This window comes from Amia ocellicauda, chromosome 2 (genome assembly GCF_036373705.1).
Source record: "Amia ocellicauda isolate fAmiCal2 chromosome 2, fAmiCal2.hap1, whole genome shotgun sequence".
Classification (NCBI taxonomy): domain Eukaryota; kingdom Metazoa; phylum Chordata; class Actinopteri; order Amiiformes; family Amiidae; genus Amia; species Amia ocellicauda.
In genome coordinates this window covers 61,870,067-61,942,155 of record NC_089851.1, presented here as the reverse complement: position 1 = coordinate 61,942,155, position 72,089 = coordinate 61,870,067, and the positions used below count along the sequence as shown (strand labels likewise).

At 42.9% G+C, this 72,089-nt stretch overlaps 2 protein-coding genes across 5 annotated transcripts in view; one reads left to right on the top strand and one right to left on the bottom strand.

The window, feature by feature from the left end:
* The window catches only part of cnpy1 (canopy FGF signaling regulator 1), a 33,508-nt gene extending 30,538 nt beyond the window's left edge, over positions 1 to 2,970 (bottom strand). The window contains exons 1-2 of one of the 3 annotated variants that reach the window (XM_066688162.1): positions 2,803 to 2,970; positions 473 to 581 (exon numbers count right to left, since the gene is read on the bottom strand). In XM_066688162.1, the coding sequence (XP_066544259.1) occupies positions 473 to 572 (100 nt within the window). In that variant the 5' untranslated portion in view covers positions 573 to 581; positions 2,803 to 2,970. The other 2 variants (XM_066688170.1, XM_066688153.1) reach the window with 2 other exon arrangements.
* A 20,378-nt stretch (positions 2,971 to 23,348) lies between these two features.
* rbm33a (RNA binding motif protein 33a) lies at positions 23,349 to 66,256 on the top strand. 2 transcript variants are annotated; one of them, XM_066688139.1, is made up of 19 exons: positions 23,349 to 23,519; positions 25,311 to 25,392; positions 27,445 to 27,493; positions 28,900 to 28,973; positions 30,167 to 30,467; positions 32,222 to 32,338; positions 34,879 to 35,047; positions 36,232 to 36,455; positions 38,777 to 39,050; positions 40,577 to 40,635; positions 43,745 to 43,868; positions 44,427 to 44,734; positions 45,855 to 46,139; positions 46,258 to 46,599; positions 48,106 to 49,023; positions 52,412 to 52,651; positions 52,993 to 53,175; positions 58,671 to 58,759; positions 58,912 to 66,256. In XM_066688139.1, exons 1-19 carry the CDS (start codon positions 23,501 to 23,503, stop codon positions 58,958 to 58,960), a joined length of 3,906 nt encoding a protein of 1,301 aa, XP_066544236.1. In that variant the 5' UTR covers positions 23,349 to 23,500; the 3' UTR covers positions 58,961 to 66,256. The 2 variants fall into 2 exon arrangements, with proteins under 2 accessions (XP_066544236.1, XP_066544228.1); XM_066688131.1 differs by having other exon boundaries at positions 44,427 to 44,746.
* Positions 66,257 to 72,089: the final 5,833 nt, after the last annotated feature.

Below are 72,089 nucleotides of genomic sequence, written 5' to 3'. Positions count from 1 at the left end.
TTCTTCTACTGTAGGTACAGCAGTATCTGAAGCCATACAAGAGAAACAGTATTTAAAAGAATAAATAAAAACTGATAAGAGAAAGTATGCCACGACTCAACTCCGAAGTCTGACAGATCCCTCAAGAGCAGACGTATGCCTGTATTGGCATCCAAAACAGGGATGCAAATGTACAATAATAAAAAGGCCAGAATTGTCCAGCTCTGAAAGTCACAGCCATGATGTGAAATAAGCTTTTACAAAGCCTGATTGCAGCAAATGGCTGGTCTGCGCTGTCAGGTTGTTCTGTTACCCAAAGCAATCCTGTCAGGTTTTACAAGGGGAGCTGCTGCTCAAGTCGGAGCGCCGAACACGTTATTGTCCCCATAGGCCTCACACCATGGCTTCCCCGCTTCCTTCAGCATGCCGTGCATTTTCACCCTCCTCTTCAACATGCCCAAATGCGCTTCTCTGACAAAAACAATTCACGCACCTGAACAATACAATACTGCATCTTTCTTTCCCTCCGCGGACAGGGAACAGGCTGACAGCACCACAAGCAGCAGGCCAAGACGAAGGACTGTGGACGCCATGTCAGCTTCCTGTGAAAGAGGAAGAAAAATAACATAGATATCTAAAAAAGAAAGCAAACCCGAGATAAGAGGCATCAAAACCACTTTCAAAAACAAAAACAAAAAGCATGTGCATGGACAGAGTGGTTTGGAACTGAAGTTCGAATGCGTTAGTGTAGAGTGCATCTTTAATTTGATAGCTCCCGCTTTAATCAAGTCAGGCCTGTTCCCCGATTTCACACAATGTTGAATTCACATCACATTCAGTCACCTACAACAGCTTTCATAGATTAGACCCTTCTTATATATCGAAAATGTCTACACACTGCAGGATGTTCTCAACGGGCACTAAAGAACATGAGAAAAACTCAGCTAGTGTGTTCCGTTCCAGTGAAGGCAGTACGAAGCTTCAGATCTTACATTGAAATGTACATCTTAATATCAGTTTCCCAGAATAGTGGTATTCCATGCTGCCATTTTAAAACCCTGTAAAGTCCTCCTACATGGCTCCACATTAAGTCTCACACACAAAGCCACACCTGAGCATTTTCCAAAACGTCCAATATACATTTTCTGATGTAATTTAGCTTCAACGGAACAATGGAAATACCTCTACACTAGAAAAAACAGGAGTAACAAAGCCATGCCCTTTGAGCTCAGAGGCAATAATTAAGTGATCTGTTCAGGCTGGTTATTGATAGGCCTGCAGATAAACACATTATTTTCTCTCCGTTGCACTGATGTGTTCTGTCACACCAGCACTCAAGCCAAATTTGAGCACACTCCAACGACCAATCACCATGCCACATTTCTGCCGGTGAAATGTATACGTGTAACTGAGAAGACTAAGTGAGGCTAGAATGCCCCAGGAACACAATCCTGGAAGAGAGTTGTATAGTTGTTACTGCTCTCAAAACAGGTTCAGGTCCTGTTACTGCTTTACTTTACAAACATCAGATTGTCTCCGTTGTATGGCTTTTGATTATCACACGCAACATCCCACTTTATATCCACAAAGGCCTGTCCGGCTTTGACAAGTTTCGCTCATGATTTCCCTTCAGTCCGTACCTGAAAAACAATTAACTTGAGACAGTTGGCAGCTTTACATTTCCACTGCTGAGAGCCATGTCAAATCCAGCCTAAATGACCGCCTTATCACTGGCACCTGTGCACTTCTCAGAAAGAGACTGTGCACATCCACAGGAAGCTGCCAATTAAAATTAGTGTTTGGTGCGGATGATGACGCGTCACTTATTTATTTCCATGGCCCCATCTTTAAACAAAAATGGACTAAAACTAGGTTTTGTTTTTAAGATACAAGCGGGACAAAGATACCCATGTCGGACTACCTGTTGTACATTTTCCCACGCACAAGCCCATCAGCACCACGTGTTTTTGTTTAGTTCTGTACAGTGTGCAGGTCCTCAGATGAAAACCAGGGAGCTGCTGGCAGACAGGCGTCCATCCCCGATTAGTGCAGCTGGATGCACAAGCGCGCCGCTCTGCGCAGCCCTGAGCGGCTGCAGGCCCTCTCTTCCCAGGCTGCTAATTAAGCAGCCCGACTCCGACTGTCTCACTCACACACACCCTTTCCACTTCACCTTGTAGGTCAGGTCTCATTACTGTCAGACTTAAATACTACCTAGAGGCGACCGATCCACAGGTAGTCAAAACTTACAGAGCGAAAACGGCGACAGAAGCAACGCCGCCGCCCCACAAAATAATAAAAAACACACTGTTGAGTTATTAGGTTTAAGATTAACCATTTGCGCTCTCCAAAGCAAGCATTGCGTATTAAGATTTCAAAATGAAGCTACTAGTGCTTTTTTCATTATTATTATTAGCTGAAATAAGCGATGAGAGAGAATTACAATTAAAAATGCGTATCAAACGTGATTAATATAGTTCAAAGTACACGTACGGTGTAGGAATGCAAACCTACATACACTTGCTTTGTTTGGCATGGTTTTATTATCGCGGACTTAAACTCCCGGCTTGCACTTGCAACATAAGGGAGTGTATTAAGGAGCGCAAAACCCCTCCGCTCTCCCCAAGTTTGGAGTTGTGCGCACCGTGCTGACGTCACCGCACCTGCAGCGCGAGTTGCTCCGGTCCAGCTGAGCGCGCGGGGGTCCAGACTCCCCACACGTGACCGAGGTCTCCCGTTCGTTCATCCTTTCGTGTCTGTATTTGCTTTTCTATGACCGCAACACGACGCTTCACTGTGCGCGGACACGGGGGTTAGTCTTACCTGGCTGAACAACTGTCTGGAGTCTGAACACAAAGAGGAGGACAAAACTTTTGCGCTGCGTCTGGGCGGCAGAGCGGCAGCGCAGCGCTACCCTGACCCGCGGCTCTAATACGCGCCGGCTGCGGCTCGAGCGGACAGCTGACGTGCGTGGCCCTCGCGCTGCCACGATCTGCGAGGGGGCGAGACTGACGGCTCCGCGACCAATGGGATCGCAGCGCCGACACGATAACCCCGGAGGCCCGGATGAAGCGCCGACCCGGCGGTGAGCGTCATCGATGCACTTCAGTCGCGCTGGTGTAGCGTGTCTGCGCGGTTGCGCCAATGGGGGCGCTGGGATTGTGCAGATCTGCGGGGCTCCGCCAATGGGGGCGCTGGGAGACCTTGGACTTTAGGTTAAATAGCAACAAAGTGCGTTGCTGCAGTTACAGCAGTTTATTGATAACCAAATTATGACACACACTCATTTCTTATCGTGTGGAAGAGAAAAAAGCCAGTTTTGCAACGACCGCATGGCTCTGGATGTACACGTCATTTAGAAGGCGTCTGTTAAATTCTTTGCTCCATAAATAAGTTATTTTGTTTCCATTTTAATTTGTTTTATACATGTTTTCCTTACGGGCAGGAACTGGAATCAACAATACTTTTAATGCAATTAATATATAAGTATATTGTTTACACGATTAGACTAGTATTGCTAACATGTTGTGTACAGATAAGTATGTTTCAAGTTTATCAGGAATACAAATCAAACGGTATCCGGTTTTCAACCGGCCACAAATTATCTTTTGATATTGCAACTTACTATTTTCCAGTTCGACCTTCATTAAGTGAATAATAATACATTTTACTTTTAGACTTTTTAATGACTTTAGACGTTTATTTATTTATTTTTGTATATTTTTCTTTTTTACATCAGACATTACTTCTGAAATCGTATTAATTTTTACAGGGATAGACCACAATAAGTTTATTTTCCTTTAAAATCAATTCTTGTTTTAATGTAACTAATCATGACTGTAACATATTTTTCCTGCATTTGTTTTGAATGGCTTAAGTCTGATCCAAAGTATCATTATTAACTAGCCTTTCCTTGATCAAATTACACATTATTAATTAAACTTAATTATCACTATATTTAGTGCCTCAGTATATTGTCACCTTACATCCCACAAACCGTACCCAGCTTTCCAGACGTGCTGGAGCAATGAGTAGAGAGAAGGGAAGATCAATCATATTCTACTCACCCAGTCAGACTACATGTGTTAAAATGAGCTTTCTGAAGCTTTTTGAAAAAACCTTGGTGAAACTAGCATTTTGAAGACATAGGAAAGTTAAAACCACAGTAACAACTTGTTAAAATTGATAGATGGGGAGTATTGTTTGGTTTGTCTAAGGTCAAGTTAGACCAGGCCAAACAATCTTATGTCAATTCCCCCTCAGAGTAACTGTATACTGTATCTCATCTCTCTATTTTCAGCAATGTTGTGTGGGCTACAGCTTTGAGAGCAGCAGTTAAATAGATTTAAAATGCTTGCCTCCAAACAATTCATACCCCTTTCTAGAATAAATAAATACACAAAAAAACAATATTATGATTGTTTCAGGATCATATAAACCCCATTGAAACGGATAGAGAAATAAATAAATACATAGATACATAAATAAATCATCACTGGTTGCTTCATGAAACAAATGCTGTGCAGGGATATGTCTCCTTTGGGCTCAAAGGTGCTGATTGTTGGTGCTGAGATAATCTTGAAGGGTTTGAGCCTGTTTGAGCCCAGGATCTGTATTTGTTCGAGCATTTGATCTGCCTTTTGTTTGTAGGCATTTAATCAATGAGTGGATTAGATCACCTTAAAATATAGAGTCCCCCGTTGCAGTAAGGAAGGCAAATTTATTCAATGAAACACCTTCACGGTCTTGTTAAATATGTTGTTTCCCAAATAGAAAAACAATTTGCGGTGGTAGACATCAGCACATTTTGTTTACCCACTCTGACACCGATGTCTGTATATATAGAACGCGCTGTCCTGGAAGATGGCTTCACAAAGGACAAATACAGAATGGAATAAAAGCATTACGTTTTAAAATTGTACACTGTTGAGACAGTGCTGTCATAGCACAGCCTTTGAGTGCTGCTCAGTGTCCGAGTGAACAAGCGTCACAGAAAATAACGCAGACAGTGAGAGATAATTGAGCTCGCCTTCACAGAAAATCCTCACTTCTCCTTTGCACTTGTTCTTGGAAAGAAAACCAATGTGTTCAAAGTAGTAAAAAAAACACTACAGTCACATGTACACACACAACAACAAAAAACTGCCTTCCAGCTGCTAGTTGAAAATTATACTAAAGAAACAGCTGTTAAGTTGTTAATATTTTATAACCCAGTCTCTTCTCCTCTCTTTTATCTTAATGAATAATAATGAGCATTATGTTAATAGGTATCCCCAGAATACCCTAGTATGACAAGTAGCTGTCTCTTGCTCTAACAGGAACCACACTGCTCTGATGTAGCAAGGAAATATCAATCTGCAGATCAACTAATTGAGTCATAACAACCGAGAATGAGATGGTTCAAAATGAAAATTGTGCACATTTGTGTTTTACTTTCCCCCCTTCCTTTCGGAAGATGAGTTATTTTGACTTTTAATAGTTTTGTTTTTGTTGGATGTATTTATGTATGTATGTTTTTATTTATGTGTATTGACTGCAATTGATGCTCTAGTTGTCACAAGCTATCTTTTGCAGGGTTGCTTTTGTAAAGCACAAGGATTCTAACCATGGAGGTCTTTTCTATTTCTGCAATTTGGGAGATTCGAAATATCAAGCCCCTCTAACTGAAAAGTAATCCCAGCCAGGCATAATAGACTGTGATTTGAAGGACAGTCTATATTACCTTTGTCTCTCTCTCACTGCATCTGAAATATCTTATTTACTTCACAAACCATTGAGTGCTTTCTGACTGAGAGTTATCCTGATGTTGCAACTGCTTATGTTGGGGGGATATTTTATTCACTGGTTTTAGCAGTGGTTTCCAACTCTGCTCCTGGGGACTCTGCGTCCTGCTGAGTTTTGTTCCAGCTAAACTATGTTTCTTAATTGAGACCTTAATTGAACTAATAATTTGCTTAGTCTGGTGTTTTTTGTTCTTTTAAATAATAAATGGTCTGAGTGGGATTTTAAAGTAGGCACAAAACATTATGGCTGTTGATGTTAAATGGAGTTGCGCTTTGCTTTCTTTTTTCATTTAGCTTTTTTTGTGGGGGTTGGATGGATTTTAAATTAGTTAAAATATTGAATAATTGTGAATGCTGTGCTGATATTCTTGGAAGTGCACTAACAGCAGCAGAAAACCTGCAACAGTGCTGGAGCAAAAGGACTTTTTATATATGGGTCAGTTCCTCTAGGAAAATGTTAACCACAGCAATCTGTCAATTGTCTGATGATTTTAGTATGCAGGTGCTTTTGTTTGTCATGGGTTTTCAATGTTTTAAAACATTAAAACATATCCTCAAATTTCACTGTGGCTTTAGCATGATGCACTGCAGTAAACGTTTATAAGGGCTCAGGAAGTGAATCTGAGTTCATTTTTTTTGATAAACATTTGCCATTCGTTCATATGCCCAGATGCTTAAAGACCAGAATTAAAATGGCAAAACAATTGCAATTGTTATAACGTAACCATTCAGTAGAAGTTTTTATCCATGTTTTACACGTGTACAATATTATCAATATACAATCACGATATAGAGGGGAATAATGGAAACCGAGCGAAATGACAACAGTCCCCGTAAAAAAAAGAGTGATGCAACAGCGTGCATGGAAGAGCATCGGTCTGTAGGACTGGCAGTGGCACTGCGATGGGGTTGGCATTGTCCTGGGCAGCGCTGGTAACCAGTCAGACAGGTGCACCGCAGAGGGTTGGGAGGGTGGGGGATTCCAGGGTCTGCCATCTGAAGAGAGGGGTTTGCAGGAGTCATCTGCAGAAGAAGAGAGAGATTGTAATCCTAATGGTCACAGGCAGCTGGTCCCAACGCTGGGGAGCAAGGGAGGAGAAGGAGGGTTGGGGCAGTAGCATATTTACTATGGATAACAGTGGTGTGATACAGATCGTGGTATGCTATGGTTTTCTCACAGGCCAGTGTAGTGCAGTGTAAACAATTGAAACCATAGGAAACTGTAAAACCACAATAAAACCAAAGTGACTTGTAAAGGGCAGTCTTGACCAAACCAGAGCCAGGCCAAAAAGTTGTATATACGTTTAAATAATTGTGGGACCTCTGTTTATTTATTATTTTGTATTAATTGATTCATTAATGTATTTATTGATGCCATTTTCCAGAAATGTTAAATGCTTTCCCATCGGGTGTAGTGCAGATAAACCATTTTCTTTCTAATTCTCTTTGCACCATTTCTGGATATAAACCTGCAAGAATCTTTATTTGTTTCTAGTTGTGGAGCAATGAGAGGAAATGCCTATTTGAACTAATACCACGGGGAGAACGCCCTGTTTAGATGAATGACTGATAGAATTACACAATATGCATTGAGTGGGGGAAAAAAGTAGGTTATGTCTCACACTAGGTTCAAAGCTAAGGTAGAGGGCGAAACAAAGGCTTGAGAAACAGTTGTGCAATTATTTAACTCTACCCCATGGCTTGCTTCTGTGTGTGTGGAGCTTCAATGCTGCAGGGAACCATCTGTGCTCTTGTAAAGACTTGAAAGGAAACACCAGACCTTTCTACACCTCTCAATACTTGTAAACACAGCGATGGGAATTTGGTGTTAGTTAGTGAAGTGTCCTCTGCTATCATTACACGTACCTGTGCTACACATTGCACCACGTCCATTTTGAAGTGCGATACTTAATCACCATAAATTCAATGCTAAACAAAATTCTTGTGCAAAATGTTGCCGTTTGTAAAAATGTTAAGCTATATAATACCCTAAATACAAACTCAAGACCATTTCTATCTTATCCTGTATGCATAATAAAAATGGAAATGCCCTGACCCTTCAATATGATTTTAAACATTAAACCACATTTGAGCCCATATACAGTAACTGTCACAGGATCAGCAAACAAACACCAGGAAATGGATGCAAAGCTGGTTGGGGTTTTCCTTGGTGAAATAATGTCCAAAGATAAAGAAAAAATGACAATTCTTATGCCTTATGTGTATTTTGGAAAAATAATGATTTACAAGGTTGCCCATAAGCCTCTCTAAGAAAGTGTTTTTAATAATGGCTTATGAAGCTGAAAACGTGGTTTACTTTGCTTGACCTCCACCCTCTGTGAAGGTGTGAGGGGTGCATATTCAAGGAATAAACGTTCACACTAATGTATAAATAACGAACAGCAGCATTTTGCTGTCTGCGTGTTCACAGACCTGCTAGCGGAGCGCCGGGCGTGTGTTTGAAAGCAGAGCCGTGTTTTGTTGCACATCAGTTGTGTGCCATCAAACATGACAGGTGAAAAGGCAGAATCTGTGCTCTGCATTTAAGTCAGCAGACCTATTATTGCTGATGTCAGACAGACATATAGAGGCTGAACATCACAAGATTGCATAACAAATGTGTATTTTTTTTGGTAAATATAGATGTGTGTGTGTGTGTGTAAATATGTATCTGTTTATATATGGGTGTGGGTGTGTGTGATACATAATTCACCTCATTTTCAGAGGCATAAACTGATGATTATGCGTTAAAAACTCCATGCAGCAGAAATGGCAAATAACAGAGCCATCAGGTACGCATGCTGCATTTTATCAATAAACCTGGAAAGAGGAGGAGGAGGAAGAGGAAGAGGAAGAAGAAGAGAAAAACGCTAGCTCAACATCTGATCCCTTGCTCTATCGCCAGAGTCTATTAGGATTCACCCGCTGTCTGACTCCAGGAAAGTCCCTATACACGGTCTTAAATTAAAAACCTTACATCTGATCCTCTTTATCCTTCTGGCTTTCAGGAATTGACCTTGGCAGACTTTCGCGCTGTGGCCTCTTCCAAGCTGCGGATCGCATAATGAGGCGATTTAACGAGACTCCAGTTTGCTGGTCTGCTCAGCGTTTTGTGTATTTGTTTTTTCTCCTGCCCCCTCCCCTTTGCCCCCTTGCCGTGCCGATACATGGGGGCTCAGAGGAATCTTTTAGTTCCACTTCAGTGGTCTTGCTGGGCAGTTGCGGCCACCTCTGGGCTCCTCCGCCTCGACACCTCTGCATTCCATCCTTGACCCCTCTCGGGCTGCGGCTTTGTGCGCTCCGCAGGAACCTCACCTGCGTCCACGTGGGGGATCTGACCCGGAAAGCAGGCAGATGAAATCCAGAGAGCATAGAGCAGTGGGGTTAAGCACAAGGACTTATAACCGCCAACTGTGAGATTTCAGCTCAGTGTGCGAACTTTGGAAAAGGGCTTTATGTTCAAATGGCAGTCTTCAGAAACATAAGTAAAGAAATATAAAAAAATAATAGCCAGTACCACTGAGGGCAATTCAGGGTCTAACTGCTGCACAGGAGAGAGGAAGTGTGAGGCAGGGTTGTAGAAGGATGGAAGGAAATGTCTTTTGTATTAATTTACTGTATTCTTCTTTTGAACAGTAACAAGTTTTAAGTCTATCTCACTACATTAAAGGGGAACTATATTTTTAATCACTTTAAAAGCTTAAACACAGATCTGCTGCTCATTATTCCTGCCACCCAGTTAACAGCTGAGCAACACCACCAATTTGATCAGGAGAGAATTCGCCTGTTTGTTTGCTTGTTTGTGTATTTAGCAAACATCCTTATCGCAAATTACAGTCGTCACAAAATGCACTTCTCGAAAGACTGACATAGTACAGTAAAGTAAATCCATGCAAAATGCAATATACAATTGAAGTCCTAGGTAATGTGCAGCGTTACATTACTAATGCGTGCAGTGTGTGGATCAGGCATTAATATCAATATTACATTCAGCATTTATAATTATAATTTATAAATAATTAATGGGGGATAAAGAGCGAATTTATCATAATAAAAATGGCAAACAAATATGAAAGAGGACCATGAATGTGTTATGAGCCTTTATTCAATGCGGTTATTGCAGTGCAACGAGACTCAATTTGGCAACCACTGACTGTCATTTATTACCCAAGCTGCTGAGGGGAAGACAAACCCTGTGCTCTTGCAGATGTAGTCTCTTCTGTTGTCCAGTAAGAGTTGAAACATCACATCCTGAATCCTGAGTTCCCCTCAGGGGTATTTGCCTCTAGAGCAGATATCGCTGCTCTAGAGGCAGTTCAGAGGAGAGCAACCAGACTTATTCCAGGTCTGAAGGGAATGTCCTACTGAGAGACTGAGGAACTGAATCTTTTCACCCTGGAACAGAGGAGACTACGTGGGGACTTGATTCAAGTCTTCAAAATCATGAAAGGCATCGACCAGAGGAGCTTTTCCAGATTAGCAGGGACACACGCACCCGGGGACACAAATGGAAATTGGGCTTCAAGGCATTCAAGATGGAAAACAGGAGACACTTCTTCACACAGAGAGGCGTCACAATCTGGAATAAACTACCCAGCAATGTGGTTGAAGCTGAAAATTTGGGACCATTTAAAAATAGACTGGATAGATCCTTGGATCACTTAGTTATTAATGGACACCAGACGAGCATGATGGGGCGAATGGCCTCCTCTCCTTTGTAAACTTTATGTTCTTATGTTCTAATATTGACACTTTTTTGGTAAGTCACTATAATGAAAGAATATAACCAAACAATCACACATACTGTACTTATACGGCTGGGATTAAATCAGAAGCTTGACTCACCCGCTGATAGAAAAATACAAACCTGAACTCAGTTGGGGCTCCATTTTTTGTGAGATGGCCCTTTCTTCTAATCATAAATTTAACCGCTATAAAGTAAGAGCTTTATACTGGTGTTGGGACATAACCTATTGACTTGTTGTACCTTTTGTACCAAAAATCGTTTTGTTGTTGTTTTGTTTTTAAGTGCTTTTCTTTTACAGTTACAATTCCCCCATGCTCTGAACCAGTAACACATCATTAACAAGTAACAAGCCGCAGGCCCTGGGTGTCAGGGCTGTGTAGCAGGGTTAGGCAGGGGTGTACAGGATCCAAGTGTGGAGCACAGGAGATGGGACAGGAACAGTTTTGTGTTCTAGGTTTGTCCCTTCTACTCTGTTCACTGGTTCATAGAAGTGTGGTCGGGGTCAAATGATCAGGCTACCAGAGTGTCAGAGGGATTTCCAAAAGGCAAAGTTACAAAACAGAAGCGAGGGTTAGAAACACAGGAGATCTGAAACAATGGTAAATGCTCAGAAACGCTGCTAGGGACAGACAATTGGAAAACAATGGTGTTTATATAGGTGGATCAGAGGAGGGCAGTTGTCAGTGGATGAAGAGATGGACCAATGAGGGAATGGGAATGCTGGAACAGTTGCACATGGTGGTGAAGAATGGAATGTCAGGAAAGCTGTTTAAAACTCTGGAGATAGCGACCTCTGGCAGCAAACCAGGGAAGTGTGAGGTGACAGTATTACAGAACCCCCCTCCCTACGGCCAGCACCCAAAGCCCAGAACCCCCTACGGCGAGGCCTCCCACGGGGTCTGGGAGCAGGAGCCTCCGGATGGGCACTGTGGAAGTCTGTGAATATCCAGAATATCCGAGGTCGGGACCCAGGAGCGTTCTTCCGGGCCATAACCCTCCCAGTCGACAAGATATTGAAGATGACCCCTGTAGCATCAAGTGTATTGACAGGATGACTAGTGGACTGAGTGGGATCAATCAGAACTGGCTTCAAGAGGGAGACATGGAATGTGGGAGAAATTCTAAAATGTGAAGGCAATTGGAGGCGATAGGAGACGGAATTAACTTGAGAGAGGATCTTTAAGGGTCCAATGAACCAGGGACAGTGCTTTTTGGATGGCAGACAGAGATGGATGTCCCTGGTGGATAGCCAAACCTCCTGCTCAGGTTGGTACTGGGGTACTGGTCGCTGGTGTCGATCCGCTTGAGCTTTCTGGTGGCTTATAGCTCTTTGGAGGCATAAATGGGCTGCCTGCCAGACTTCATCACTGCACTGGTACCATTCATCAACAGCCGGAATGTCAGAACTATCTTCTGTCCTAGGAAACAGGGGAGGTTGATATCTGAGCACACACTGGAATTGTGTTAAGCCAGTGGAAGAGAGTATTAGGGAGTTTTGGGCATATTCTGCCCATGACAGGAACAGACTCCAGTCAGTTTGACCAGGTGCTGCAATAGGAATGTAATAACCTGCTGATTTCCTGGTTTAAACGTTCGGTTTGCCCATTAGATTGAGGGTGATACCTGGAAGTGAGGCTGATGTCAATGTGGAGGTACTTCAGAAAGGCTGACCAGACACGTGAAGTAAATTGTGTCCCTCAGTCTGAAACTATATCCTTCGGTAAGCCGTAAACACGGAAGACATACTTAAAGAGAAACTCTGCTGTGTCCAGAGCAGTTGGTAGTCCCTTCAAGGGTATCAGTCTACATGCTTTAGAGAAGCAGTCTATTGCAACAAGAATGGTGGTGTATCCATTGGACTTGGGGAGATCAGTGAGAAAATCAATGGCAATGTTGGACAAGGGTCAATGGGACTGGGAGTGGTTCCAGGAGACCCGCAGGAGGCTGATGGGAAGTCTTAGACTGGGCACAGGATGGACAAGCCACAACGAAACGTGTAACATCAGGAACCAGGGTAGGCCACCAGAATTTTCCTTGAATCAAGGAGATAGTACATTGAATTCCAGGGTGTCCATTTGCAGGCGAGAATTGGAGCCATTGCATCAACTGGGGTCGAACCAAGGAGGGAACAAAGATAAGTCATGCTGGACAGCTGGGAGGAGCTGGGTCGGTGGCCTGAGCCTGCTGTATCTGGTTCATGATGTCCCATCTGATGGGAACTAAAATGCAGGAAGGTGGCAGGATAGGTTCTCGGGGAAGTGAGGTGGAGCAACTGTCAAACAGACGGGACAGGTTGTCTGCCTTAGCGGTTTTGGATCCTGGATGGTTATAGTGAACAGGAAATGGGTAAAAAACAGTGCCCATTTTGCCTGACGGGGATTTAGCCTCTTAGCCCCACAGATGTACTCCAGGTTCCTGTGATCAGTGAGAACAAGGAATGGATGCTTTGAACCCTCCAACAAGTGTCACCATTCTTCAAATGCCAACTTAATGGACAGAAGTTCACGATTTCCAATATCATATTTGCGCTCTGCCGATGAAAGCTTCGTAGAAAAGAAGGCACATGGGTGGAGCTTGGGATGTTGACCTTGTCCTTGAGAAGTCCTTGAAGCCAATGGCAGCATCACGGCATGCCAATTCAGACTGCAGGTCAGTGTGAAGTCCCTGTCTGAAGCAAAGCACGCTCACTGTTAGCAGCCAGTGTATGGAATGTGAGTGCATAGTCAGCTGCCAATGATGAACCGGTGAAAAGTTACTCTGCTGGGTGATGGAACACATCTTTGAGGTGGACAAGGAAGGATTCCAGGGAATGGGTGATCATGCCCTGCTGGTTCCAGACAGCTGAAGCCCATTGGAGTGCCCTACCGGTCAGTAGGGTTATTATAAAGGTGATCTTTGCAGCATCAGGGAAGGCAGAGGGCTGATGTGCAATATACAAAGTACACTGTAACAAAAAGCCCTTGCAATTCTCAGGGGAGCTGTCATATTTGTCTGGCATGGCGAGACAGAACGGATGTGCTTCTGCTGCTGGAGAAACAACTGCTGGGACTGCAGGTGCTAGAGGTGAGCTCAGGGGGATCCTCTGCAAGGTCTGATTAAGGGAGTTCTGAATCTGCTGTAGTGTAGACTGGTGTTTTCCAAGCAGGTCACCCTGGGCAGACAACACCTTATGAAGAGAGGAGATCTCTGCTGGATCCATCTGTTGAAGTCTTCTGTCAGGGCTGTGTTTTAGGGTTAGGCAGGGGTGTACAGGATCCAAGTGTAGAGCACAGGAGACGGGACAGGAACAGTTTTGTGTTCTATGAACCAGTGAAGAGTAGAAGGGACAAAGCTAGCTAGCTAGCGTGGTCGGGGTCATGAGCAGGAGGTCAAATGATCAGGCTACCAGAGTGTCAGAAGGAATTTCCAAAAGGTAAAGTTACAAAACAGAAGCAAGGGTCAGAAACACAAGAGATCTGTAACAATGGTAAATGCTCAGAAACGCTGCTAGGGACAGACTAGACTTCACAATAGGTTTGGGAAACAATGGTGTTTATATGGAATGTCAGGAAGGCACTTTAAAACTCTGGAGATAGCGACCTCTGGCAGCGAACCGGGGAAGTGTGAGGTGACAGTATTACACTGTTCTTTCCTAGAGTCCAGACTGCCTGCCGTACTCTCTAACACACATAAATCACTTACTCAACAGGTGACAGGAAAATAAAAGTAATTCCTAAAATATGATTATTATGATTATCAATAATAATAATATTTTGGCAGGCAGCTTTATCTAAGGTGACTTCCATCCATCCAGCTGGGACCATAGTCACCAAGAAAACAATTGGTAACACACTACGCCGTGAAGGACTGAAATCCCGCAGCGCCCGCAAGGTCCCCCTGCTCAAGAAAGCACATGTACAGGCCCGTCTAAAGTTTGCCGATGAACATCTGAATGATTCAGAGGAGAACTGGGTGAAAGTTTTGTGGTCAGATGAGACCAAAATCGAGCTCTTTGGCATCAACTCAACTCGCCGTGTTTGGAGGAGGAGGAATGACCCCAAGAACACCATCCCCACCGTCAAACATGGAGGTGGAAACATTATGCTTTGGGGGTGTTTTTCTTCTAAGGGGACAGGACAACTGCACCGCATCAAAGGGACGATGGACGGGGCCATGTACCATCAAATCTTGGGTGAGAACCTCCTTCCCTCAGCCAGGGCATTGAAAATGGGTCGTGGATGGGTATTCCAGCATGACAATGACCCAAAACACACAGCCAAGGCAACAATGGAGTGGCTCAAGAAGAAGCACATTAAGGTCCTGGAGTGGCCTAGCCAGTCTCCAGACCTTAATCCCATAGAAAATCTGTGGAGGGAGCTGAAGGTTCGAGTTGCCAAACGTCAGCCTCGAAACCTTAATGACTTGGAGAGGATCTGCAAAGAGGAGAGGGACAAAATCCCTCCTGAGATGTGTGCAAACCTGGTGGCCAACTACAAGAAACGTCTGACCTCTGTGATTGCCAACAAGGGTTTTGCCACCAAGTACTAAGTCGAAGGGGTCAAATACTTATTTCCCTCATTAACATGCAAATCAATGTATAACTTTTTTGAAATGCGTTTTTCTGGATTTTTTTGCTGTTATTCTGTCTCTCACTGTTAAAATACACCTACCATTAAAATTATAGACTGATCATTTCTTTGTCAGTGGGCAAACGTACAAAATCAGCAGGGGATCAAATACTTTTTTCCCTCACTGTATATAGTATTGTACTTGCAGTTAAGTTAATTGAGTTTGCAGCTTGTGTATTAGAAACTATTTTTAAGTTCTCATTCAGTTCTTTAAGTTCTTCATTTATTAGGAAAAGAAACACGTGTATATGCAATTATCGCAGCGGTAAATATATGATGATTTTGGCCCCATCTTTTGTGCGCTGTTGAATAAAGCATCTGAATCACTGTAACTCTTGTCGGTGGTGGGATAACATTGGAGCTTGTGTTAAGTACCATCAAGGAACTCCAGTAAAAAAATTATCATTTTACTGATGCCTCATAATATGCTCTTTTTTTCTCCTGCATTAAAATCATGTGAATACAATTTTCTGTCAGCCTCTTCAGCCCGTCTCTGAATTGTAAGCCGCTCCACACGATTCCTTTCGAAATTAGACATTTGCATCTCAATCAGCATAATCCAGGATAAAGGCTGAACGTAAATACAGGGGAAAAAATCTCAAATTCAGTCGACTTCTGAAAATGTAACGGCTAAATGTTTCAGCGTCCTCTTAGCGTCTGATGTAAACGTTGTCAGTGCATCTTTTTATTTATATATATTGTGCGATTTTTCTTTTATTTTTCAGTGATGCTTGACCTGAGATGTTATAATACACAACTACAAATCTTCAGAAACATTATTTTTTTAGGCTTGGAGGGTTATTTATTTTAGGTTTAACTATTTATGATGTTAGAAACATAACCTGAGACTCATACTTGTTTACACCCACAGTCTAGTTAGCTAGCCCGCCCCCTGTGTGATCTGTAACTAATGGGATAGTCCCTCAGTTGTGTAGTTTTCAGACATAGATTTTGGCTGCTCTGAATCGCAGGCAAGGGCATTTAGCAATTGCTTTTTTTCCTGCCACCCGGAACGTGTTATACTGTTATTTATCAGCCGTTTGTGTTTTCACTGAGCTGTGTATCTGGGTTTCAGAAACTGGAAAGTAAGCAGATTTCAGAGATAGGGAATCTGAGGCATCTCTGTGCGAAGACAGCAATGGGTGACGGTTCAAGCTGCTGTTGGAGGAGGAGGCGCTAGGTGCTTTAGATAAGGCTCAGAGATGCCCTTGGGTTGACAAGGAGCCTGCAGGTGCATTGTCAACCCAAGGGTATCTCAGAGCCTTATGGGTTCATAGTTGACCACATCCGCAAAAACAGACCTTGTGGTCTCTCCTTGTTTGTTACATTCAAACTTCCCTCTGTATTACATTCCTGTTCCTTAAACAACGATAGACGAAAACCTATAAAAGTATTATGGACATGGTTATAACCCTTTATAAACCCATTCTCTTACTAAAACACACAGCCAGCCAGCATGCACAAAGGCAAGCTTTTGTGAAGTATTTAATAATGTATATGTTCTAATCAGAGATGTTACAGTTACAGCCAAGCCAGGGTTTTGATGTTCAATCATTAATTCCTTAAAGCAGATACAGATGGGTGACAAATTAAAGGAAAAACCTGAATAAATGAGTGGAGGAACATAACGAATGCAGATGCCTCCAAACAGGTGTACTGCATGATACAATTAAGCAATTAACATCCTATCATGCTCTGTGGCATGTATACAAATGCTGAGCAGGCCCAGTTGACCTCGATTTTGGATCAAGATGGCAAGAGAAAAGGATCTAAGTGACTTTGTAAGAGGGGTCATTATTGGGGCACGAATGGCAGGAGCTTCAGTCACAGACGCTCAACTGGCTAGTGTTCTCGACAACTGGGCGAGTGCATGTGTGACGACACCAAGAGAACGGGACAGGCCTGACTGCTTGACTCCTACAGTGAGGGGGTCCGGAGGCTTTGTTATGCTGTGGGGGGCATTTTCCACTTGTCCCCTTAGAGGGAAGGATCACTGCAAATCATGACAAAGTGATCACCTTTATCCTATGGTGAAACATTTCTATCCTGGTCTCTTCCAAGATGACAATGCCCCCATCCACAGGGCACGAGGACTCACTGAATGGTGTGATGAGAATGAAAATGATGTGAATCATATGCTGTGGCCTTCGCAGTCACCAGATCTCAACCCAATTGAACACCTATAGGAGATTCTGGACCGACGTGTTAGACAGCGCTCTCCACCACCATCATCAAAACACCAAATGAGGGAATATCTTTTGGAAGAATGGTGTTCATCCCTCTAGTAGAGTTCAGAGACTCGTAGAATCTGTGCCAAGAACATTGAAGCTGTTCTGGCTTCTCATGGTGCCCAACACCTTACTGAAACACTTTATGTTGGTTTTTCCTTTATTTTGTCACCAATCTGTTTCTGGTATTTACATATGAAACAGACATACTATGACAGTTACATGAATAGTGCTTATTGAGTACATTAAATCCACTGTTAAAGGTTATTTGTCTTCCATTGACAGTACAGATTGCTTATTTACTGCTATAACTCTAACCTTATTATAAAGTGTAACTGAAACCCTAATTAGCAAGTAATTACAAAGACTGTCAAATTACTTTACATAGGGGGATATTAGTCTGTCTCTGCTTGCACAATGCTTATTAGCATTTGCAAGAAACACTGTCTCAATATGCTCAGTTTTCACATGCATATGTAATAAATTAGTTGAAGAGAAATCAGAAAAATGTACCTTCCCAAACCGACACTCTTCCATATACAAGAGTTTTACTTCTGCTCAATTTAATTATGAACAAACTAGCAATCCAATCTAAATAATAACCCCCCCCCCCCCCGCTCCCCCAACAACAATGATTACCAAAGTGGATATATAACACATAATACTATTAAATTAAATTATTGCTGAACAGTAATAATCCTAATTAATCGTTTTAAAATAACAACCCACTGAGCCAAATGTATTAATGTTTTAATGTCAGGAGCTGCAGAATATGTCTCTGTATCACTCAAAATAAATAACATTGTTTTATAATGTGAGGAATGTGACTTAGTTACCATGTGGGAGCAGTCTGGGTCAAAACAGCGGTCTCTGGGTTTACGGATCAAACTTGTTCAAACTTAACCCTCCCCTGGATTAGGTATTAATGCAATAATGTTGATTGCTGAAATGGTGCAAGAAAAGGACCCCTTCAGTCACCCCTTATATTTGGTGTTTCTGCTAAGCAGACAGAATCAGTGTTTATTCACCATGTATACAACTGTACTCCTATTCAATGACAGTGAGTGCTAAATAATGATCATTTTCTAGGATTGACTGCCCACATTCATTGTCAGGACCCTCTTTCCTAATTCTTTCAAACATCTACGGCCTCGGTGTCTTAAGGTGATGATGAAAATTAAACCTGAGTATGAGAAAGTGCTGGACTCGACGAGGGGTGTCCAGCCATCTTCCAGATAACAGAGGAGATCCCCTGCCAACACAAAGAAGCCCCCCACATTTCCAAAACACACGCTTGGGCAAGACCTGCAGTCCAGCCCGCTCCTCTGTGACAAGACAACGTGTCTGTGCGGAGGCTATTTTTCAGCCGCCTGGCGCTGCGGCGCAGAACAAGCTGAGTCCCAGTGCGCGTTGTAAAGCCTGACCCTGTTCTGACCTATAGATTAATCATGGCTGCATTGCGACGCACACAGCAGCGAGAGACATGATATTGGCTGCAGCGCCTCATGCCGAGCCAGTGTATCTGAAAGCCTCAGAAGATGTTTCTTCACTTGAGGCATCTGTTGGGATGGCAGTTCAAAGTCCAGAGCTGGCCAATTCTGGGCCCCGGAGAGCCACCGTTGTGCCTGGTGGTCTTTGTTTTATCCAAACAGTTAACAATTCAGTCCCTGGGCTTCGACAGTCACAATGATTCTCAAAAGAATCGCAGAGAAAGGGTGCTTTATTATTTACAGCATGCTGGAGAGGGAGGTCTAAACCAACCCGACACAGAGCAGTCCTCTGATTACAGACTTTGTGTATTTTATAGCACAAGAAAACAAGTATGTTCCCTCTGGTGACCATCCAAGGGGAGCAAGTGCTTTTCTGTTACACTGATCCTCTCTCAAAAACATTTTCCATCTAAGCAGTTTTCAGTTTCTTATGAAGATAAAAGGACACCTTGTAGGTGAGTGAGTGAGAGTGTCATATACAGAATGAGACAGATTTTAGTTATTTCAGTTCTCTTATGTCAGTTTACCATTGGGTAAACGTATAGTACTGTGCAAAAGTTTTAGGCAGGTGTGAAAAAATGCTGTAAAGTAAGAATGCTTTCAAAAATAGACATGTTAATAGATTATATTTATGAATTAACTAAATGCAAAGTGAGTGAACAGAAGAAAAATCTACATCAAATCCATATTTGGTGTGACCACCCTTTGCCTTCAAAACAGCATCAATTCTTCTAGGTACACTTGCACACAGTTTTTGAAGGAACTCGGCAGGTAGGTTGGCCCAAACATCTTGGAGAACTAACCACAGTTCTTCTGTGGATTTAGGCAGCCTCAGTTGCTTCTCTCTCTTCATGTAATCCCAGACAGACTCGATGATGTTGAGATCAGGGCTCTGTGGGGGCCATACCATCACTTCCAGGACTCCTTGTACGTGTGTGTGTGTGTGTGTGTGTGTGTGTGTGAACAAATAAATTAATGTAATGTGAGACCTTAAAGCAAAAACACATTCGAAAGGGCTAAACTTCTTCTGTAACGAAGGCTAATGCTACAGTATTGGCCTGGAAGACAGAGTTATTGCTTGCGTCGAACTGGTCTGAAATACAAACAAACCAAGCAACCCAAAAAAAAGTAGTGAAATAAACTTAACGGTACTTTTATTTAAAACAACAAACTTAAAACAAATTTACAACCGATACACATCTCTCAATCTGTTAACCGAATGAAATCCATGTAGTGATATCAATCTAGGTGCTACAGTCTGCTTTAGATCCAGCTCCTTGTGCCAACAGTGTGAACAAGGTCTCCTTGATAACATTTGAAAGCTGTTGCAGGAACATTCAATTTGTATCTTCAACAAGACTCAGTTTGAGACTGATTGATGAATCATTTATTTCACCAGCATGGATTATTTATAAAGTCTCCCCACTCCAAACTGTTAAAAACAAAACTATGTAATGAGTAATTAATTTGTCGTCAATTTGAGCCATTCATCGAACAGTCTTTGACCAGTCTGGACACTTTAAAAAGTATGTACTTTAGGCTAAAGCTGTGCTGGTCTAGTGTTTTTATTTATTTATTTTAACTTATTTTCACTTTGATGGCTGTGCTTAACTTTATTTTGATGGTTATTTCAGTTATATTGACAGTGAGAATTTCTCTGTCAAAGGAGTAAAGCAGCTTATGTTTTTGTATTTTCTATATTTTCTGAAAAAACATCTCTGAAGGCACTTGGTTCTTTCTGCTTTGTTCTATAAATCAGTATATTTTAATAGTCTTGTGTAGGCCACTGACGGCAGGCAAATCTGTGTTGTTTGCTAACCAGGAATTGTCTTTAACTGTTCATTGCTGCAAAAATGCTGACTTTGAACAAAGATGCAAGTAATATTTTGGGGAATGAAAATACAAACTTTTAGTTTTTTAATAATAAAATGAAAGTTCTTAATCTATACTCAAACCACACTACATAAATCAGATGTAAGCATCCTTAAGGAATGTATAACTAGCAAGAGTAATACCAAGATAGATACAACATGAACAGTTTGTTCTTTTTGAATAATTCACAGTGTTAAATCATGGGAATCCATGGGAGTCCTTTCTGAATCCATTCTTTTATTCAGCGGGTGGGATTTTATAGTTTTATTTACAGGTATTATACATGTGTTATACACTCCCCTAAAGGATTATTAGGAACACCTGTTCAATTTCTCATTAATGCAATTATCTAACCAACCAATCACATGGCAGTTGCTTCAATGCATTTAGGGGTGTGGTCCTGGTCAAGACAATCTCCTGAACTCCAAACTGAATGTCTGAATGGGAAAGAAAGGTGATTTAAGCAATTTTGAGCGTGGCATGGTTGTTGGTGCCAGACGGGCTGGTCTGAGTATTTCACAATCTGCTCAGTTACTGGGATTTTCACGCACAACCATTTCTAGGGTTTACAAAGAATGGTGTGAAAAGGGAAAAACATCCAGTATGCGGCAGTCCTGTGGGCGAAAATGCCTTGTTGATGCTAGAGGTCAGAGGAGAATGGGCCGACTGATTCAAGCTGATAGAAGAGCAACTTTGACTGAAATAACCACTCGTTACAACCGAGGTATGCAGCAAAGCATTTGTGAAGCCACAACACGTACAACCTTGAGGCGGATGGGCTACAACAGCAGAAGACCCCACCGGGTACCATTCATCTCCACTACAAATAGGAAAAAGAGGCTACAATTTGCACAAGCTCACCAAAATTGGACAGTTGAAGACTGGAAAAATGTTGCCTGGTCTGATGAGTCTCAATTTCTGTTGAGACATTCAGATGGTAGAGTCAGAATTTGGCGTAAACAGAATGAGAACATGGATCCATCATGCCTTGTTACCACTGTGCAGGCTGGTGGTGGTGGTGTAATGGTGTGGGGGATGTTTTCTTGGCACACTTTAGGCCCCTTAGTGCCAATTGGGCATCGTTTAAATGCCACGGCCTACCTGAGCATTGTTTCTGACCATGTCCATCCCTTTATGACCACCATGTACCCATCCTCTGATGGCTACTTCCAGCAGGATAATGCACCATGTCACAAAGGTCGAATCATTTCAAATTGGTTTCTTGAACATGACAATGAGTTCACTGTACTAAACTGGCCCCCACAGTCACCAGATCTCAACCCAATAGTGCATCTTTGGGATGTGGTGGAACGGGAGCTTCGTGCCCTGGATGTGCATCCCACAAATCTCCATCAACTGCAAGATGCTATCCTATCAATATGGGCCAACATTTCTAAAGAATGCTTTCAGCACCTTGTTGAATCAATGCCACGTAGAATTAAGGCAGTTCTGAAGGCGAAAGGGGGTCAAACACAGTATTAGTATGGTGTTCCTAATAATCCTTTAGGTGAGTGTATAAGGTTTTAGATTCCTGGATTATATTGGGCATGCCTCCAGTCCCATTTGATTGGCAGGCTTTAATTAGGCTATAATATAGTCTATAGTAGCCTGTATTATGGTAGAATGCAAAACAACATATTTTAGTGCAATATGTTGTATTAGAGCACAGTACAGTACAATACACTGCAATACAGTGTATTACAGGACAGTATATTGATAGTATGTCAGTAGGTTTCCTGGGCAACAGACTAGGCAGTAAAATTTACACGTAATAAATGTGCAGAATTATGTAAATCAGGCTTTTCACTGAAACTTGCAACAGCTAGGGCTAACTATGCAATAATATGGATGCACTTTGACTGTCTCCTATGACATTTTATTGCTCCTGTACGGCATTTTGTTTTGCCATATGTAACACATTTTATTCCATATGTATTTATTGTCCCTTTTGACCCCTTTTGGCTGTCCTGTACAACACTTTGGCTGTTTTTTTTTTCTTTATTGTGCTCCTATTTGCATATTAAGGGTGTTATAATGTAAAATGAATTACACTGTGGGGCTATTTCTGCTGTAGGTTATGATTGGTAAATATTACTACTTTATTTCTTGGCAGATGCCCTTATCCAGGGCGATAATAATAACTGCATAAATGAGCCAGTTCTCTTTTTAAAAATCTTTGCAATGGCTTGAAGAAGTGTAACACCCAGCTGAGAAAATAATCAAATTAATCTACTTTCACAAACTCCAAAATGAAAGATAACCTAAACACACAAATAACACACACGTTATAAGGCAACATGTAGGCTACAGGAGCTTTATTATTCAGAATTTGCTGATCAACTCTGTCCAATCCTCATTGCTTTTTGTGTAGGCCTCATTTTTTTTTTTTTTTGCAACCTTATCTGTCCAGTTTGTTGTTGCTCTTGCCTGTTCAATCAATCCTTCAAAAATAATAATCATGTGAATCGGGCTTGTGTTTCCATTTCACTGAATCAATTGATCGCATATTTTGAATCGATTCTAGGCTGAACCCAATCAAACGCATCGGATCTGTAAAATGAATCGAACTGCTGCCCCTCGCTATTGCGCAAACTCCGTACAACCCCCCTCCCGGCCCCTGTCCCAGGCTGCACCGCGGCATCGTCTGCTGCCTGTCGGCCATGTTGAGGTGATCTTCGGGAACCGCTGGAGAAAAACATACACAAAGACTGGCGGCTGGTCTGCAGTGGTAGCGCGCTAGCGGTGTGGAGCTCTGGTTGATGTCTTGCCACGTCTAAGAGACTCTCCCGCATCCATGGCTGCCAGCGCCCGAGGTAAGACCCGTCTGTCCGCCGCCACAGCGCCAGTAAACAAAGGTAACCGAGCGAGTCCGAGTGCTTTTCCCGAGGCTTGCGGCCTACCGTCCGGCCAGGCGCCTCCGCCGTGCCTTTCATTAGGGCACTCAGCTGGACTGCGCGCTTTCAGGGATACAATGTTAAATTGCACTGTTTGCAGGCCGTAGTGTTTCTGTGTGTCTAATACAACCGAGCTGCTGTTGTCATTTGTGTGAGTGATGTGTTTTGCACAGTGTGCGTCAATGATGAGTTGTTGTCACTATTGTTACTTTTGAGAGCACAGCTCCCCTTCCCAGAACTAATGTTTCCCCCGTGTGAGTGTGAACGACATGTATGTGTTAAGGTTATGTATTGGTGGGTCGTGCGTTGAAATGGTGGCGTCTAGAAATGACTGTAAACACTGTTGGTTGTAGGTTTAATGGGAAGAGATTAGTTGTATTAATTCGTGTTTGTAAGTCTTGCATCCCGGTATGATGTAATTCATTGGACACACAAACACACTGCTTCGATCTTCTCAATGCATCTGTTCTGGCTTATAGTTCACCTTCACTAGCCCCAAGATGTAGAATTAGATGCATGAAATAATCAAGAAAAGATAACAGCCTGAAACTGTGCATTGATTGCCAATCGTGTAATTGCTGTCACATCACAGATTCACGTCAGTTTGAGATGGCCAGTGCATTTTTCAGTTGCTTCACTAATAAGATGGCCATTTCATTGTAAATAACACATTTGATGTTGGTACTTTATTTGTAATACCTTCTGGTAGTATTTAAATAGAAGGAGAAACAAGCTATTCTGATAGTTCTGTTTAATTAAAACCACCCCTAGTCTTTTACAAGTTGAAGTACTTGGTCAACATTTGCAGTTTTTATGTATCTGCTTAATATAATAAATAAGCAATACTTTAATACTGACAATTCTGTTAGATGTCTTAAATCAAATGAGATTAGATGCATACACATGTGAAGATACATATATTAAGTTTGGCTCACAGCAGTACACAATACCATGCACTTATCAACAGGCACGCATGTTATGAGCTGTGATTAGAAAGCCTTGATAACTTCATGAACAGGGGTGAATACCATTTTTCCAAAGACACCCAGCTGTGCATTTGCAAATGCATTTTAACCAGCTCTGGCTACACACACACACACACACACACACACACACGCACGTTAATTCTGTTGTGTAGACCTGGGGAAGCTGTGTCAAAGGACAATTAGCAAAAATGGAGAATCCTTTGATTGTTGGATTTATTGTAGATGGAATTCTGTAATCCAGGTTCTAGACACAGAGACAAACATTTGTATTAGTTTTTCTGATCTATCAATGTTTCTCTTGCAAACCTAGTGATGTTGCAGACTGCTGAAGAAAAATCATAGTCATATCCTGGTGGAATTTAAATCCATATGAATGTTTTAAAGAAGTAAAAGTGCTACACTTTCAGTTTTATTTGGCAGCTTGAACACAAACCCACAAACAAACCAAAATCAAAGCTGCTCAGTGCAGGATCTGTGCTAAGCTGCCATTCTGTTACTTTGTGTGTTTCTCCAATGGAGTGATTTCAGGGCTTTAATGATCTGAGCTATAGCTCCTTCTGGACCTGGGGAGGGCTCTCTAGGACTTGTGCCATTGCCATGTGCTTGAGCTGTGCGCTACCTCCTGTAGCGCTGTCTGCAACTGTATCGTTGTGCCATATAACCCTACCCCAATATCACAGTGGGCACCATTTTATTAATTTTTTTCCTTCTCCCTGTCTTCCAGATGACGAGTTTGATCAGTACGACAAGCCGGGCGCCGAGAGGTCACGCAGGAGACGCACCGGAGACGACGACGACCTGGACAGGTATCCTCCCAGTGCTGTGTGGAAACCCTCCCCATCAGGGAGCTGCTGGCTTCATTACCGGTGGCACACTCGTTCTTTGCTCCAGGCAGTCCAGATTAACCTTTGCCACCGTTTCAGACATGTAGTTTAAAAACTGTAGTATATGGATTACTCGTGCTAGTTCTAGTTAATTGCTCCGCAGTTTTTTCTTTTTTTGGTCCTCTTTTGCAGTTTCTGTTGACTCAGAAATAATTATTTTGTACCTTGTTCACCCTGTTATGTGGCTGATTAAATATTGATGCTGAAGGATCTGCTTTCATACACCATTTCCTTCTAGGTGAAAAGGGGCCTAATACCTTTCATTACTTTTTTTTCTTATCTGGAAGCTTCTTCAATTGAAGCTGCATGTTATTTAACGTTTTATTAGTGCAACTGAAAACTTTTAGTTGTCTGTTCAGTTTTGATTGGCAGTGAAACTATATGTAGCCTACCTCACGAAACGGCGTCTCGTTTAGCCATAGAACAAACCTTCACAGTTGAGCCTGGTGAGGTGTGTCCCTCTCCGATAGAACTCGCAATTAGCAATTCAAATGCATGACAGTTAATTTGTGATTAATGTGGATCTCCACTGCCTGCTCAAGGTATGTCTCTCCCCTTTGTTGTTTGCCGGAAGCAATCAGATTTGATTTGCCGAAGCTTCTTCCAATTTGAGGCGCTCAATTGTCATTCAGCAACAGCGGCCGTGACACGCTGCCGTGGGTTCATCATGATAGGAAGTGATGATGAAAATTAGCCCCATCAAATTAAGGTGTATGTGAACTGTAATTGATTGTTTTTATGAATTCAATTCTATAGGTGAGAGAACGAGTTTTCACCGGCCTTTACAATAAGACTGAAATTGTCGGAGCTCTGTAATTAAAATTGTAATTGCAAATTCAGTTTTAATTGCACATCAGCAGTGATGTATCTAAGACTCCTGTTAAATGGCAGTTTGAGCCAGTCCAGGTTGGACAGCTCCTGTCCCTCCGGTAGTAACAGGTGCTGGGAATGTGGGGCTTGTTGCGTTACAAATGTAACCCATGTAACTTCCCCCACATTCATCCTAACCGTGACACAGGTGCATTCTCCAGTGCAGTGTAAATCTAAGCTTAGCCCAACCTTACTTCTTTACAGGGTCCAGAAGCATACAGGGTTGTAGTTCGGTGTCATATTTATGTAATGTAGTTCATGCTGTCAGTTAATGTGATGTCCATATATGGCAATATTGGAAACCCACACCAGCTTTTTAACATTTTCCCTTTGCATGATGGGTAAGAGTTTACTCTTGGAGCGAGATGTTGTTTGGTGTGTGATCAGGGGTCATGGTAGAGTTGATGATGCTATCCCAAGCCTGACCCTAACCCTGAATAATGTTCAGAGAGTTTACATTCCAAAGACCCATGTATTAAACTACCTTAAATCTGAATTGCCTTTTAGTAGACATGAAGATGCCTCTTCAGAGTAACTCTTGGGTAGAGCTTGTTTTATGTAACAGCCTGCATGAACCTACATGTAAAGTTTTTCAAGTGCAAATGTTTATTTTCTTTCTCTGGGTGTCTCTTCAGATATCTTCCAAGGTCGTAGTGTTCAACACTAGAGTTTTGCCACTTTGTATTAACTCTGCTTTGTGCGTTTCTTCGTGCTTTTCTACAAGGTCACTGAACACAATATTGCCATCAATCCTTGCACTGTTAGTTAGCAGAAAGATGTATATATTTTGAAGTGCACAAAATAGGTTCTTGTGAGTCACTGCAACTCGCATAGGAGTCATAAGTATTTCCAGATTAGACTGATCTGTCATCTGGAATGTCGATCAACATCCACAGCACAGCATTTTATTTACTTCCTTACTTATTGTAAACTGATATCAAGTATTTTGAGTTCTTGTTCTGGAACATGCATGCAAGTCAGCCTGCTTTGTTATTGTGTAAAGGCTTAAGCTGTTACAGTTGCACAATAGGCTAATTGAAGACTAACTGACTTTCCTTCAGTCCATGATGTAAATACTTTTCTCTCTTCTCTTCTTCCCTGCAGTGATCTGGAATATGACTTGCTTGATGAGGACTGGCTTACGGCCAAAAAGGTAGGAATGGGTTAAGCACGCTTTCTGCCTCCCTCTGTCAGAGATGCAGCCTGACACACACGGAGAGAAAGCACAGTGGCTAGAAACATATATTCTGTTACATGCTCAGAAACATACAGACCAGACATCATTTAAGTCCTGTTATGTGTTCTAGTGAGTGATGCTAATGATTCAAAATGGGGGTTTGTCGATCAGTTTGCCAGCAAGCGCCGAGCTGTGTAGAGTGAGACGAAAGGCACCGTGATGCATGTGCCAAAATTTGTATTAAGCCTTTCTTTTACCACGTTAACTGTGTAGAGGATGATTGTTTGAAGTGCCTTTAGCCGTTCCCCCTCTGTCACACTCGGCCCAGGCTTCTGTGGTAAGCTGGTGCGTTGTCCTGTTGCACAGTGTGAGCTAATGTATAGTGTTTAACAATACTTCAGTGCCAATAAGTTTAATCCAACGTTTAAAGAAATTATGTATGCACAAGGAATTTATAAACATTGTACTGCCCCCTCTAATAGACTAAAAATGAGATGTTAGTTTACAAATAATTTGGCTGTCCCAGTTATATGTTTTACCAATAAAAACAATGCCTGGAATATGAAAATGTTTTTAAAGGGAAATATGCTCTAAATGAGTGTTTTAACCAGTGTAATTCCCCATTGAAACCTGTGTTATTTAGTGGGGATATATTCCAACAGGATCTGTTATGAGCTGAGAGCACCTGTATATAAAACACATTAAAACGCACACAATACGTCCCGGAAAGAAGCCTCCCGTTGCGTTTCGCACATTGCCGTTCTCTGACCAGGAGTTACACAATACTTTTGACCTCGGTGCGTTATCTTTGTTTTGGTAGTAACAGATGTTCTTGTGGGCCGATGCATGAGATGCAGCCTTTATTATGGCGGCTGGTGGAGACACTGGGGCGGGTAGTGCTGAGGGCAGGTGCACTCGCCAGGGAGTGAGGAGAGAAATCCAGTAACTCCGGACATCCATTCATGGGCAACACCTTCAGTATTCGCCAGATCTGGGTGTTAAATAGCCATAGCAAGGCAGTGGAGAGGCAGAGATCGGTTTTGAAGGACATCTTGGCAGTACGGCCTTGCCACAGCCCTAACATCGAGGTAAATAAATGGTCTTAAGATGGAAGAAAAACAACTCCTCTCTGTGAACCTCTGAGATTGTGCTAATACCTTTTTACCGGTCTTCAACCATTTGGCAATCAAATTTCAGAGATACGTCATTCAATTTGGTCAGCGTAGCTTCGTCTCAACCGGTGTAAAGTTTTTGCATAAAGCAGCATAACAGACTTCCTCGCGTTGCTCTCTCTCATTCTGAATTACTCATTATTCTCTGTAGGTTTGTGACTTAATTTTTTCCTGTTTTTGGTGCTTTATGTGTTCCTGTGTCTGTTTCAGAATCCCTCTGATATGTCTGATGAAGAGCTCAATGATGACCTCTTACAAAGCGACGAAGAAGACCAAAATATTAGGTAATGTATTTATTTTGGAGGGGTTTAGAGTGGGGTGGGCTAGTTCTGTGTTAATCGCTGGGCTTTCTACGTTTCTCGGTTCAAAACCACTGCACAATATAGAGCATTTGATTGAATTGTTGTAAACGGTTACATTTATGTTCCTATTACAAAATGCTCTCTGTATAATTGAGCCAGTTGTGGGGCTGAATTAGTCTGCATTTCCAAGTATTCAAAGTATCCAGTGATTGATGCTTTGGACACACCTAGAAACCCTGCGAGATTGTATCTCTCCAGATACAAAGACGGCCACCCTAGGGCTCCAGGCTGCAGACCCCCTTATCTGAGGTTTATTCCCCATTCAGCAAAAACCAAAGTGTCTTGAGATGAGCCCGCTATGAGCTCGTGATATGGACATGTGCAGTTAAGATTGGTCGGGTTAATCAAGCCAAGAGAGGAGAGGAGAAGCCTCCTAAATAATCCAGGCCTCGGTTGCCTGTGAATGATTGACCAGTTGGCTCTGCAAGGAGCGGGGGGAACAGGAGGAGTATCATGTAACCTGACAGATGCTAAATAAATCATTTACACGCTGACCTCATCGTTTACCCCTCAGAAAAGCATCTCGAAGAGAGAGTATTTGTTCAGTGAAGGTGCGAGAGAAGACCTCTTACAGTTATAAACCAAGAAATCAAATATTTTTGTTGCATGTATTTAGACTAATGGCTTTGAGAAAATGTAACACGGAGACTTTTCTAGTGTGTTCTTTAGCTTTTGAAGGCCAGGGTAAAGCAAAGAAAATACATGTGAAGAGATTTTTATTTATTCACATTTCATGCACATTGTCTGTTTTTAGAAGTTCCCTCTAAATATTTTGGATTTTCTTTTTTGTTTGATATAGAAGTTTGTCTTTGTGTGCACTTGTATTCCTGGTGTAATACAGTGTGTGTTAGATTCTTATTGCAGTTTTCATCAGTTCCGTGTGTCAGTTCAGGGGACTCATTAAAAAAGGTTTACAGTGCTTGTGATGGGAAATACCTTAAATTCCTTAAGATTTGATTGTTAAAAGTATACTCTGTGAGGAAATGTTTCCTACTTCAAATATGAACTTGAATTAGTTATACAAATTGAGTTACTACCAAGGTCATTTTTTATTTTTAAATAATCAGTACAGTAAAGTATAGCAGACTAATACTTTTCCCCTCGTTGTTCTTTAGCTCCCAGGGTGTCACGATAAGCCTGAATGCCACAGCCGGCCTCGTTACCTCGTTCGACCTTAACGAGCAGTCCTTGGAAGACGCGGACTACACTGACGGCCGGGAGATCCTGCAGGCCGAGGCGTACGTGGCTGGAGATGGGGCTGGGGGGTACCTGCAGCAGGGGTACCATTACGAAGGCAACGACGCGGAGCTGGCGGAGGACCAAATCGAATACGGCGGAGAGCAGGCCGAGAACGAGATCTACCCCGATGAAGTGCTAGACATCGAAATCAATGACCCTCTAGATGATGAATTTCAAGTAAGGTCCTCTCCATTGTATCCCAAAAGATAACGCCGCTCCTCCCTGCCCCCCTCCCTTCCCGGTTTAGGCAGCCCATTTCAAATCTGCTTCTGTCCCTGGGGAGGGGGGGAAATTAGATCCATTATCACTCTCTGCCAGTTTATTTATCTGCGCTCTGACAAAGTTTGTGTTGACAGCTTGTTTGGCGGTAGGTAATACTATTCTGTCAGCTTGGAGCCAGTGTGCGATTGTGACCTTGAGGGTTGTATCCTTGTGGAGGGGAGGGGGGGGAGAGGGAAAAAAAGCTGCTTTGTGTGGTGGAGAGATGCTGCCAATTGTCAGAGCTAGTTAATGTGAAGGCTTTTATCTAGACTTTCGACAAGATCTGATAAAGTCCTGCTTAGGTGAAAAGATTATTGACCTCTTTAAAGACACCTATACGGTTTAAATATGGTTGAAATGATTGATGTTCTCCTATTTTTACAGATATATATATATTTATATATATATTTATATATAACCTCATAACAAACTTGAATGCAGAGATTAACTCCTAGATGTGGCAGAGAGATACCCGGCCCATCCGTTTCTCATTATATACAGTGCAATAATGCCCCTTTTGACAGAGATGTATTGCTCTCTTTTGCTTATTCAAAGATAAGGCGTTTGACCTTTTCACCAGCGCCGCTTGACACTACTTAAAAGTAATTTTGAGAAGTATCCGCCACGTGTAATATCTCTGTTTACAAGGGCACCCGACTGCTCAGCCTTAACGTTTCAGTTTGCTGGTATTTAGAGGTGATATCTGGAACAGTTTAAGGGATTAAGCCTTTTATATATATATATATATATAAACTAAGTCCAGCTCTGAGACTAGGGTAATGGGTGTTTATGTTTAATGTAGTATTATAGTTAATTACTACTTATGCACGGCACCTGCATTTGTCCTACTAATTGACCTTGCAGTTTAAGCAGATTTTTTATTTTTGGTAGTAAATATAATTTTACTAGAAGAGTTTGATTGCCCCCCAGTTATGTTGAGTGTGGAGTGCCAGGCCTGGCTTGGAAGAGTTAATGGTTTCCATGCAGAGAGCCATGATGGGGAAACACTGCCTTTATCCCTTGACTTCGCAGCGAGGGCCGATTTATTTCACGGTGTGCCGTGTCCCAGGCAGTGAGTCATGCCTAAAAACCCAGGCTTTCGTGTACCGGCGCTGGTAGCTGAGATTTTCAACATCACTGAACTAGTGTGTTTATCTTGTTTTTTTTTGTATATCATGTTAAATATTTACATCTCATTGAATTTCAAATGCTGTGAAGAATAGTAATGAAGCTGGCTGGTACTGTTATGTTAATTCGGGGCTTCTCCTAGCCCCTTGACTTCTGACTACATGTGAAGCTATTCATTTGAGAGAGGGGGGGAAAAAACAACTGGTTTCACTTCCATGATTGCACTTTTTAACACTTAAATTAAATATTTGCATACTGTATGAAAACAGCCGCTTATATATGTAGTTTTGTTTTAATTCTATAATTATTTGACGAGATTGACATTTCTGGTGGTCCTTTCCCTGTCCCCATTAATCCCAATTATTAGTATAGTAGTTTAATTTTTACTTACTCCTGCGCACAGTACTTTATTGATCTCTCTTCATCTGACTGCCAATGCCTTTTAAGAATAAAGGGGTTCCTCACGATATTCTCTAATAAAGCACAGTAGAATGGTTTTGCTGGTAGGACGTCCTCTCACAGCCCTGTGCTGGTGTCTCTAGGAAGACGATTACTCCCAGGACTACAGCGGACAGCAGACCGTGCTGGAGGTTCACGTCGAGTCCCAGAACGAAGGGCAGGACGAAGAGGCCTCCACTCATCTCATGGAAGCAGAAGAGGTGAGACGGGTAGGGGAGCTCTGAGCAGTTAGTTACAGTTACACTCACCGTGTCAGTGCATAGTGAAAGGATGTCAGGATGCTGTTGAGAGTAGACTTCATTGGAAGAACCTTATCAGAATTGTTATTCTTCTATACAAACTTTTATTTTCCCACGCAGTCCCAGTGTTGGGTCATCAGAAGTCTAATGACACGATTCCGAAGATGCATTTGTCTAGCATCTGGAAGTGTTAAATGGGAGATTGGTGGAGGTCGAGTGGCAAATAGTTAATGACAAATGGTCTTGCGAGAGACATTTTTAATTGCTTTGTCAGTGACCAAACCCATGATCTGAGGAATGGTCGGCACACAACAGCGTCGTGTCAGTTTCCAAGAAAAACAAGTAGCAGAGCAAACCACAATGCAGTGTAACCCGCCCGAGCTGTGAGAATCACGTGCTTCCCCCCGTGTTTATTAGGCAGAGTAGCACAATCGCGGCTGCTAATATAAGCAGTAAATTTATGATGATAATTCATTTTTTGATTGTCATTAGAATGTTATTTATCTAATTTGCAGGAGAAGGGTAGTAGACTGTAAATTATTGCTGCTCATGCATATGATTGCGTACGAGCGTTAAATACCTTTCCTCATACTTGATTTGTGTTGGAAGTTGATGGAATGACGTACGTTGCCAACCAAAGAGATGGATTTTATTTATGTATGCATGTATATTTTTTATTTAGTTATTGAAGAAAATAAATGCATTTGACCTCCTGCTTTTCAGAGTGTGGCTTTGAGAGAGAGGTTTGTTGGTGTCGACGTGTTAAGAAGACCTGTACATCCATATCGCAGTGGATTTGTCTTTTCTGTGTTGGTTGCCAGTTGGCTGTAGCTGGTCAATAAGGGTGTGTGTGTTTGTGTGTTTCTTTCTAGTCATGAAGTCAGGTTTGCTGACCTAGTTTGTAATCGAGGGCAGTGTCTTCTCTGTCGGGGCCCAGTCGGGCGGCAGCAGTGCTCTTCTATAGGCTGGTAGGGCAGTGTTGTGTTACAGAAAAGAAGATGGTGATTTGCAAAACAGGACAATTGATTTAGCTGTACATGGCTTAGTGATCCTATTTTGGTTATCTTTTTTTTTTTTTAACACCGTGGCATAAACCTCAGTCTGTTCCTTGCTGCAGCATCAGAAAGCAGTGCACACGCCTAACGCAATAAAGACATTATACCTGTTTAAGATGACGCCTGTCTGGAGAGATCATGTGCTCTTCTGCAATGGTGCATTTTGTTACTATAGAAATATGGGACATGTCGCATGCAATAACTCCCAATGAAGTTATGTGCGGGTGTTTATCGCAGCGTCTTATTTGGTTATTCTGTTGCCGCCCACTGTTAAGATGAGACTTCCCTTTCCTCACTCCTCTCCCCTTCAGTGGATTTGTGGTAGTGGAGGAAGGGTGGTGTGGACACCGCAGGTTTAGAGATCTCTCTTCATGGGTAACAAGAACAGCCTGATGGGGAGGAGACTTGCTCCCTGTTCTTCTGTTGATCACCTGTAATAGAATTCAGCCCTTACAGTGACTAGATGGACCGCAATGGCTCCTGGGCTTTGCGGAGGGAATCGTGCCTATCGGTCAGCTGGCCCAGTGCTGTTACGTGACGCCCAGAGCCCTTACCGTTCACTTCAATACTGTTAACCCTTAGAAAGCACCCCTCTGCCTCGGGCATGACCGGTTCCTTTCCCGCAGAGCGGAAGTGTCTCCTGGGTTGTCCCAACTGCATCTTGCAAATGGTCTTGATTAGGCCCAGACACATTTGTATTTATTATATTCATGTGCTGAGGTGAGGTGGTCCCTGCTGGACTGCTAGACTTGGTTTGATCCAGTTTTGCCAATGATCCCTATGCAGGGAGGTCCACCTTGTTCTCTCATATAGTTGGTCAAGTGGAGGCGTGCTGTTATTCCTTCATGGAGACCCCCTAAAACACATGAATCTAGACAGTGGGTATTTAATGGCTACAACTGAGATTTTGTTCCTCCGTTCTACTCCCAGACATGGCCAGTTATCTGAGAGAGCTGCTTTGTGATTAATGATGGGAACACTTCAGAATACTTGACAAAAACCCCACAGAAGCTGAATATGTAACAGTAGGAATGTGTGTGAATCGTACATCTCTTTAGCCTGTGAGTGTTGTGTGTTTACCGGTGTTTACTATCCACCAGTTCAAATCTCAAACGGTTGAGGGCCTCAATCTATCAGTTTTTTTTTTTTTTTTTTTTTATGGGAACACCGCTATAGAGCACCACGTCTTCCAGTTTTTCAAATTCAGCCACTTCTGCTCGTTTACCTCCACAGTCTTTAGGAAGCATTGATCGTACCCAGTTTACATATGAACCCAAGTGTCAGTTCAGTTGACGACATCATCATCATTATTAATATGCAGTAAACCTGTTATCCGCCGCATATTGCGCTTAGTTCACCAGTAGATGAATGACTCATCGCGGCGCTGTGTCCGTGGTCTCTCGAGGTGTGTGACCTCTGAGGTGACCGATCTCTGGGGTCTTTCAGGGGGAGAATGAAACCGAGCAGGAGGAAGACCTCAAAGAGGAGTCAGACGAGGAGGAGGACGACGACGAGGAGTCGGGGCGTCTGCGTTTCAAGAGCGAGCGCACGGACAACACAGTCATTCGCCTGTCTGACGCCGCCAGCAAGAGGAGGAACATCCCGGAAACCTTGGGTGCGTCTCGTTCAGCAACGCAGTTACTGTTGTTTTAATGACCAGCACGAGATAGTATAATGCCCTTAACCCTGGAGTACATTTAGACTGAGATGACGTAGAAAACCCAAAAGAGCAAGCACACCATACTTGTGTAGAGAAATCTGAAGTCCTACTGCATGATACTCTTCCAGTGAAGAATGTCTGATGAATTGCTCGATTGAGTCTTAGCTTCTGCATTTACAAATAAAATAAGTAAAGGTTAAAAATGTTTTTCCTTATTATTGTGTGCAAAATGTGATTTTTAAATGTGATCTTTTGAGATTTAAGCTTATTTTGCAGCTTTTTATTGTTGCTCTTATTTTTATTTTTTTAATGAATATCAGCAACAAGTCGTTTTATGTCTAAGGACCTCTTCAGTCCTTTCTGAATAGAAGGAATTATCCAGCTTAAAAAAAAAAAGACGAAATAGCGACTCAAGTAAAACATCTCCCAAGTGTGAAATCCTGAAATAGCTGAAGAAAAACATTTAACAAGCCAATTGACATTTCAGCTAAAGTTACAAATGCAATTTCCATTTTGTCACATTTTGGTGACCTTATGTGACAGCTTATTTCTATTGGAAGAAAGCACTTCTTACTTACTGATTAAAGATGTCGTCTGAAACCATTCTGTTACTGAGGATAGTAAAATTAATCTCGACATTTAGTGCCGGAAAAATAATTGCTGATTCACAGTATTAACAGTGCGTGTGGAGCAGCGCTTGATGGACATGTTTGGAATATAAAAAGGGGCTTTATTTCCCCAACATATTCTTTCTCTTATTTCGCTGTGATTTGATTGTCACTGAAAAACGAAGCTTTCAATTTGAATATTGATGGCCGATATGCGTTGTGACCTGATATTCTCTTCTGGCACAGATCTGTCTCTAGGTTAAGCTGTGGAAGAAAAACGTGAAATAAAAATCACAAAATAGCTTATACTCCATCTACAGGCTAACCAAGGAGTAGCAAATAGTGTTCTCATTTATTCATTGAGCAGGGCCATTTAAAAGGGTTACCAGTATTCAAGAGGATCGATTTACAATAACATTTACAAAATTATATGGAAAAAAAGCGTAGATTGCATTCTTAAATCTTAAAAACATGTCCTTTTTAATGTCGGAATGTACCCTAATCTCTCTCGTTCTGTCCCACTGCCTTTAGAGCTCTCCGAAGAAGCGAAAGCCGCGCTCCTGGAATTCGAGGAGAAGGAACGCCAGCGCAAGCAGGGCCGCTTCGGAGGGCGTGGCCGAGGCCGTGGCAGAGGGCGTGGCCGGGGAGGCTTCCCTCCCTTCACCATGGGGGACTTCAGGAACGATGGAGGGGCCGAGCGGGGAAGAATGAATGACACCAGGCCCCCGCTGATGAATATGCCTATGGGCATGCAGGTACGGAGGGGGAAGGAAGCAGTCCAGTCGTTGAATCTGGTGTAGTTTGTGCAGATCTCTCGCTTGCCTGCCATTGTTACTTTTTATTAAATTAAGATAGCCTTACAACATGAGGGGCCCAGAGACTGGGTGTAGAGAGAGAACGGTAGAGGTCCCGTTACAGGCCTTGGGGCACACCTTTGAGCAGAGGTTGAGGTTTGGATGAAAACGCACGCCATGTCACCTGGGAGGTGGGAGGTCCGAGGAGAACCGGGCAAGAGCACTGCCAGAGATCACAAGGTTGGCAAGGGAGGAGAGGATAGTGGTGGGGATGGACCGTGTCAAATACTACTGAGAGATCGAAGAGAATTTGGACAGTAGAGGGTCCTGTCCCCTCAAGGGTTTTAGAGAGTAAGGGGAGAAGGGAGTGGTGTTTCTGAACAGGTTGAGAGTGGGTTTTTTTGAGAATTGAAGGGAATTAGCCCGCCATGAAAAGTTAAGTCTTATTCACTTAACGAAGGAATGCTTGAGATTAGCAGAGGTCAGTTCACAGTTTGGGCATTTGTAATGTTAACTGGGCACTTGATGGATAAATACTTCAGATTTCAACTTACATGTTTGAGACTAATGCAGTTACAGGAAGACCTTCTGTGATTTATGAAGGGTCTCTTTTATTTGATTTGTAGAAATTCAGTTTCACAAGAACAAATACATTTCTTCATAAATTCTTACCACTGTAATGGAAGTGGAATAATCCCTACATTTTCTTTAGTATACAATATGGCATACATTACTCCATACTCTAGTCCCGCATCTTTATTGCATTTGAATCAAAACAAAGCAACCTGGCTTATTTTGTTGGCTCTACTGACAAGTTTAAAATGCATATTATATATTTTTATGGTACAAGTTTAAAAGGTGGCCTTTTAAATAAGAATGTTGCCCTTTACACACTGTATATAAATCAAAATTGTGTCTTGGGATTCGTGCCTTTTGAATGTGAAAGAATTTAATATTTTGCCATTTCAATAGCCAAGGCAGAAGCCACTGAGGTAATCTTTGATATTTACCTTTAATATTAGCTGCAGTGTGACTGCCAAATTGCCGTGTTTGCTACCCTTTGTGAATATATATGTGTTTGTCTGTTCAGTTTTGTCCTTCCCTTGGCTTGTCCTTTTGGAACAGTAGTGTTAGTTTGCTTTTGAAAAAGTCAATTAAACAAGTTCTTTCGCCCTCTTATCCATGTTGATATATGGATTATACTAAATAACTTGGCAGTAGTCCATTCAGAAAGCATTACATGAAATTAAATTTGTACTTTGCCCAGGATTTAGGTTCTTGTGCCATTTCCCCCCCCCTTTTTTATTATTAAATGTCTATTGGAGCATATAATCCATTCGTTTAGGCAGTTCATGCACTCGAGCAATGCTTTTTTTAAAAGGGAATTTTTGTAAACTGTCAGGGAAAGCCTTTTTAGATGTATACTGTTCACAAAAGAGGAGATTATTGCTCTCACTGTGGCCATCCATTTGCACATTTGAAAAATATACCTGGAAGAACACTTAATGTCCCTGAAAATCTGAATCTTCAGAAACGAAAGAGGCTTAGAAAAATTGTGACATGGTTTCAGTATACCTACGCAGACCACACTCTGAAGCATCACATTTCAATCCCTCTAAACCCCATCTGTACCGAAGGAAGCGTTGGTTGAATTTGTTTTAAATCCCTTTTCTTTTGGAAAACATGACCCCCCAGCACAAAAGTCAGTCAGGTTGCAAGTAATGGAAGATCAGGAGACACTGGTCATTTGGTATTGTGTGGGCAATCGAATGGGTCCATAACATGTCAACGAAATGTTTTTACCATAGAGATGTCAACATGAACTCCCATTCCTCCTCTTGTCTGAAATTATTTTCTCTTCAAGCGTCTGTAAAGATGTGTTCATGTAATGTAATTATTTTGTCCATGAGTTGTATGTGCAGTTTTGATGTAGTCAGTCTTATGGTGGTGGGGTTTGTGTGCTTTAGGCATGATATTGAATGTGGCAGGACATATAGAGTCACTCGCCTCCTCGTCTTCACCTCAGTGTTTGCAGTCCAGACTGTCTGCTGATGAGTCATGGATGCTGTTAACTGCTCTTCCTCCTGTGCTCTGTGCTCTGCCTGGGCATCATCTGGAGTCTGATATTAATGCTCACAGACAACCGGGGGGGGTTTCCAGATTAAATGCCCCTTAAATACTGCAGTGTTCATAACACTGCAAACAACCAGAGTGTATAATTCCAGCAGTCTGTCTCTGTCTTCAGTAGCTGAGACCCTGTGTCTGTGTCCTTGTCTCTACAGCAGTCCAGGATGCCTCATGGCCAGCAGCATCACCAGCCACCCCCCCACCGGGGCAACTTTCAGGATCCAGGGCAGCAGCGCCAGCCTCCCCCCCCCCTCCTATCCAACCACCCTTCCCACCGCTCCCCCTCTCCCTCGGGAGGGGGTCCGGGTCGACCCCAGATGGACGGGCCCCGCATCCTGAGCCCCCCACCGCCTTCGCACTCCCCGCAGCAGCCCAAGAACATCCACATCAACCCTCACTTCAGGGGGCCGGTCTCCTCCCCTGTGCAAGGTGCGTCTGCGTGTTTGTTCCGTTTTTCTGCTGGCGCATCTCAAACCCATGTGTCTTAATCTCCCGTTTACAAGGCCATTCCCGCATTCTATATTAAATGTGTCAAAGAGTTGCCACTTCAAAAACAATAGGAAATTAAAGCCATCACAGACCCAGGTCTCCATTTCCACTCATGGCTGATTTCACTTAATGTGCCAAGACTGTTCAAAGCCATTTTCTTGGATGTAAACAATTTTTTTTTTTTTTTTTAATCCTACCTTAAACACTCTTTAGGCCAACATTAAGATTTGTTTTTGTTATAAAAGTGCAAACAGTCCATTCTTGGGGACATTTGACGTCACCTGCAGATATTTTTCAGTGCAATTCCTTATGTCTAACACGACTCTTAATGCTTTCTGTGCAGATGTTTGTCGTTCCATACATTTCTGTCCTACAGACTTCCGTAGTTATCGGTCACTAACGTCTGTCATGCTATTCTATTTTCACTTTCATTTAAATCATTTTTTAAAAGATTGTGGAAATCAATAAAAGGCAGCACTGACATTCAAAGGATTTATTTAGTCATTTTGACAATATGCGTTTATTTTTAAATGCATGTGTCTCACAGCAGAAGCAGTCTGTGGTCTAGTCAGCCTTGCTGCGAGTCGAGGTCTGGCTGTGTGAGGTGACAGTTGTGCGGCTCCTGAGCAGTCTGAGCGTCACACCCTCGCATCTGTCTGTGCAGCAGATTGAGTTGCGGGGAGCCGGCCGGCAGCGATTGAACTATCCTGTCTGTTTGGGTGCTTTGTAATTTGCTCGAGAGATGAGCGGAGATGCGATCATGTGTCCTGTTGAGGTCACAATTGAAATGAGTCTCCGAGAGCGAGAGAGAGGAGGTGTGTGTGCCTCCAGGGCGAAAAGAGACACACTGACACAGATGATGGGCCTATTATTGTGCCTCCAGTCATCATTAATGGGGTTTTATTCAGTGGTGTGTGTGTAGGGGGATCTATCTCTTTGTTACACTATTTGTTGGGAGTGTGTGTACTTCTGTTTTTTCGTATCTAAACCTCCGCTCACCTTGATCTGTGCGTACAAACACCACTTAGACCACAGTACTAAGGTACAATCTGCACAAGTGTAATCAATGTGTGTAGATGTATGTATGCATGTATACATTTGTAAAATCTAGCATTAAACTTATTGTACAATACATGTGTACATATATAAATATCCAATAGAACAAAATGGGTTTTTTTCCCAATAAAAAAATTGTTTATATAAATATCCAATAAAATGTTAATTGTGCAATATTTCACTATAATTGTTCACACAATCCTTTTAAATGGGTATCAAGTGGCAATTGTTCATTTCAATTAGTTTTATTATAAACAATATTAGTTTAAATGCTTCAGGTGTGTTATAAGGTTTTTATTTCACCCCCGTCCACATCAGCCATGTGACGGATGTGAAGGGAATTTGAGTTGTGTGTGTGAAACCTTGTGCTGGAAGAAGGTAATGTTAACGGCTCCTCGCTCTCATTGCAGTGCCCTTGATGCCTTCGCCGAACCAGCCCCGGCCTGCTGTGGTTCCCCAGAGGTTCCCCGTGAGTAGCAGCTGCTGCGCTTCCTCCAATGATATGGATTGCATGTGTCTTTGTAAAGAAATATTATTATAGCAATTAATTGACTGCCCTGGCTAAATACTGTTTGAGAATCTGTAAACATTGATATGCGCCTGCACAACTGGAAATATTTGATATGAGCTTTAGGCTCTGATGGGTTTCGAGGGGCTTAGTTAACCACGCTTGGATGTGAAGTCATGGGCTCGCACTCCAGGCAACCTGGAAAGTCAACCAGGGAGAACAAAGAGACTCTGCTATCTGGAAGATTACATTTTCACTTTGGTTTTATTTTGTATTTCTAATTACAAGTGACAAAAATAGGTGTTTGTGTTTGTTTGTATATACATGTTTGTTTTTTGTAGTGGCTGTGGTGAAAAGGGATACAAACGTTTGTCTACCGTTTGTTTCACTGATTTCAAATGTTATTTACAAAACCCCAAAAATGAAGTTATTGCCCATCAATGCTTCAAAGTAATGGCGGTTGAATGCTATTACTGTGGTGCCGGGGCTGTGGAGCGATCTTCTCCTATTGGAAATAGATCTGCGAACACTGCCCGAGCTCCGACTGCACTCCGTGGTGAGAGACATCAGGTGGTGTTGATTGACACATCCTGGGGAAGAGCTTTTTATAGTGATTTATGCAAATCGGGTTAGAAAGAGTCTGCAGCAAATTGCATTTTATTCAGGTTATAGACCTTACAGAAATCGGCCCCCGGACTGCGACTCGATATGGCTCTGTCCTTTATTTATTTCATTAGATCATGTTTTCAGTTTTCGCAACTTGTTCCTGGCGAAAGCCCGGTAATTGTGGCGACATCGTGAACGCAGGGGCAGGGCTGGCGTCTCCTCTTATCCGCTCTTTTCGGCGGAGGAGAGCAGATGCAGCGTTCGAATCCCCAGCTGTCAGAGGCTGTCAGGCTGCCATAGAAAGAATGCAATTTAAAATGCAGGTGACAAAACACCCAGCAACTTTCATTTGCCAGTGGGCATCTGATTAATCATGATTATCATACATTATCATACGATCACATTTAATCGTAAAAGGTGGCTCCCATCTGCACGGCGACTATTGGAGATTTGTGAAGTAGTATTTAAATATTAATCCTGCATACCGCTTCCTTTCAAACTTCAGGGTATTGGGGGCGTTAGACTGACTTTAAGACCACCTCCTTTAAGACCATCGTTATTGAGCACTGGGTTTTATATAGTTCAGTATAGTTCAATTAACTAAGACTTGTTTTGGGAAAAAAATAATAATGAGCATGTAAAGTGTAACTTACGTATTTCCAAATAATTTGTACATCTATATATAGTTTAAAAACTATTCACAAAAAATATGCAGGAGATTAGAAATGTAATTAAATTGGAGATGATACAAATGTTTAACTAGAACATTTCTCAGTCAGTTGATCGAAGTTACAAGGCTCTCATCAGACTGGAACTGGCACTGAAATGTACATTCAAACAGATCCCTTTATCAATATCAGCAGTTTTCCTTTAAGTGTGAACTGATAACAAGGGATCAACTTTCAAATTAATGTCAATAGGCATAATATCTGTATGGATTCAGATCAATGTACAACCAATGCATCAATCTAAACAGTTTGTTTTCTTCCCAAAAGATGCGAGCTTAAAGGCCTTAAACTGATTCTGCTCTGTGGGGTATCCGCTTCACTCCATCTTCCCTTTTTTCTTTTTTTGTAACATGAAGGATTAGAGAGGAGAAGGCAGTTTTGGTTATCAATTTAGTATCATTTGCGTCAGTATTGTTAAGAGTATTTAATTAAACGTCCATTGTGAGGCGTGAGCTGACCGTTTGAATGGAAGAGATAAGGTGCCGACTAGCCGTTTGATCCTCGTCTTGCACGCAAAGTAGCCGATTAACTTTCTGTTAAGCAACTTACGTGAAGTTTTTGCGTTTGTGCTATTTTATTTATTTATCCCCCCGTCCCCCCCCCACTTTGCCTGCAAGAGTCATCAATTCTGCCTGAAAATGTGGATTAATGCAGATAGCATCGCGTAATTAACAAAGGGTGGGGAGAAACCCAGGCACAATTTGCGTAGGATCATACAGCAAAGGAAGGTTAATTTCTTAACTGAGAGGGATATTTAAGAGGATAAAGGAGAAAGCAAAGTGGCTTCTTATTCCATGAAAGGATTAGAGGATTGTTATCTTATTTTCTTTGAGAAGGTAGATGGGATTGCTCCCTCTGTGTATGTGAGCAACATGTGCAATAAGCCATTCAAAAGCATATAATGAGCGATATAAAGGCATGGAATTAAGTGTCCAGGGGCGGGCAGGGGGGTTGGGGAGTGTGTCCTGACACTTAATTGCAAAGTTTAATTTTTTAGAAGGAAGATAGGTTTGAAAAATGTTGACAAACTGCTACTTTAAATGGGTGTTGTGGGTTTTCAGTCACTGTTACAGAAACATAAATAAGCCATCGGTCAAGTTTAGCCTATTTGTGCCGATGTATATCTTTAACAATGTCCTCCTTTGGAATAGTCGGGGATTTGGGGAAAGTGGGCCCTGTCCTGCAGTTTGCATTGACAAGACTAATGTTATGGGTGGTGATCTAAAACGCATTGTGTGACAGATTCAATCTCTGTCTCGGAGGTGTAGCTGATCCTGCTTTCATTTTGCATCCCCCTTTTTTTCATGGCAGCATCTGATGGTTTCCTTTGGCATCACAAATGACTCACTTCGGAGTCGCCTCCACCTGTTTCTTGCTATCGTTTTTCCAGTTTTATTTGCATGTCCTTGTGTTACACACAGTTGCGTTGTAACACGTTTTTCTCTCGGTGTTGTGGATTGTGCTCTCGTTCACAGAACAGAAGCAGACCTAATCCATTTTACAGATAAGATGAGCTTTGATAGTCATTTTATTAACGTATTTTTATATCCAAAACTCAATCTTATTTGGGAAAGTAGTGGTTTCACCGTATTGAGTTACTGTACTTCCAAAAGTGTCCTGTGGAAGCGCAGCTGTTGCGACAGTCACTTATGCAAAGCATGGCACACATGCAGCTGCTCTGGTTCGCAGGGGCAGTTGACTAAGCTTTATTTTTGTTGTGGTTTTTATTTTCCCAGGGACCTCCTGACTTTCAACAGCACGTCCCTGGAAACTTTAACCATCAGCAGAGGCCCCCCCACCACCCAGAGCCCTGGAGAGGCCCCCCGCCTTCCCAGGACAGGGAGCCCTTCTTTATCGGCGGTAAGATTAGAGAGTGAGACGGGCTGTGAGATAATCCCAAAAGCTTTTGAGTTGTACTCAGCATTGCTAACAGTTGTGTATTTGTGTATGTATTGAAGTATATGCTAAAGTTTGAATTAAGACCCCCACCAAATGTACCAGCAGAGTCGCCCCAACGATTCTGCATCAGAGAAGGAGTCGTCTCCATAAATTATATTGAAAACCTATTGACTTTCTCAATGGAAAATGTTAAAGGGGTTAGTTGGGGGGCATTTTTTCTGCAAATGTAAAAAATGAAAATTGAAATGCCGTTGAATTTAACTGACCCTTAATTGAACCCTCTATTTAAAGTGCATCTGTAATCCATAGTAAACTTTTGGAATTTTATGATTATGGGCCCCTTTGTTTGCATAGCTATAGTTTCTTCACTATCTGCTGATATTGATCTCTACTCCTCTGAGTGATCAATTGAATTGACTTTAAGGCATACAAGTACCTGAGATAGCATAGACTTTCAACCACCAATAAAACGGGGACTGTGTGTCGATTCCTTCTTTTGTGTCCCCCTCCGCCTCACAGAGCCCAGGTTCCCCGGTCAGCACATGTTCGACCAGCAGAGCCCAGCTCCTCTCATGAATAGCCACCACCTTCAAGGCCAGAGCCCCATGCCCTTCAACCAGGCTGGACCCGGGTTCAACCAGCAGGGGCAGCCGCCCATCTTCCAGAGGGAGCCCCCGAGACCCAACCTCCTCCCGCAGGGTCCCCCTGGCATGTCCAACCTGAACCAGCCCGGGCACAACCACCCGCGCGGGCCCTTCATGCCCCAGCGACCGCAGTTCCCACAGCCGGGGCCACCCTTTCAGCATCACTTGCAATTTGGTATGCAGGTACGGCAGAGAGTAAGTCAACACGACGGGTATTCACAACGTTTTTATATGCATTTTTAAAGAATGTTTAAAATGGAAAAAAGTGTTGGGTCCATTCCAGCTCAGATCTTTTTGTGGTTAGAGAACATGCACAAGCTTGTCAGTGCCATGAGCCGTTGGATTGCTGTTTTATAGATGTGTGTGTTGGGGGTTTTGTTTTTTTTAGTTCACGCTATCATTGTTCTCATTATTGGAAATCCATTCCCTGCAGGGCTTCATGGTGTGTAAATCAAGGCCAAAGGTCACATTTCTGATTCTGTTCAGTTTCGCAGGCCTTTATGCCGAGTAGTGGGCAAGGCTGCCCTCTAGTGTCACTAATCTCTCCCCATAAACGTGCTGTGGTGCACAGATCTGTATTGAGATCTCGCAATCTGAGATGCATCTTCTACAGGGCTGGTGTGATTCTGCATGGTTTTTATTTTACATTCACAGTTGATGACACGCATGCAAAACTATAAGATACTGTTGAATCTTTGGTTAACAAAGCTACGGCAGATGATTCTCTTTATGGGTAGTAGTGGGTTGGCCTTGATAATTGAAATTGGGTAAAACTAAAGTAACTACTGGACAGTATCTGGGGGATAGTTGATACATTTCAGTCTTAGTGTTTTCCCAGTTTTATGAGCAAACAAGCTTAGTCTGTTGAAGGTGAAACAAGGACAATTTAAAAATGTCATAAAAAGTCAGCCAAGAAGTTTGCTCACTTATCAGATATTCAAAATGTGTTTTTAAGTCTGTAATTGTAAAATACAAACCTTGAAGAACACTCCCGGGAGGCACGTGAGTGCAGTGTGATATAGCACATATCTGTTTATATGTTGTCCTTTCCCCTTAACGAAATGAACTAAATGAACAAACACACAGGCACAGGTTTTACATCCCCAGACGTGTGCGTGTCGGTGTTCGGTAATTGTGTACCAATTAATACAGATTAATAATGAAACGGTCACCTCTAAGGCTGGCAGATGCACTTTCCTATATTAATAAAAACAAAACAAAATTCTAACGAAAAAGCAGATGCACTTCTTAGGAGCCCAGTGTCAATGCTGCTCAAATTTAACCTGTTCTCTCGTGTCCGCAGGGGCTGATGCAACCCCCCATGCACTCCGAACCCCCCCACCATGATCAGCCGCCTCCTCAGCACCATCTGCACCAGAACCTGCAGCACCAGCACCACCCCCCGCAGCACCAGCACCACCCGCCCCAGCACCAACACCACCCCCCGGCTCAGCGGCCCCTGCTGCACAACACGCCGCCGCCCTTCAGAGCGCAGATGCACAACCTGCCGCCCCAGATCAATCCCAGAATGCAGCAGCAGCAGCAGCAGCAGCACCCGCTTCGCACTGCGCCGATCAAGCCACGCATGGTAGGTCACAGGAACGGGAGATCTAAGATTAAAGGGCATAGGTTTGCCTTCACAGTAATCATCTCGTATCGTATAAAACCGATTTTATATTCTTTATATACCTCTCTCTCCCCTCCAGAACACGCCGCCGCCAAACGTGATGAAGCCCCCTCTCCAGCAGGTGCAGGTCCTGCCCCAGCGCAACAGCAGCAACCTGCGGGAGCTCCCCGTGGCACCCCCCAGCCTTGCCGTCCACAGCGGCCGCCCCTCGTCCGCCCCCGCTGCCCAGGTGCGGCCTGTCGCCCGGCCCCCACAGCAGGGCGATGCCAAGGGCCCTCCGCTCCCCCGCCCACTGGGCACCGCCCCGCCCGCCACAAAGCCGGAGCCCGGGCCCAGAATGCCTGACAAGATTCCACCGGAGAAGGTCCGGAAGGAGCCCCCTGCCGCCCAGCCGACCCCTGTGCCGAAAACGGAACCAGAGGTCAGTGCTGGGGTTTTGTTCAACAGGTCTGCTGTGTGTTCTGTTGGGATCTTAACCCTTCAAGCTCAGAATGGAAAGCCTCATTTAAAAAAAAAAAAAAAATCAATCCTGTCGATATTCCATGATTTACGCAAATTATAATGTTTACTGTGTTATAGCTTCTGTTTGAAACCCTACAACACAGCCAGGCTCAATAAATCGCACACCGCCTCACTGATCAAGACAAGACCGGTTTATTGACGATGTTCCTACTGTGAAATATTCTAACCTAAGTGCATGCAGGCCGTTGTCCTTAATTGAAGTAGTAATGCGTAATAAACAATAATAATTGGTTCTTTAATAAGTATAAAACTGTGTAAAGAATTTAACTTAAAACCCCTAATGTTTAAAATAATGAAAAGGGTCTGAAATTATTAGTTCAATTAAGGGTTCAATTAATAATTGAGAGCTTAGTTGGATCAAAAACCAGCAGTACAGGGGCTCCTCCAGGACCAGAGTTGAGAACCACTGATATGTTTGTCATTTCAGTTCATACTATCAATGTTACCAGAGTCTGTCAGGTTCTCTGGGGACGGCGGGGCTGTTAAATCAGTCAGTCCTTCAAACCTCCTGTTCTGATACACTATCTCGGCGAGCAACCTGCCTCCCTCGGGACGATGGGTGCATTGTAGCCGGGCGGGGGACAGGATATACAGGGTTGACTTAAGAGATGAAAGAACGACATTTATCTTGTGCAGTACTTGTGGAATTTTAAAAGCCAGCTGCAACCGTCGGTAACGGACACTCCGGCGCACCGAACAAATAAAGTTCAAGGTCGGGGAGATTGAGTGAGAGCTGTTTATTAGACCCAATTATTAGGTCACAAATGAGATGGATCTGTGAATAGGCAGTTAGAAAAATCAATACCTCCGGTCAGGGTTTCTTTGGTTGGTGTTTCTTTTTGATGCTATCACAAACCTGAGATTTACATTGGATGCTTTTTTTCTCCTCCTTTTCCTGCATCATTAAGATAGAGGTCTTTTACTTTGATTTTATTTAATCTTAATTTTGAGAGATTGACAGCTGAATTGCAGTGGTCTGTGATGTCACACCTTCATGTTTCACTCAGTGTGGAATGTTTCGCTTGCATGTAGAATCCTTCAGCGCTGTTGTAAATCATACTTTATTAATTATTAATCTCAATAAATAAACCTGGCTCTCTGTACTGCACTAGACTCGAGTGGTACCGGCTTGAGAGAAAACTAAATTAGATTAATGACAACAACAGGAATTTCATAGTGTAACTTTAATACATCTTTAATTTGGTGATATGAAATCGGAATCAAAAGACAACCGTGCAGGAGAGCAGTGAACGTTGTTGAAGCTGACGTATCCCTTCGAGGGGGGCAGTGTAGGTGGATTCGTTTTTTTTGCTATTTTTGCTATACTTTTTTTTGGTTGGTCTCCAAGATAACTCCTACACCCCCAATAAAGGTCTTAACCTCTGTGTCGTCGTCCCCCTCTCAGAACCCCGACGAGGACGAGGAGACCCGCCTGTACCGGCTGAAGATTGAGGAGCAGAAGCGCCTGCGTGAGGAGATCCTGCGCCGCAAAGAGCTGAGACGGCAGCTGCAGGCGGGGGTCCGCAAGAAGGAGCTGCTGGAGCGCATCACCCACCAGCACCAACCCCTGCAACTGCCCCCCCCGCCACAGCAGCACCCGCATGGGCCCCCCCCACAGCAGCAGCAGCAGCAGCAGCAGCAGCAGCAGCATCCGCCCCCACCCTTCACCCCCCCTGGCCTGCCGCCACCCCCCTACCTCCACATGCAGGGCCCTGCCAACGGCGTCCCCCCGCAGACACCCCCCACCCAGCCACAGTCCAGCGGCCCTCCAAGACCCAACGTTAAAAACAGGCTGCTGTTGAAGAAGCTGCAGGGCCAGGGACCAGGACCAGGCCAAGGACAGGGAGGTCCAGGTCCAGGACCAGGGCAGGTCCAGATCCAGGGGCAGGGGCCAGGGCCGGGGCAGGGCTGGCCGGGGCTGCCCCTGCAGAATGTACGCCCCCAGCTCTCCGGCCTCAACCTGAACCCCGGCCTGCAGCATCCCCAGTGGCAGCAGAGGAGGAACTCCAACCCACAGTTCAACCCCCTGAACAGGCCAGGGCCTCCCTTCCAGCACCCCCAGGGCCAGGCCAAGCCCCCGGCCGTGGCAACCGTGCCCGGGCAGCAGCAGCACCCACAGCAGCAGCACCACCACCACCAACAACAACAGCAGCAGCAGCACCCACAACAGCAGCAGGGCATGGGCCGGGAGGTGCTGGGTCAAGGCCGGCTCCAGGACCTGAAGCCCGGTGTCAAGAGGACGGTGATGCAGAGGTCCAACAGTGCAGGCAGGGACGGGCCGCAGGGCAACGCCAAGGTCAGGGTGGTCAAGATACTAGGCGGGGTGAGTGATTAGTGTTTTATTTCTATTTGTAGCATCATTATTAAAAATTGTCCCATAATAGATATTGTTGTTGAACAGTTGATTACATTTTTAATGAATTGTTGATTATACTAGTTCAGTTTTGATTTGCCTGGTTTGCCATGAACATTTGGCAGACTGACTGCATCACACCCCTGACACTGTGCCTTAAGACCCCCGCACTGTTGTGCTCTTCACTGGCTGACGCACTTAATTCAGGACAGTTGATCGTGTTGCTCTGTTTCCAGTTCAGGGGCAATAATCACACAATGCTTACCGGCCTCATTTACCTTTTAACTAGGGATGTACTGATATATCGTCCAGCTGTCGCTATCAGATGATATAGTAAAAAAAAAAAAAAAAAAGGTTAAACAATATATGTTTATAAACAGATTGAAGTAGCATAGTGTTTGTGCAGTAAGAGGCTTCAAGAAATGCACATCATGAGAATGTAGGAGAAAAACTTCAGCATCTTTCAGCCACAGTACACGACCTATAAAGAAACTAAAAGAAAGTGCCTCCTCTCATGCCATTCACTCTCGCTACTGCAGCTCCAGTAACCACTCGAGTGAAAACAGCATCCAAAAAGTTATTTTATTGCTTCTGATGTGTCCATGACCGTCAGTCACATGTGGGAAATTAAGCCAGACTCTCAGCAGCATTGAGGAGGTGTCCTCTCGTTACCTGGTATGTACAGAGAGGCTGTTTCCTGCCCAAAAAAATGATTGAACATTGGAAAAAAAAGTACACAAAAACCTATATGAACACATGCGCTTTCGTTCTCGTTCCCCTCCCCCCACTCTCTTTCTATAGGTAAATAAAAAAATATTGGTTTTGAACAATTTTGTTATACGAAGATCAGCTGTTGGTATCGGCCCAGAATTTTCATATCCGTGCATCCCTGCTTTTTACCTTTCCTCCAGTTCAGTCTCTGCCTCCTATATCAAATAGTCTGTCTACACTACTGTATGACCCACATGCCTAACAGTACTGGGACACAGGTAGAGGGATAGGGCATCTCAACACAAGCCATCAGGAGACGTATTGGAACCCAGTGGGGTGGATGTAACCAAGTGCGTGTTTTCTCTTTATTGAGAAGAGTACAATGGCATTTATCCAAGAACCCCAATTCCATGTCTGGCATTGTGCTAAGGTTGCTCTTTTTCTCTTTCCTGTAAATAAAACAACAAACGGCAACATAAAAACCCAGATGTACCTAGCTTCCAAAGGTCCTGGTTTGGAAGGGGAGGGGGTGGGGGGGAAATACAAAATAAATTTTAATAAAATCTGTTTTTGCTAATACAGAATCAGTTCCTTTGTGCACAGAGGGATTTCAGGGCTAAATGGTTACGGCATCCTGAAAGCTATTTAAAATAAGATGAGTGGTGTGGTAGCTGTTTGTAATTTACATGTTTAGACTTAATAATGGTGTTCTTGAGTGATAGCGCTTGGATTAAAAAAAAAAAAAAACTTCTCCATAATCGTCTTGAGAATAAAGCAGCCAAAGCCTGAATTGTGCTGCCGATAGAGATAACACGGTGTCAGTGCTAATAGAAACCTGCGCTGGAAATGTGTGCAGTCGGTGTGATCAATGGCAGCACCTTTGATAGTGAAGTACAGCCCTCTTGAAGGCAGATTCACTCGATGCTGCCCAGGGACGTTGTTCGGCTGTCATTCTGTGCCGCCTGACAATGTTATCTCTCCTTTCGGTTTAGAGTATCAAATATCTTTCAGGTGTACAGAAATTAATGTCATCCAACGACATGCAATTAATCTTTTACGGGCCTTCCATAATACCTGTGAAGAAAGAGTTGCCAGTTTGGCGGATTTGGATTTTGGAGCTTAGCCATAGATAAGGGAAATTAATTTTCCATCAGGAATAATGCCGGCTAACAGCGCCACAAAAGCCTGTGGGGAAAAGGGATAGGGAATTTGTCAAGTGTTGTCACTCCACTATAATGCTGCTTAGCATTTGATAGGTGTAATCAAGGGCTGCGATTTCTATGGAGAGGGATTAATCAATTTGCACTGTGCTCGGTGCGGGTCTGTGATATCGCTGCTCGCTGGGGCTGAAGAATGAGAATAAGATTTGATCTGTCAGATTTCTCGAGGACTTTTCTCTCCCACCCAACACGGTTAAAGGGAATTTTCATGTAAATGAATATGTCCTGCTGACAAATGCACCCCTTAAATGAATGTTACTCAAACAAGTCCGGGGTGGCTTGAAATTAGCAAATGGAAATAAGTTTGACATATTTAGAAATAGGCCTCGAATTGGTTAAAATAAAATCCAGCATCACATTTACATTTTTGTAGTTTTATTTTCTTAAATGAGGCTCACCTGGTTCCTTTGTTCAGATGCTGTTCTCTGTCGAGGAGTATTGTATCCGCTCTTCTCTAATTTGTTTATGCTTACAAGGTTCTCATTAAGGTTTTACAGTGGGGGGCTTCACAGTGGGGAGACGAGAGGCCATATGCAATGTGGGAAGGTCATGAGGACGCTGGCATATTGTGCTAGACGGCTAAGGGAGCACAGCACTGCTAAAAGTTTGAAGTCTTTGTTGTGGAATAGCTAATGTGTCTGCTGCTGGGAATAGAGTGAAACGGGAAGGACAGGTCAGAACTTTCTAAGGATGAGGAGAAGCCGGACCCGAGTTTTTAAACTTGGCAATGTCTGCAACTGAACCCCTTATATAGCTTATATTTATTGTCTGTTTCTGTGGTCTTTATTAGATAATGTAATGTTCATGGTGGTTTAAATCTGTATTTTATTTATTAATTTGAGTATTTATTCTCTGGCTAAAAAAGTTATTCTGCAAATTGGGAGGCCATTGCTGACAAAATAACACCTAAACAAAAGGCCCACGAGACTCGAGCCAGAGAGATCCTCGGTCCAAGGCATTTTAAATGTCACATAGTGGGTGAACTAGTTGGGGGGGGGGGGGGTGTGATGAGTCTGTACCCCTGTGGGCACTGGGCTGTCAGAAGTGTGTCTCCAGTGCAAAGTGCTGTGTTGTAAATTACAGGAATGTGCACAGTGAATGCATACGTGAACACAGCATGATCCTGCACACAATGTAGCTTACTAAGGCGTGTCCTTCTGTAGGACTCCTCATTAACAATCACTAGAAGTCTGACACACACATGACGACATGGTTGAACAGTCACTGGCACAGTCGCACACACACACATGACGACGATAATTGGATCACTGTAGAAATACATGGGCACATCCCAAGGAGTCCAGTGAAAGGGAGGGAGATTAGGATGGGTTCCCGGAGTAGGTATTTTATGACCCTGTTATTCTAGTGTGGTGTGCCCGTCCAGTGGGCTCTGGCTCTGACCGTGGCTGTGTGCTCTCGGCCTGCAGGGGGAAGATGACCCTGGCAGTGTTAATCCAATGCAGATGCAGCAGAGGCTCCAGCTGCCCCCCCAGCAGCACCAGCCGCTGCAGCGCCTCCTCGCCCCCCCGCAGCAGCAGCGGCCCATGACCGTGAGGAAGGTGACCATGGGCAAGACCAGCGTCCAGCAGCTGCACCAGTACAAGCAGAATCCCCTGCAGGGGCCGCCGCTGGGAGGCAGGGGTGGTCCTGGCAATATGCATCACAGAGTGAGTCGGCTTCCGGCCCTGTCGCCACACATATGCAGGCAGACGCACACGCAACACATTAATTTATAAAGCTCCTGCTGCTGCTACTGATAGTATTAATCCAGTGAATGTTCAGTGAAGGACCAGACAATGCTGAGAGACACTAAAGGAGAATAAATCCCCGACAGAAGTGAGGTGTTGAAACGTCGGTACACAGAGCCTGAGTTTCTCTCTCTGGCTGTGGTGGGAACGGCATCTGCGGTATTGAAACATCATCTGTGTGGAGGGAGAGTTAAACTGGCTGGTTTGGCATGGCTCACTCACGCACCCCCTCCCCCCCTTCCCCCCCCCACTCTCGGCAGGTAGTGATGCAGGGCCGGGGCAGAGCGGGATCGGGACAGATGGGCCGCGGCCGCCTGGTGCCAAACAAGCACAACATGCGCGTGGTGGAGACTCAGCCGTGCGTCGTGTCAATTGAAGGTCTTTCCTCGTCCACCACGGACGTCCAGCTGAAGAACTTACTGATGTCAGTGGGGCCCATTCAGGTAGGTCACCTCGCTGTCGGCACGGTCCATAGCAGCTTAACCCTTCCACTGCCCCCTCCTGGTCAAGGGTGCATGCCTGCCCTTGTGCCTTTCTAACACGTTGGTTTTCTGTTTATTTTATTAGTTCTATCGATCTGTCTAGTCATCTTTGTTTAACCTGACATTGTGGAGCTGCAGCTAAACACACGCTCTTCCCTTCAAAACAAAAAGACTTCTAATTGCCAAACTTTATTGGGATTTCTGTTTCGTTCCATGTCGAGTGAGCGCTTCTGCTGCCTTTTGAGACCGGTCCCAATGGCTTATTGAGGATTTTGACAGTTCTGTTTGTAAACTGAACCGATCTCAACGATCTCAACCAACGTTTAAAATTCAGCAGTATCAGCAAATCTAAAGAAAACAGATTGACATATCTTTATCGTGTTTCTTTTTTCCCTTCCTTTTTGTGGTCTTCCATTGCTGAGTGAAGAGATGAGCAGTAATGTCATGTTGTGTGCTTTTCTTAACCAGGGGTAGATAGGCGTTTGAGTATTGAAATGCCAACTCTTTATGAAGGGCTTTCCAAGGAAAGAAGCATCACAAGTCAGAATGGATTTATAATGGACACAATACATTTCACTTTAGTATGTTTAGTGTATGTGGTAAGTGTGTGTTGAAGCCTACATTTTTAACAGCATTATAAATGGCTCCTGATCCTCTGTGACTTTCAATTTCAGCCTTAATTACAATGGGAGGCAGTGAGCAGGACGCTATTTACAAACACATTTCCATTTAGTAACATTTTGTGCGATTGAAACAGTTGCATAATTTTGTCATGTACTTCTTGTGCTACACTTTTCTGTATCCTTTCGCTCAATTAGAAACCTATTTATTGCCCCCCTCCCCTCACTCTCTAGGACATACTGGTTCTTTCGCCTCTTTTTAAATCAGACAATTTTTTTGCCAAATAAAACAATGACGTCCGTTTCAAGAGACCAATTTAAAACCTCAGCCGAGTAACAATAAGCCACCCCGGTCAGGTGAGGGCTGAACCCTTTTCAGCGATGCACTGTCGGTTACTGAAGTTTCAGGACAGTGTCGTTGACTAATGTTTTGGTTTGGATGAGGATGTCGAGGGTTTGAACCACTTCAATGCAGTTGCCAAAACCATAAAAGCTCAGGGTTTGAAAGATCTTTTAGGGCTGGTTGAAGTAAGACCGCAACACTCAGCAGAAAAGCATAGGAGAATCTATTGATATTAATTGCATCCCATAGATAAGCTCCTGATGCAATTAACTGCGATCTGAATCTGCTTAAACCCAGCAATTACCTCCAATGGGGTCATGTTTTCTTAGTGTTTTTGAGACATAAACAAGCGAAAAGGTGCTAATGTTGCAGTCACACTTAGACTGTTATTCACAGGTTTTTAAATGTAATTGTTTTCACTAACACATACCCTGTAGTACTGAGACCTATTCAGTTGGAGCACCTCATTTACATGTCATCTTTGAATTTTTGATAACAAAATAAAAAGGTAACGATCTATATCATGTCTTTTCCTCTTAGCACAGTAATTTTGAAGAGCGAGGACAGGACGCTATAATGTAAGTGTTTCAGGGCAAATTAAGAAATTAGTAGTTTCCTGTTGAAGATGCTGACATCTTCCATTTGTGTGTAACTGCCATCGATCAGGAGGAAAGATTAATGTGGCAAAGATCAATATGGCCTATCTGATATGTTCTGTAAACATAAACACAGGATTTTATGGCAACACCTTTAAATCCAACTGGATCCAACCAAGAAAAGAGAGCTAGACTGGTGAACTGTGAATCTTTGTTGCCCATTTTAAGACAATATAACTGAATATTGCCTGACTGTCTTTAACAGGAGGCTAGTTGTGTGAAGTTGAAGCTCCCAGTAGCAGTTCACTTCCCTCTCAGTGAGGAAACAGGGCACAGGCATCTTTCAGGGGCCTCACTAAGGCCTAGACGCATTCAATGTCATTAAACCCATACAAGTGAATGTAAGCGGTGGATGAAATTGTAGTTTCTATAACGAGCCCTTCTGAATTGGCCATCACAGGAGTGGGGCGCCCTGGAGGGAGTTTGCTGATGCAGCTGAGGGGAGGAAGCCTAGCCTTGTTGTGAGCATCAGTTACTAATCCCAAAGCCAAGAAGACTCTCCTCGTGTGTAAAAGTGTCACGGAGAACGATGCACCCATCTGTGTGATGCCCCGTTTCATACGGCAGATTCCGGTGTTCCAGTGTGCCAGTCGGTGTGTCATGGCTCAACACGGCGGAATTTCAGTTGTCAGTTTAGCGATGGGATTTACGAGTCCCGTACGGTGGGGACTCGCACCATCCTCCGTGACAACAGATACATAGCACTACCTCACTAGTTGTCAAGAAAATGCATCACATGCGGGTTAAATCCCATTTCCTGCTGTAGCTGTGAGCCTCCACAGTCCAGGCACTTCCCAGTCTGTTTCTTGCATGTTTCAATAATGCCCCACTGTTGCACTTTAAACTTTAAATTTGTTTTCAGCTCAAGTGGAAATTAAAGCCATATGGTCAGTTTAGATTTTTGTAGCCATTGAAAGAGACCTGAATACACCTTTAACAAGAAGGTCAGTTGGTTTTGGTTCAGTTGGTTTTGTTTTCCTTTATTTTTGGGGGCTTTACAGAAGCTGGTGCACTGAAAGTATATGTGTAACATAACTTAAGTAACTTAAGACGGGAACGTTCATGAATCTGCCAGGAGAATTAAAGTGTAAAACGTGCAGGCAAGTTATGTTAATTAAGGTTTTGCCACATTTCCAAGATGCTTAAAATATAATCGCTGACATGTTGGTTATGTTGCGGTGCAAGCGTCTTTGCCAAACCCTGGGGTTTGCAGTTTAGTTTATTTTTCCCACATTCTTAAGCTGAGGTTTGTTTGATTGTATGGATATGTAAATGCAGATTGTAAGATGGCTCATAATTAGTGATCCAGAGGTCTTGGAAATGCCTTTAATGTGGGTTTGTTTTTCAACTATCGTGGTTCTGTTTGTTTTCAAATGGGGAAGCTGCATTTACTTTACATTGTTAACCTGTGCTTTATTTATTAAAGATGTCTGGTTACCCCATATTACTTTGTAAGACATTTTCTTGAAAAATAAATATTTTTTGTTGCTAGATCATATCTGAGCGTTTTTAGAATTCCTTTCAGACATTTAGATATGGAATCCTCATACCACATTTTTATACTTTTTTTTACTACAGTCACATTTAAAATACCTAGTTGAATAGTAAGCTTTAGGATTGAAAGAACAGACTTTTTCACTAACGGGTATAAATCAAATCTATAATCTGTGTGTAAAGTTTAAGTTGCCTCTACAAACATCGAGAGCAATTTAAATCAGTCATTAAAATCATCTAAAGGTGGTGGTACACAAATGTTAGTTTGGTCAGAACAAAACAAAATTCGCCAGCCTCCTCCATTTCTCCCGATGTCATTTTACTCGATGTTACTTGTGAAGATAATTAGTGTGAGCCTTCCTCTACCTCAGAGGGCAGGAGTCCTCCGTTTGTGGACCAGCTGGTGGCTCCTGGCTCCAGTGCGTGTTCAGAGCAGCACTTGACCCAGTTGACCAGAGCAGGTTGAAGCGGGTCCAAGCCCCGCTGTCGCATGTCACGTGCCGTACCCTTGCTCTGCGTCTGGAGTTTGTTGAAGGTTGTGACTTCCCGCCACAGAACTAGATCTTGGGTCAGATGCCCACATGGTAACCCTGAGTTTCCCTTGCCTAGTGCAAGAGCAGAGTTCAGTGAATTTCTTGTCTCAGCCTGTTTTTTAATGACAAACTATTTCAGACAATGTTTTTTTTTACAGCCAGTTCAGCACTGGTGGTGGTAAGTGGCTGCAATTAATTGCTGTCCCTTTTAACACCAGAGCTGTGTTCGGTTTCAATTAGCCCCAGTGACATGTAATTACAGTCATTTAAATGCACTAACCTTACCTCATCAGCCCTTTGATTAATGTTTTCCTCACACCATGGGAGTTTGTGTTTACAGCTTGGACATGCCAACCATTTACACGTCATTGGGTTGGGTTTACATGTAGGTGAATGTCATGACCGGAGATGATGTGGCATGACTGGATTACAATTGTAAAGTGTTTCAGTTAATTCTGTGTTTTAACCATTCCTACTTTGGACCTTTGTTTTCCTGACTACTGTGTACTGTACTGTACTGTACTGTAACCAGCCCAAAACCACCTTAAATTAGTCATGATGTTAAATAAATCTGACATAACTTGGATCCCTAAATGCATTTACTTATTTTTCTGCCTCCAGCTACATGTCTTGAATCTCATTTTTATTATTGATCTGTTATAGTGTTTGGTTTGTCATTTTTCAAAACGGCAAGCTTAATAGATGTATTTTTCATGATGAATGCCTCTGTGAAAATGTACCCAGTGCATTGTCTACTCACAATTGTGCAGGCAAATGATAGATTTGTCGCACACAACACGACAAGGTTAAGCAACTGTTGACCAAGAACTTGTGACCGTAACGAGAAACTGCCAATAAATAAATAGTAATGACGGCAATACTACATGTAGTCTAACACATTTCACTACTTCTGATACAACCAAATAATACACGGGTGCGTTCACACTGTGCAGAATGAATTGCTTTGCTGGTCAGATCTGCGCACGTTTTCATAATTGCATGACAACAGTCTGAATATTGACCACATCCCACTGTCTATCTAAACACACTGTATGCAGTTATACAGAACACAACAATAAGCTACTATATTTGTGAATATTATAATCTGCGTTGCGCTGCCGAATGGTGATTGTATTGCCTATATAAAAATATACAATAATGCAATGCTAAATATCCATTTCGGAGTATTTGACTGCTACTGCCATATCTTTAAACGGGGAAATGATCGAACTTGTACAGACACGTCCAGAGTGCTGGTCCGGGTCTGCTCTCCAGATCCACAGGCTTCTGTAGTGTCTCGTCCCCATGGCCACAGTGCTGTTGCCGGCAATCTCCGTTTTCTGTGTGAATGCATCCTAGCTGGCAATTTTCCAGCATTCAAACCCAGTGTGAATGGGGGGCAATGGGGAAAAAAGCAGGCAAACGTTGCCAGCAATTTGCCGGCATTTCAGTGTGAATGGGGTCAAAATCACGTTGGTTTCACAGGCAGCTGCACATCTCTGGGCACACAGCTCGGACGCACGCACTCTCAGTGCCTTTTGTTTTTGTTGTCATCTAGAAATTTGTCTATTCTAGCATCACCATATTTCATTTTAGTTACCGGTAATAAGGTTTTACCAATATAGTTAAAAAAAAAAAAAAAAAAAAAAAAAAAATCCATGCAGATTGACTACTCTCAGAAGTATTCGCATACTAACATCCCTTCGAATATTCGTGACTTTTTCGTGCCTTCTCCTGACATCCAGCACCTCCTCCCGTCTCCAAAGATGACCGCAGTCTGACCTCCTTGTTTTCCTTTTGCTCTCGGCAGATGTTCGAAATGCAGCCGCAACAGCGAAAAGCCGTGGCGAAGTACTGCAACCCTCAGCATGCCTCCAGCTTCCAGCAGAGATTCCACAGGTATGCCTCGCCGGCCTTTTACCTCTTTCCCCAAAACCAACTGATACATTCGATGTCCCGCGGCTGTAAAAGTTTATTATGATTTTGTAACGCAAAATCAACCATTTTGCTCATTCTTAAAAACAACCCCCTTGCTTTGCCCATCCCTGCAGGCACATGATAGATTTGTCACACATAAATGTGTCCCTGATCGACGACTGATGGCGAGAGTCGGGCGGGGGGTGCAGAGGAAGCGGCGGAGCGGCGCCGGCTCTGGGGTTACGGGGAGATTTCCACCTGCTCCCACAACACGGATAGACAAAGGCGCGCACCACAATCGGGCTTCTCCGCGACCTCGGCCCTGAGGAACAAAGGGAACGGACGGCTTCCCACGGGACAGACGATAACGGAAGACTCTCGCCGACCCTTTCCCCATCCTGTCAGCTCGGGGTGCTGGGTGACTCGGGTCCCGGCGCCACCACAATCAAAACCCAACCTTGTGCAGAAGTGTAGTGCTCGCTCCGCGGCGGTGACGGTGCGGGGGACGCTAGTGAAGCTTTGTTTTGTCGCGCCACAGACATTAATAATGTCGATAACACTCGATAATGGTTGCTCTCATCTCTCAATTGTTTTTTTTTTTTTTTTTTAAACTCCTTAGTAGGTAGAAAACTTTACAATCTTCAGTCTAGCTTTTCATTAAGACAGTTGGGCTTGACACTGGGAGATGTCACTATAGGTAGACTTCATGGAAAGATGGTAACATTTAATACTGTTTGAAGAAAACCAATTTTTTATGATACTTTAACCATTTTTTGGTGCTGCTTACTGCCTAAATGCAGGACACAAGAATATGGCTTGCATTTTAAACCGATGTCACTGATCGCAGCTCCACTCAGCCCCTGTAGATGGCAGCGTTGTGTATGCGCACCCCCCACTAAAACGGTCACATCCTGCATTTTGCTTTGCAACATGTGATGGTTCTAGAATAAAGATCTGTCTGAGAATTCCTAGTAAATGGCACCCCCTTGTGGAGTGAAATGGATGTGTAGGCCAGTATTTTTTGGTTTAAATAATGCTTAGGAACTTAACTTGAATAACTCCTCATGTTTCATTGCAATCAGAACACAGAAACCGGGGTTTTAAAAAGACAGTATGCCTTCTCAGAGTTGGGAGTATTGATTGTTATTTTCAGAATTCTTCGGGAACAAATTATACATTGTATTCCACAGACCTGCACTGTAAGCTTTCAGAGTATGTTCCACATACATTTTTGCCTTTCTAAGCTATGGTTCGTGCCAAGGGATGTTTTCATGAGAAGTAAAGGTCATGAATTGATCTTTTTAATTATGATTATGAATAGTTTTGAGTTCTGTAGCTCCACAGGAATTCTGTGAAGTTTCTGTTTCTGATCTGAATGAAACTCATTAAGTCTGCAGTTTTCTCGTATTTTGTCAAATGGACATTAGCGTTCGGCTGTAGTAGTCTCTTCTTACCCTCTCAACTTAATTGTGACCGTGCCTATCTTCTGTATTGCTTACCTGTGTCCAGGACACTAAAGCCCTTTCAATTACCTAAACGAAGCCTCGTAAGTCTCGCTGAACCCCAAACTGCTTGCTTTCTGCACATCCAGACTAAAACAGAAGTAGGACCCTCCCATTATGCATAGCCACAGGCACAGTGCAGGATCAGACTGCCACACTTCAGTGGCGCTCCTCTCATGTGGAAGGGGCGGGGCTGAAGCAGGAAGGAAGAAGGGTCACATCCTGTTGTGACTCGGGGTGTCATGGCTCATGACGAGGTTTAAAAGCCTTCATTCTTGAGCTCAGCTGGCAACGACAACAAGGACAGAAAACGAAAGGAACAATCCTTTGAACTACAGAACTTAGAGCTCCTGGGAACGGGTGTAGTCCAGGCAAGAGGGGTTCGAGCACCAGAGACGGCCACAATTTGATCGCAGGTCCTGTCCCCCGTTACTACAAGCTTTTATATCCATTTTAATTTCTCAAAGCACATTCCACAACCTGACCGGCACAAGAACTGCAAAGGCCATTGCTTTTATAGTGGAGACCTCTTTAATATTTTTATTTGTTTTACTCCCTCTCAAGATAAAATTAATCCCGATGCATGTGTAGACATGGCTGTCGAAGTGGGAGAGTTTTAAATTGGCTTGCAGTCCACCATTCAGTTTTAAATTTATTTTTACATTTGTGGTTTTTTTTTTTTTCCAGTTGAATTCCATTATGATTTCTGCTCAGGCCTTTGTATTTAAGAGTCCGAATTTATTTATTTTAAATGAAACTCATCCCTATTATTTTAACCCCCACCCTCCACCCCAATACAAATTTAGTAGTATGTCTCTAGTAACAGGTCTCCATTTTTAACCAGTAGGGTTAAATCAGACACAAAGGATATGGCTTGATCCTAATTGACACATCGCAATACACAAGGGAGGAGAAATCCTCTCAAACAGCCTCATCTTCATGAGAGTTCAGTTATAACAGTTTGGCCTTTTTTCGGTCTGCTTGGAAACCTGTAAACCATATCCTGGTCATGTCAGCCCTCTCTCCTCAGAGTACCTGTGGACATTACATCCGAAAAAGGGAAGCAATTTCTCAGAGCACTGATAGATGCACAATTACAGAAGTAATCAAGTTAGGATCTAGATGCTTAACCTTAACAAGTCTTGCTGGTGGTTTGTGTACCTTACAACGCCTTTAACAGTGTTTTCACCCCTTCTCTCTTTCATTGAGTCTGTGGGAGGATCTGGCTCTACTGTCTGCACCTTCGTCTGTGTTTACACAGGGAGGTGTTTGCAAAATTGATCTGCAGCCTATTGTGTTAAAGGGTTAGTTCAGTTTTACTCCCTGGCTGTTTTAAAAATGTCTTGGAGGTAACTCAGGACAGCGTCTCTTTCAGATGCTTCTAGAAGTAACTTCAAGGGCAAGTTCTTAGTTTTAAGATGTCTAAACTCCTCCAGGCCAGTGGGCTATATTTGTTGCATCCACAGTTGCTTTTCTGTGAGGGCATCCCCTTAATCTTCATGAGCTCTTCACAGTGCAAGATAGGCTAAGTGGTCAGCTGGTGGTGGATGTTGCAGAAATTTAGGATGCAATGCACATTAAGGTAAACCCTATCAATAGTGCCATGTCCCGTAGAAAAACGCATCTCGACTGATTGGGGAAGTTGTAACCGATGTGAGCATGTAGGTTTTAGTGTGTGTATTTTGTCTTTCGATCAAAGCTGTTGTCATTGCCTCTCCTCTCTAGAACAGGGATACCTGTGATTTTATTTATTTTCCCATCCATCCCATTGAACGACTGTGTCCTGACTGCTCTAGAACCCCTTCAGTGATCAAAGTTCTAGAGTGATGGGCTGGAAGGACAGCAATTGTTCTAGAATTGGCACTGTTGTCATGGCAGAAACTTTAAATGGTCAAAGTGTGACTAAGTTGCTCTGCGGTTGAATCGGGAAGTTGTACGTGTTTTGTTAATTTAAAGCGTTACATGCTCAATCCTATACACACGTGTGTAAGATGGGTGTGTGGTGTTGTAGAAAGGGCTAATGTTGCCTGCTTCCGGTCTAGTTTAAAGCATTGTTCAACTTCCTGGTACTGGCATGAGACACTTGTCGAAAAAATGCTGGCATACGTGTCAGGTGGACTGAACCTGAAGCCGTTCCTGGAGCAGTGGGAACTGATGTTCCATGATGCGGACGTTCATTGGTGGGGCAGAGAGGAAGCAGATCTCAATTTAATCACTCGTACATCTGAAGAGGTTTGGAAGTTGAAGGTAATGGGGCCGTGCGAGTCAAAGGGGAGTCGGGGGGGTAGGGGTGTATTTGTTTGCCAATGAGAGAGGGTGCATGAAGGGCAGAAAAAAGCTACATTTTGGGTCTGTCTGTGGTGATCGTTTAGTTGTTCTTTTCCTGTGAAAGCATACTGTCTTTACAAAACATAATTAAGCATTACATTGCAGCCCAGTCAGTGGTTTTCAGAGGAGAAGCACGATGTTCAGTTTCTCCTTCAAAAGTCAGAAACACCTAACCGAGTGCCGCGGCCACGTTGTCGGGCGGGTGTGATGAAAACCATTCACGTCTATGAGCAAGGATTAATCAGTTGACGGAAAAGGCCCTCTAATGCATTCATATTCCTGCCGTTCAAATACACACTACCGCCCAACCCAAGCTCAGTGTTTTGTTGTTGGAGGTGCAGGGGCAACCATTATCAGTATTATTGTGTCTCATGTAAATAATGTACAAACCACATTGGAGTCTCATTGACGTAGGACATTTAGTCTCTGCATTATTGTTCTGGACTTTTGATTTTCATGTGCATTTGACATTTATTCTCCGTAGAAGTTCTTGTTGTTGTATGTATCAAGTAAAACAAACAACCTTTTATAAAGATGATGCGTCCATAAGTACATGTTACCAGTGTATTATTTGTATTTGAAGATATGAAATGAGGGACAGACTTGAATCGGAGTATGTGGAGCCAAATACCCTTTCCTTTAGTTTGTTTTCTTCCATTTTTCTTTCATTTATATTTTGTTTTCGTTTGTGTGGTTTTGTGTGTTTTGTACGTTCAAAGGTTGATCTAAATTCTCTTGCTTTGTCGCTCAGCCGTCAGTCCAGCTGGTCTCACTTGAGTGTCACTTTCCTCTCTCCCGCATTCTGCTCTATTCTGTTCGAAAGTGACCAATTTGCTATAGCTTGTCAAGATGGAAATCATGGCCACAGTGGACTCCATTTATTACCAGTTTTTAGTAGTTTTATTACTCGTATAGTGCAGTATATTTTATTTATTTATTATTATTTGCATCCCAGCTTAAATACACTGTAAATAGTAGTTTTTGTCTCAAAGTAAAACTGCAGAATTTTAGAGTTTTATATTTCGAATATATTGTCATTCGGGAATTCGATTTTATTTGGTTGTGAAATTGAATGGCATGTTTACTGCATAGGTTAACAACAAAATAAATGTAATTGTTCATAATTGTAATACTTTTCAAACAGGAATTTAATTGTATATTTATTGCATCAGTGCCTTTTTCTAAAGTCTGGCATTTCTGAAGGCTTTGAATTGACGCCTCTTTTTCAGTGGTCGTGTTAAAATCATTATTCCCTTTTTTTTCCTTTGGTTTATTGGATTAAGAAACGGGAAGAAAAACGTATTTAGATATTCCCCTCCCTCTGAACTGATAGAATAGGGTATTTTATACATGCGTATATTCATATAGTTAATCTCAGAATAGATGCCCTCACTCTCTCATCATTAGACATCTCTCTATCCAAGTCCATCGGTGCAGAACTGATGATATTGTAAAACTTAAACCCATAAGGTTTTCGTATCGTCTTGGTCGTGCTTTTCTTTTGATTCTGCCCAGCTGGCTGACTGGTGTCCTGTCTGCCAATCACTGTCTTTTCATTGCAAACCTGTAACAATATGGCTTCACATACTCATTATAAACCACTGCTCAGAGGGGATCTGCAGTTTCCCTGATGTGCCTCCAGGTCACAGCTGAGTATCAGGCTGTCAATGTGCTTGTTCTGTGTCTCCACGTGGGTTTCTCGCTCATTGGAGTTGGTATTTATTTTAATTATTTTGAAGGGGTGGAAAAAATAATAAAATAGCTTGATAATGTTTCTAATTTTATTTATTTTGATGAAAGGGATACTTTTTCCTTTGTTTATGTTTTGTATCTTTTGTATGGGATAAAAGCATTAAATTAGTTCAGAGCCATCTATCAATCCTATGGGTTTAAAATGAGGCTGTGCAGATATTTGAAGGAGGTCTTACAATAATGTTGCATTATAGTAATGTTACATTACAGGGTAAGGTGACCATCATAAGCATGTGCTTATGTTTAAAACAGGTTCATATTGAACCTTTTTGTAGCTTTAATAAGTGCAATTTCTTACCTAATGTAAGGAATCATTATTGTGTATCTGGGGTCATGTAATACAAATTCCTACACAGGTTCAGACTGAGGGTTTGCCTTTTGATACTGTTTGAAGCAAAGTGTGTTACATTAATTACTGGCCTTATAGGAAAAGTATCAACCTTTCGTTGAACATGACTAAACCATACTATCTTCCACCGAGTCATTCTCGAGGATTTTGCATCACTTGAGATGCTTTAGCAGAGAGACCAGAGCCTTTTCTCCATTTGAGGAACCGTTCCCTGAAGTGACTCTCTTTATGTATGCATGTATTTATTTTTGTTATTTATTTATATTAGAAGAAACTGGTTGCTGCGATATTGAATCATGTGCCTTCAATTAGTCAAATGAATTAACAGCAGATTTTATTTAGTCTGGTGTTCAGCTTTAGCAAAGAATGTACAAAGTAACCGAGGAAAAAGACTACTGGGCTTGTAATAATGCGTGGTGGGTGGGGGGGTGGATTTCTTGTATCTGTTAATAACTCCTCTAGTGTACTGTCTGTAAATTGCCCCGTTTCATTCCCACAGTTTTCCTCTAGGTTTATTTGGGACGTGCAGATTGTGGCCGACCTGCACATTTCAAATTAACCTTTTTTCTTCTGCTGCTGCTTTTAGAAGGAGGACGACCCAGCTGTTCACACATCTGCACTAAACTCAACTGATTTGTGACTTTCACAGGTTTGACCTCCTGCATCAGAGGAGCAGAATTCACCCCCCCGGTCGTGTCCTGCGACCTTCATCCACCTGTTAAATACACACTCACCCCCCCAGTATCCCCAGCTTTAATGCTGCTGTAAAACCGTCCCCTTCCACCCCCGACCCCTCTCTCCTCCCTTCCTGTCCTGTCCTGTCCCGTCCGTCCGTTCCCCACCCCCCCTTTCCTTACAGGGCTCGAGATCCACCAGGACTTTCAACCCCTTCTGTGTTCTTCCCCATCAGCACAAGTTTAATGACCAAGCTTTTTCTGTTGTGTAGTAGGTGGATTGTCGGACTCTGTTCTTCCTATCTGCACCTCGTGGGGGCGGGAGGGGAGGGGATGGGGCCCGTCATTGAGTTCACTGTAGATTTGTCTTGTTCTGAAATAAACTTAACCGTTATCTATTAAATAGGTGCCTGGATATCCGTTGTTTGTTAGAGCAAATGCTGGAGATTTGCGTTATCACAGACTGCACCTGGGTACTCAGTTCTGCTCTCAGATGCTCTGTCTGCTTTTACCAGACTGCCACTGCTTCTGGAGGGTATAGGTGTCAAATCTGAATGTGCACAGACACGAGAGGACAGACAAAAGAACGCACAAATGATAAACTCTTTCTGACTGAAGAAAAACACAAACGAATTGTCACTGGTTTGCCAACGGATTGTCATTTATCAAGAGCAAATGAAAGTTGCATTGAAAGACATGTCTGCGAGGATTCAAGCGCTTGTCATTGTACTGTAACTCTGTGACTTTGTTTTTGTATGAAAAACATAAACCTGTTAAAAATATATACCCATACATGTATGGACTGTATGACATCTTACAGTAAGAAGTTCCAATAAAAAAATTACATTAGAAAAATAAAAACTTTCAAATCTTATCAATGATGTCCTTTGTGTATTTTTTTCCTACATGTGTGCACGTGCCAATGTCGTCTGTCGGTTTGTGTGTCGTGTGGGTGTGTGCCCAGTGTCTGTCCATGTGGAGCTGCAGGGTCTACAGGTCTACAGCACCCATGAGCACCAGCCCTGTTTGTTGAACAGCCGCCCTCAGTGTGAGTAACGGCAACCAGGTGAGGAGGACATGGCCCACCACAGAGTCCCGTAGAGAGAGGGATCCAACCACACTTGCACAACCCCACCATCAGTCACACAGGTGATTTACCAACCGCACGTCTCCACTGCAGACACTAGAGTCAAAGGCAATGCCAGCGCTGGGGGAGTGATTTGGGCCAGAACCCAGGTGGTGCTGAGACGTAGGTGTGCTGGACCGGTACCAGTGCTGCCTGGTTGGTTAAAAGTAAAAGTTTAAATTTAATGCTGCAGCTCGCAGAGGTAGCTGTGCCACGGAGTCCATCATGTCTCCAGCAGGGCCCTGTGTTTGACTTGCCTACTGCTCCACAGTGCTGTACAGCGCAGTACAATACAAGTTTCACACTATATATATATATATATATATATATGAAACTCCTATTGTACGGGTTATATGGTTTTTGAGGAGCAACTCTTTGGACACTTTCCGGCTGCTTCATTTAGTTTTGTGTGACACCCAGACAAACCTCAGCCCTCTCCCCAACTCCGTACAGGGAGGACAGACTGTCGTTTGCAATCGCTTGGTTGTGGGAGGCAGTGACGTCATGCCGTTTGGAGACGTTGGTGCACGTGCCCCCCAAATTCTTTCCATTGTTCATGTTTTATGTCAAACCAGTGTAGAAACACTTCAGTAAATACGATTTCCCCTAGATCGCCCCTCAGCACTTCAGCTGCACTGTGCAAGTTAGCGACAGCCCCCTAATGGGCGCATGCGCGGCGTGCGGGCCTCACACTGAACCTTCATTACTGCAGGCTCTTCACTTACCTTTTAGTTCAGTTTAGCAGTTTAGTTTGTCTTGCTCATTGGGTGGCAGTTTGAAGCATATATATATTATGCCGTCTTTGTTTTGTTAAAATTATGGGTGTTTTTTAACCCGAAATGTCATGTTGTTGTGGTATTGTTCCGTTTTTAATTAATATGCAATCTGCTTAAAACAATATTTAAGCAACTAATAGGCGTTATCATCTCGTACAATTGATTTATACCGCAGTGACAACACGTGTGTCTATAAACGTGTTTTTAGAAAAATACATAGTAAAGCTGTGTTTAACTGGGGAGTACAGCATCAATTGCTGTCAATCATTTTACTTTTGCTACTTTATTACCTTCAGATGCTTTCGTGCGCTTTAATTCGTGAAGCTCCGTAACAGTAACTGCGGGTTCAGGCGCCTGCAGTCATTCAGTCCCTCGCAGGCCGCCGTGGGTTTATGTTGCAGAAATGAATGACAACAGCACGATTTTCACTGACCGTCTTAGTGTTTTATAAAAAAAATCTAAACTCACTCACTTTTGGCTTTAGAAAAAAAAAACACCTTAATTTGAATCGGGTGTAAAGAACTCTGGAAGCAGTGTACATTGGCAATCAGTCCAGTGTGATCTGCAGTGTGGACACATGCAGACGTGACCGGACTTCATAAGTGTTTGTTTTAGACCCTTTCTCTTCACAGCAGGATAGTGATGTGAAGCCCCTGTGACTGAAGTCTGGAGCTGTACTGTCAGCAGCAGCACCAGTGAGGCAGGCAGGCAGGAGGTGATGTTCACAGGGATTACTAACTTGATTGTTCCTGTAGTTTGTACAATACAGTATGCACACAATCAGAAACAGTCCGGTTTAATCGTGCCAAAAGATCAACTGGCAAGAGATGGATATATAAGAATGGGTCTCACAACCAGGGTTAGATGCCGACCCTCACACTGTTGGAACCGAGCGAAGATGTTTTAACAGTAACTGGTATCAGAAAAACAAAAACGGTGGAGCAATACTATTGAATGTGTTTACAGCAGTACATTAAAGTACACTTACATTTAAACAAAAATGCAGGATACCCTATAGATGTAGTTCAAACCACGCAAGTCATAGCGATGACTATCAATTAAACAACGCAAACAATAATACTGAAATAAACCACAAATCAAAGGTTTTCTCGGAGTAAACACACCCTTTTACCACTGAGGGAGCGCTTATTGTCAGGAGGAGTACTGGGATATTTATTACAATGGGTTGATGCTCAATTAAATAACTGAAATATGTTAGCCTAGAACAAAGTTTCATTATTTCATCTTTCCATGTATCACCAAGGATCTCATGAGGAGAAATGATATTGATCATTTATTATATGAATCCAGATGTTTAGTGTGTAGGAAAGGGTCAATCAAGAGTGCAATAGACATACAACACCGTTGTGTTTCCTTGTCAAATGACTTAAGACACAGAGGAACAAAACCCGAGCTCGCCGCTAGGTGTCGCCTAAACCCCACGAGTCTGCAACACAATCACATCGGAAAGGGACACGTTTTGAATATCGTGCATTTATACTTTATCCCTGCATTTTAAATTCTGTTAAGACAATCTTTATTAATTAATTTAGTAATATATAATAATATTATTATTATTATTATTATTATTATTATTATTATTATTATTGCTGGTGTTTTCCCGGTGGGCATTATTAAAATGCTATCTATCTATCTATATATATATATATATAATTTATATTTAGACATGTTATGGGAAGAAAAGAAGAAGAAAAAAAATCTTCCAAGACAGCAGACAGACGTGCGTTTGCTCGTGTCAACATTTTGTTGAAACCCGTCTCTTGTAATCCAGCGAGTCTGGGGCCCAGGGGATTATGGAGTTTGTTTTACAGGTCTGCAGGAATGCTCTTGCGGCTGTGGTTTTGTACCTGCGAAAGTCCAAGGTCAGATCCATGCTTGAGTTTGGGTGCTTTTGTCTAGAGCCAAAAGTTCCAATCCCGCAGTATCAACAAAGTGTGGCCCCTGCCTCTACAAAAAAAAAAAAAAAAAAAAAGAGGAATTTCGCTTCGTGTTGCAACAATGTTAAAAACAAAAAGAGCTGTACCTTTCTTTGCCCAATTTAGTAATTAGAGGCCTTTTACTTTCATTTTAAATAGTTTTATTTCCACTCAGGTTGTGTAAACAGTTGTTAGGCGCTGCAAGACTGAGCTCTGCTGTTTATTTATGCCCGTCTGTGAGGCCATCCATCAATATTGTGTCATTGCCCTTTGTTTTAGCTTTGATGTATGTGTCCATTCAATGGATACCAAATAATTGCCCGACATTATGAAGGCATGCTATTGATAAGTCTAGAAACATGTCCAGGACCTTAATGACTTACGGGAGATTAGTTTGAGTTTCGTACTATTGTTTCTTCTCTTGTTTTCTTCCATTTACTGTTTTAGTTGGGTTTTTTAGTTTTCACTCCTTAGCAACAGTCATGGTTTCTTTCTCTTTCTTTGCCTTGATCAACAGACTTTGAAATACCGTGTGAAAAATACAAATCTATATGTTTAAGAATCATATTTACTCTTGCGAGATAATCATCTGCTCTGTCCCTGTGCAGTGGGGGGTGTTGTTCAGTGTGCTGTACATGGCATCGAAATTCATAGGCCTTCGAAACATTGGGCAGCCCTTACAGTCGCAGCCACCCATTCCTAGTGAATCAATGTATGAAAACCACTGGAATAACAGCTGTATTTCTCGCCACCTCCTCTGGGCTCTGATGCTGAGAAACTCACAGCTCAGCTTCAGGTAGGATTTATCAGAGAAACACCCCCCTGGAAAAAAAACAAAAGGTTTGCAAAGCAGAGGTTTGGACTTCTCAGGATACCAGCGCTGTGGTCCGGGCCTGATGTGCTGGCTGCTGAAACCAGCTCTGTTTTGTCTTTAAAGGACAAAGATCATGAGATTCTTTGTTTTCCTTTCTCTTCCAACAAACAACCAGGAAAAATAATCGCTGTTTCTTCCCAGTATTTTTCACGGTACAAGCTTTCAGCGCCCTGATTTGACCCAGATCACATCAACGGGCCAAACGACTGAAGAACTAAATCACAGTTCACCTTGGTACCAGAGTAAATGGCAACCATCACACGCCAGCTCCAGAAGCAGTAAATTGCTTGTTTAATAGCGGCCTTCATGTCTGTAGCTGGATGAGACATTTTGTGACTGTTGATAATCTGCCCTCTTCATTTTGTTCTCAATAAGTAGATCAGGGACTTGCATACATCTTTCCTTGTTTGTGTTAATATATATTTTTGTTTTTAGGAAAAACTGTCCTTTACGTGTGGTATGGGGGTGCCAGGTTTTCTGCTACCTAAACGATCAGTAAGTTGTGGGAATTTTTGTGTACGAAAGCCAAGGGAAGAGAAATGTATTTCGCAGTGCAGTGAGTGTGTGATCGGAGACAGCGAGGGAGACATTTTCAGTCCAGCAAATCCTAGAGGACCATCATCGTCAGTCTATTTGTTGGGGAAAACAATGTCCATAATTGCAGTATCAGTTCAGCCCTGCATCGCTGCCCCTATGGCCGCTCCCAGCCAAGCAGCACTGCAGATAGAGGTTAAAAAGGCTACTACACACTTATTGATTGGATCCTGTGATTATAGATTCGGCCCTTTCCTGGCATCTGGCTGACCAACTGCCAGTTATGTTGCATATGTCCGTTTCCATCTTCAGTGGGGAACAAAACAATTTGAAATCACGAGAGACAATGAGCAGAAGTACTGGCATCTAGTGAGTTGGGCTTTTTTTGTTTTTCTTTGCTGGTTGGGTTTTTTGTGTTCGCGTTGTGATCTTTTGTGAAATCAAGGAATTTTCTGTGAAGTCGTGGAGATGTTTGTCTGCTGTATTGTTAATAGACACGGAGTGTCACGACTTCATTTTCAGCAGATTGATTTTATAATTGTGGTTCTTTCTTGTTTTTGGTTTTGTTGTTGTTTTTACAATCACAAAATATCGCCATTTTAAAACAGTGACAACAGCGTTTAGTCCTGGCAGTTTCCCTCCCCACTTTATTCTCACAGCAACTACGACAGCCCTGGGTCTGTGATTCGTAAGAAACCCACTGCCTCTTAAAACCGTGTAATCACGGCTCTCCTACCTCTATGCTGTGATGAAAGTTATATTACATTTTTAGAGTCATCACCCCTAAAACACTTCAGTGCATTTAAACCAATCATTTTAGGGTCCCCTTGAAAGACACAAAAGTTCAGTCTTGCAGTGCTGAGGATGAATAGAGACAAAGACACAGACAAGCATTTGACTACAGCAGTTTTGTCACAAATAACCTGAAAGCGCTGGTGCTAAACATGTTTCTGTACAATACTCCAAAAAGAAGACTCGTGGTCTGTTCAGTTTTTTTTTAACTCTGATTAAATGCCTCCAATATTTGAAATGCAGAGATGTGTGGAGCTGAAATAACACAGTGGGCACGAACACTGGAATAGGCTTCAGATCAGTCTTTCAGAGCCACTAGTTTCAGCTATTGAGTGGGACTCTAGGGAAGGGGATCGTGGGGCTCAGGCCAGAAAAGGGTTCTGAATAAGCTACAGGCACTACATCTATGACCCAAAAATCATTTGTCACAAAAGCCAGTGACTGCTGTGTTTGCCGACTGCGTTACCTGCCGCTTGTTTGCTTCTCTCCAGGCTTAAAGAAACATTTCAGATCCGTTCGGGGGAAAAGTATTCGTCAAATAATGCTTTTGACTGAGCGATGCTTTATTAAAAGGAACGTCTGAGTTTTGGTGTTTGTTTTTTGTGACAGGTGACAGGTCTTCTGAATAATTAGCTGGAAAAAGAGAACGTAATCCTGTGAAGATCCCA

What these genes read in the sequence shown, in the direction of transcription:
- rbm33a (XM_066688131.1), top strand. An exon ending in CTGGCAATATGCATCACAGA is followed by an intron (nt 52,652 to 52,992) that starts GTGAGTCGGCTT and finishes CACTCTCGGCAG; the next exon opens with GTAGTGATGCAGGGCCGGGG. An exon ending in TTCCAGCAGAGATTCCACAG is followed by an intron (nt 58,760 to 58,911) that starts GTATGCCTCGCC and finishes CCATCCCTGCAG; the next exon opens with GCACATGATAGATTTGTCAC.